Source organism: Schistocerca cancellata, chromosome 4, assembly GCF_023864275.1.
Source record: "Schistocerca cancellata isolate TAMUIC-IGC-003103 chromosome 4, iqSchCanc2.1, whole genome shotgun sequence".
Lineage (NCBI taxonomy): Eukaryota > Metazoa > Arthropoda > Insecta > Orthoptera > Acrididae > Schistocerca > Schistocerca cancellata.
Window position 1 is genome coordinate 615,092,037 of NC_064629.1, and position 72,089 is coordinate 615,164,125.

Consider the following 72,089-nt stretch of genomic DNA (forward strand, 5'->3'; position numbering starts at 1 on the left):
GTGTGGAGCTTCTGTCACTAGCTGCCAATATTTTACCAAAAACTGATTTAGAGTCGTAACTACTGGGTTTTCAATTTATGCCTCTTCTTATTTGGTTTGTTTATGTATACGTTGCCAACCTAACGAAGCATATGCTGAAAACTAAAGTCTGTTCATTCTGTTTTCATTATATCTGTTTGTGTGTGCGTGTAGTTAGGCTGAGCTGAAGAAATTGCATGTGAATGTAATATATGCCAGAGCGTAGTTTAAACTTTTTGTGTTCAGCTGATTAGAGCTGTCTGACAACTATATTCACTTTCAATTTTCTATAACTATCACTGGCTAGCCACACACGCATACAGATATAAGGAGAACAGAAATAAACAAACGTTGGTTTTCAGCATATAATCTTTAGGTTGGCAACCTGTACATAAACAAACCAAACAGGAAAGGACATGAGATGAATACACTGTAGTTACGACTTTAAATCAGAGTTTCGGGTAAAATGTCTACAGCTAGTGACAGAAGAAAAAAGAGTGAACATGAAAATGTGCATATGTTCCATAAGCCAGTCTTAGTTCAACCTCCAGCATGTAACCAGGTGAGGCGACACATAGATGTCCGCCAAAAACTCGATTAACTGTAAGTAATCAGTTATTCGCGTAAAAAAAGATGTGAATTGTTTTATAATCTTCAAGTATCACATATCAAAACAAAACTGAATCATTCTAGATTCCATCGAAGATGCCCTAAAGTAAAAGGCAAAACACGTCTTGAACAAACAAAGTACACTGGAGCCAGAAAAAAAAATTGTGACTTACCAAAGGAAATAATCAAGATACTTAGCAAATTGCATCTTATAACATACCAGCAAATTAGTTTCAGTTTAAATTCTGTAAGTATATATAGAATATTGTATATATTAACGTGCTCCATGTCACTGTCATTCTCATCCCACATGCTATTAAATAACGTTTAAAAAAAATTCATCGATTCATTCTGAAAAACTGTAGTTACTTTCATTTTCTCGGTAGATAAATCGATTTTGGATATTTATCATGCGACGGAAGACATGACTTTTACAAATTGTCATTTGCAAAAAAACACGTTTCGATTTCTTGAACCGTTTACGAAATTTGCGGTTGATACAACCACACGGTTTACGACGAGTGGGCGAAGTATCGGACGCATCGTGAGCGACCCGCACGCGGCCAATTCGCCGACGTACCGTCCAACATCTCGAGAACGGCGATAGCTATCGTTCTGCTCTCAACTTTAAAAAAATTTCGATATGTTGACTAAATTTCGTATGCAATAACGTATTACCTAAAATGAACTATACAGAAAGTCCACGCAATGCGTTTTTACCTGTGCATACTCAATAAAATTTCGGGTAGTAGTTCACATAAAAGCGATACAGCAGGTAAACGCTACGAATAATGAAAAGAAATTCAGTCCTTTATCGAGCGAAGGTTTCAGTCTGTAAGATAAAGAAGAATGAATTTTTTTTACCAAATAGTTTCCTTGGAATCGGATGATAAGTATTTAGTAGCTGCCGACGCGTCCACGCCAGCGCTTCGGTGAAAGTTCGTGTAGCCGGGGTTCTGGGTCTGACGTGACGCTCAGCGCGTTCTGTGATTGGCGACGAGGACCTGGAGCGCGGCACGCGGCAACGGCAGCGGTTCGACATCGGCAAACGGCGACGCAGAGGCCGTTATGCCTCTCCGCTGACAGCGTTTCTATGGTAACCACGCCGCTGCCGCGTGGTTTTGACGCGCGGCAGCCCTAGTGGGAACCGGCCTTAAGACCGCGCCAGCAGCCGTCAAAAGCATTGATACGACACAAAGCCATTAGCCAACAGACGTAATGCTACAGTGGATCGAGATGGATGGTTAATAGCAAAAGACAGATAAAAGGAGGAGCACTATTTAAACCCAAGTGGGAAATTAACTTCTTTTGTACTGCTGTCGAATACCATGCCAAATGTTTATTATGTCATCGGAGCCTCATGTATTTAAAAAAGTACTCTACTGAACGGCACTTAAATACCTGTCACAAAGATCATTTCGAACATTTGTCGCAAGAGGAAAGCCAGTCAAAGCTTGAAATGGTTCAAATGGCTCTGAGAACTATGGGACTTAACATCTGAGGTCATCAGTCCCCTAGAACTTAGAACTACTTAAACATAACTAACCTAAGGACATCACACACATCTATGCCCGAGGCAGGATTCGAACCTGCGACCGTAGCGGTCACACGTTCCAGACTGAGGCGCCTAGAAACGCTCGGCCACACCGGCCGGCGTCAAAGCTTGAAGAACTGAAAGAAAATTTCAAGCAGCGTTACAATGAAGTAAGTGTTTCCTATCGTATGACTCTATATTATAAATAAAGATGATAAATAAAACTATATTTTATAATCTGATATGTCACTTAGCAATGTGACAGTTATTGGATATCAGTCAGCAACAAGAAACATTTCTTTTCAGTTAATTTTTATATTTGGTTTGCATTAAATCGCGTTGCATAGACATAAGAAATGTTTCAGGTGCGTTATTTTTTGCCACTTTTTGCAATGCCGTCACAACGCTCTCTCGGACAGCAAAGTGTCGCTAAGACTCATTCTTTGTTTTTTGTATTTGTGTTTTGATGAATGGGAAAACATATGTTCTTCAGTCTGGAACCGCGCGACCGCTACTGTCGCAGGTTCGAATTCTGCCCCGGGCATGGATGTGTGTGGTGTCCTTAGGTTAGTTAGGTTTAAGTAGTTCTAAGTTCTAGGGGACTGATGACCTCAGATGTTTAGTCGCATAGTGCTCACAACCATTTGAACCCTTTTTAAAACATATGTTGTAGTTTGATCTATGTTTTCAATTAATTAAAACGCAAATATTACAACAGGTAAAAATTTATTTTGCAACCACATTTCGCTGTTCTTACTAGCGTCTAAGACCGCTTCTCAGAAGAACTGGGGAAAACCAGTCTGTTTCAGTTATACTTTTATTTGGGTTTCAATGAATGGAAAACTTAATTGTGAAATTGATAAAAGTGTTTTAAAAACAGGATTGTTCAAAATTAATTATAAGATCTTTTTTTTTTTTTTTTTTTTTGCCGTGGTAGGAGCAGGAAACCGGTGGGCAAAGTTTGTGCGCAAGTTACAAATGCTCGCTGAGGATTGCGAAAGCAGGGAAACCCTTTGCGGCTGAGAACCTCATCAAGGATTGACTGGTCGACTTGGCAGCTTATATTGGTCCACCAGACCTCACGGAAAAATTTTAAAAAACATCTCTTTCGGCTCAAATTGTTGCTCGCCGAGTCGAAGATATGGCCTCAGATATGGAGCAGCAATTAATGGAGAGAGCGGCAAACTTCGTTTCATTTACTATCGCTCTTGACGAGTCCACTGACGTAGCGGACACTTCTCAGCTCTTCATGTTTACTGAGGTGTTCTCGACAATCTGCGAGTCACCGAAGAATTTCTCGCCCTTACATCATTAAAAGACGCAACCACGGGTTTGGATGTTCTTCTTGCCGTGGAAAACGTGTTGGAGTCAATGGGTTTAAAATGGGAACGCCTGACCAGTGTAACAACGGATGGAGCCCCTGCGCTACGAGGGATACGCACTGGATTCCTGCTTTACGTCAGGTCAAAACTGGCTGAAGTCGGCTGCCGCTTATTAGCGGCAGTCCAATATCTGATACCACAGGAGGCACGTTATTCGAAGATTGTCCGGACCATTAATTACCTTCGCTAGCATGAACTTGCACATCGCCCATTTAAAGAATTTTTCGCTGATATCGAAGCTGACCCGGACAACTCTTACCACGCCGAAGTAAGATGGCTAAGCAGAGGGAAGATGCTCTTTCTTGGTTTTTTCTCCTTGAGGAACATAGTCTATATCTTTTTGGAAATGAAAGGACGTCCAGAAGAATTACTTCGTGACCCTACGTGGGTGCCGAATTTGGCTTTTTTGAGTGATCTAATTGGTCATTTAAATACTTTGAACGTTTCCCTCCAAGACGAAAATCACTCTGTTGTTGATTTAGTGCAGACGATTCAAGCATTTCAAACAAAACTTATTTTGTGGAAAAAACATTTGCGCGAGGAGAACTGTGGACACTTCCCTGCATTAGACAGTGTTAAAGAAGATGTGGATTTTTCAGATTACGTTCAAATAATTTGCCAATTACGGAAAGAGTATGACAACAGATTTTTGGAGATAAGTGAGCTTCCACCGGAATTAGATATCTTTCTTCGCTCGTTTTCCCTTTGTGCAGAGAACATCTCACAAGTTTTTCAACTAGAGCTGATTGACCCACAGTGCGATATCCGCCTGAAGGACAGCTTTCCTATTTGTAAAACTTTGGATGACTTTTACAGCTGTTTTTTGCAAGAGAAGTACCCTCTTTTGTATAAACACACACCCAAAGCTCTCTCAGTGTTTCGTTTTTTCTGTTCCTTTTAAAGGGTGCTAAAACTAAGAACCGTTCACTACTTAGTAATAAAAATTTGACTAATTCTTTGAGGTCAACAGTCTCCCAGAATGTCGTACCAAACCTAGACAAAATCATTTCCACTAAAAAGAAAAACGTGTAAAATGTTAATTGTCTTCTTTAGCAGTGTTGACTTTAAGGATTAAAGGTCTTTATAACCTTAATTATATTTTTGTTAATAAGTTTTCAAACTTGGTCAATTTAAATTACTGCGTACAAAACAGCAAACTAAATATCCGATGTCTAAACTCTGAAAAGAGATACAAAAAGCTGTAGCACGAAGTACAACAAAAATATTTACTTGTAACTATTAACAGTAAGAATGAGACTCTATATCCCTTATGTAGAATTATTTCGAAAATAGAATCTTTATGACACTGGTTCATTTAAGATACTGATATATCTTTCAGAAGACGCGTACTGTACATATGACGAGTGTGCATGTGCAGTACTAACAGAATGAAACTATGGGTCAGAAAACGACTTCGATTCTTGTTTAGGATATATTTTTCTAAAGCTTTGTGTAGTAATTCTGCGACACGAACACTAATTGTTACCTGAACAGTAAAGGGTTTGCTTGTTTCACCGCTCATCGATCACTTTTACAGAGGTGCGCTTCCTGTGTTATTTTGTTTGCGTTGGATCTGACCGCGGGACAGTCCAGTGCAGAGCAGTGGTGTGCGGCCGCACTCGCTCCGCAGCTATCTCTCTCGCTCCTACGCCGACACTAGCGACACACGGTCGCGTACGGGGCGCGCTGAACTACATTGCCTTGCGCCCGCGGAGCGCGGCAGCGCCCGCCGGGCGAAATTCTTGGATGAGGCTGTAGTCAAGTTATAACAAGTTTCAAGACTCTGGTGTAAACAGCAATCAATACTAGGTCTCATAAAGATGTAGTTCAGAGGTCAAGTTCTACTGTCTGCTCCGTTCTAAAAATTCTGGATGGCAAAGTGTACATGCTGTCGAGCTAAGTCTTTTTCTGTGATTATAAACAAACTTAATTCCATTCATACGAAAATTGTGAAGATTCTAATTTAATATACGACAGTGTTATAAAATGATATGTGTCCGAGAAAGCGGCCATTTAGATACTGCTACTTGAGTACTGAGTGGATGACGGCAGGTGTTTCCGTCGGACTTCCGCTGCACCCGTATATAAATACGTCCGGAGAGGCAGTGACTTCAAAACTGGTTGAAATGGCTCTGAGCACTATGGGACTTAACATCTGAGGTCACCAGTCAAATTAAAACGTCATGCACGATGTGGCACTTTTTCACGCATCTCAATATTCGACTTCATATCTCCTGAACTATGTGTAGTACAATTTTTGTCCGTACATTCAGCGGCCTATGTAGATACTGTCTACGAAAAATGTCGTGAATAGAATTATAAGCAACGAAGTAATAAACTTAAACGTTTTTCATGCGTTATTGTTTCACGCTTTCTGTGTTTATGACGTCGAGTCTTCTGAACTAAGTGTCAAAAAAATGGTTCAAATGGCTCTGAGCACTGTGGGGCTTAACTTCTAAGGTCATCAGTCCCCTAGAACTTAGAACCACTTAAACCTAACTAACCTAAGGACATCACACACGCCGGCCGGAGTGGCCGAGCGCTTCTAGGCGCTACAGTCTGGAAGCGCGCGACCGCTACGGTCGCAGGTTCGAATCCTGCCTCAGGCATGGATGTGTGTGATGTCCTTAGGTTAGTTAGGTTTAAGTAGTTCTGAGTTCTAGAGGACTGATGAGCTCAGAAGTTAAGTCCCATAGTGCTCAGAGCCATTTGAACCATTTTTTTGAACATCACACACATCCATGCCCGAGGAAGGATTCGAACCTGCAACCGTAGCAGTCGCGCCGTTCCAGACTGAAGCGCCTAGAACTGCTCGGCCATAGTGGCCGGCTGCAGTGACTTCATTTCACTTCGCACCCAAGTACCATACGGTCTGCGTCAGTCAAATGGAGAACGCGCTATCTAGGATGACATCACAGCCAGAATGAAACTAAACCCTTGTTTTCGGTACAAATAGGAAGTGAACTCGGGAGGACTGTACACCGTCCTGGATCTTTGCGGAAGTTACTGTTTGTGTACCACCCGTAATGATAACAAAACCGCGTGGCAAGTGGTGACTATGTTTTCCACTTTCGTGACGAGCAATTAACTTAGATTATTAGAAGTCAGGGCGAAAGCCCATTTAATGGGAACTTACCATATAGGTCACCACTGAACTGCTCATAGTGCTGTTTATGATAGAGACATTATTATTAATGTTAACGTCAAGAATACTAGTATGTTTTGCGTGTGAAAGTTGATCAAATACATCTATTAATTAGGACTCAGAATATTCATTTATAATCATAGTTCCTGACCCCACTGAGTAAACAGAGAATAGAAATATTTCTTTCTGTGGGCTGGACAAGAATGTGAAGTTGCAGACTGGAAACTTTGGTCAGTATGTTCTCCATCGCTTACTGGCTGGCCACAGAAATAGTTTTCAGGCTCTCGTAGAAAAAGACGGCGCCGCCGCTCCACACGTGGTGTACGCTCTCTTCGATCAGTCATTGCGTTCTATACTCGTCGAAGAATGATACAAAATTCCCCTTCAGTTGTAATATTGTACAACGTGAAAGGGCGTACCGAGGAGGCCATTTCATATGCACTGATGGGAAAAAGAGCAACGCTAACAAGTAGTTGTGCGACATAAGCGAAAGCTGGTAGGCGTGTTTCATCATCTGAAAGGTAATGTCTATTAATATTTTAAGCCAGTCCAGTCGCACAGAAGTGGCGCTAGTGGTGCCACTATGAGGAAGAAAATCACATTTGCTTTAAATACACGCAGTAACGGTCGTGAAGGTTAGCTACCTTTGAGACTGGACTTGGTGAGTTGATGTTAGTCAAGAACGCCTTTAAGTCAACAAAGACGCCATTATCAACATCACCTCACTGAGTTTGAACCAGGTCACATATAGTCCCCGCAGTCTCCTTCGCTCGTTTTCCCACACTTCCAAATGACCTGGTTCCCAGGAGAATGATACACGCATCAGGTGGTGCTGAAGAAGAAGAAGAAGAAGAAAATTGTCCTGAATTGTTTGTATCGTTTTCTCCACTGAGTACATTTGTTCAAAAATGGTTCAAATGGCCCTGAGCACTATGGGACTCAACTGCTGTGGCCATAAGTCCCATCACACACATCCAGGCCCGAGGCAGGATTCGAACCTGCGACCGTATCGGTCGTGCGGTTCCAGACCGTAGCGCATTTAACCGCTCGGCCACTCCGGCCGGCCAGTACATTTGTTGCAATGCTTGTAAGACACAAGGAGATGGGAGCTGATGAGAATCTTTTCTCTCTGTAGACCTCTCATTTGCTCCAGTGCCTTAAAGGATCGCGTGGAACTCCATGGTATGGATATAATTTAAAAATCCATTTTCTGTAAGTGATTAAGGGAAGGCAAGTTACAGATAGCCGGATGGGGACTTGCACTGTAGTCTTCACATACCAATCCACTGTCGTTCAACTGCACCACTTTGCTTAGTCAAGTAGCTTTTATTTAGTAAGCTGAAATAATAATAATCACAGCTAACCCCAATCACGAAATCGGTGGTGAAGAAGATAGATCATTTGTTCAATAATGGGAAGTGCATTGCACTGAACCAGACCTATTATTACAGCTCTTTTTATCCAAAGTTATTTCAAGTCTATCAGTCTTAAGTACATATATGAAATGTCAAGTTAGGCTGCGGCTCGGATGCCAGATTAAATTATTAGTACCTGTTACAGCTGACTTGGAGAGCTACCAGAGAAGCTAAACAGGACAAAATATCTTCGCTAGGTATTTGTGAATGATAGTTTTAATACCACAGAGATTTACTGGGCATGGTCCTATTGAAGGTCGTATTACTTTATCTTTTAGGAACAACGGAGCAACACTGTACTGAGGGAGGATTTTTAGCACAGTGAGGAACGCACGAGCAATGTAAATTTTTGAAGTAGACTAAAACTGACGATCCAACCCCCCTCCTCCACACACACACACACACACACACACACACACACACAAAATAAAAGTTTCAATGGTAACACCACCCACCTCGAAAATTCATTCAGCAGGTATCTACCAAATCCACATTTGCCGATCCAACTGATACTTTCTTTAATTTCATATTGATGAACTAAGATCAGCTTACAAATCGTCTTCTTCCTTTGTTGTATTATGTTTTCTCTAGTACTCCTATATATTCTACCCATGTTGTCTTTTACTTTCCCTGCTTCGTTCAAGCGTTCCTATTTTTTGTGGCTTTAAAGTCTTCTAAATTTAGTATTTTATTCTTAAAAATGTTTGTTTCTGTTGTCTCCAATTTTTGTTGTTGTTTCTTTCAAGTTCTTTTTCTTATTTCTGTAATCCATACTTTAGCATCCCTCAGTGGGATACCAGCATTGGAAGATAGGCGGCCAGGAATAGTTGAGCAGCGAACTGTCGCCGGCAGAGATCTACGCAAAGGCAAATGATTAATCCATGCCAATAATCGGTAAATTTATTTTTACTTAACTTCAGTCAGTCCTGTTGTACAATCCAAAATCAGAGTCCAAAGACCACAGCACAATGCATCAACACGAAACGGAGAGTCCGCAAGGATAGGCTATATATAGTCACATTTTCTACCCATGATCAACTAAACTTCACGTACTTGGTTGCCGAGGGGCTGTACTACACTAAAAAAAAAATTAAAAAAATAAAAATAAATAAATCGTAAAACCAAGAAGGAATTGAGCGACATAAACAAAAGTTGGTAGAAGTGTCTACATCTGAAGCATGATGTTTACTCAAGTTTCACGCCAGTCGCATAACAATTGTGCTAATAGCGCCATTATAAGGATGCAAATCGGGTTTGCTTTAAATACGCACTGTAAAGGTCCTGAGCAATAGTTACCCTAGTGAGGTGATGTTATTCAAGAACGTCTTTAAGGTGAAAGAGACGCCGTTATCCACACGTCACAGAGTTTTTACGAGCTCGTGTAATAGGACTACGAGAAGCTTGCGCTTCCTTCTGAGCTACTGAAGAAAGACTTGGCAGGAATTTAGTCACTGTACGTAACTACTGGCTACGGTGGTCACAAGAATGTACAGTCACAAGAAGACTGGACTCCGGACGGCCACGTGACATTACCGATAAGGAAGACCATCGTGCTTGGCGTATGACTCTGTAATAACGTACTGCATCTGCAGAAGCAATTTGAGCAGCAGTGGGCACCACAATGACACAACGAACTGTTACAAATTGGTTACTTCAAGAACAGCTCTGAGCTTCCAGCCAGTCGCCCTGTAGCGTGCGTTCCACTCATCCCAAACCACTGCCATTTGTGATTTGTGTGGTGTCAAGCGAGAGCTCATCGGAGGGCAGGGTGAGGTCTGTTGTGTTCTCGGATGAAAACTGGTTCTGCCTCGATGCCAGTGATGGCCGTGTGTAGATTAGAATGAGACCTGTTGAGGGCCTGGTAACGACCTGCCTGCATGCTAGGCACAATGGACCTACACCTGGAGTTACGGTCTGGGCTGCACTCTCATGGTTATCCCAAGCATCCTGACTGCAAATCTGAACTCAGTTTGGTGATTCGGCCTGTTGTGCTGTCATTCATGAACAACATTCTCCAAGCATTTTCCAACAGGTTAACGCTCGCCCACATACCGCTGTTGTACCCCAACGTGCCCTACAGAGTGTTGACTTGTTGCCTTGGCCTGCACGACCACCATTTCCGTCACCAAAGAAGCACGTATGGCACATCATCGGACGACAACTCCAGTGACATCCACAACCAGCATTAACCCTCCCTGTGTTGACCGACCAAGTGGAACAAGCATGGAACTCCATCTCACAAACTGACATCCGGCTCTTGTACAACACAATTCACGCACGTTTGCATGCTTGTACTCAACATGGTGACGGTTACGCCGGTTACTAATGCACCAGCATTTCATATTTGCAATAGCATATCTCGCGCATACGTTAACTTGTGATCTTGCAATTTCAGTCACTTAACTACGTTGCCCAGACAAATGCATTCCCAAATATTCACTACCCTAAGTCAATTATTTATTGGGGTTGCGATTTTTTTCCCATCACTGTACATCCAGTCCGCAGAAGGCCCTCTTGTCGGCAGTCGGTGGACGTCGCATCCCGCGTGCGTGGATCATTGGCGGCGGCGTTGTCTTTCGCGATAGCTTCCTGCGTTCACCGAAATCGTTCGATGTGTTGCCAACTATCACAGGGTGCCACGTCGTGTGGTATCAACTGCTACGATGCCAAACATACTACTGTAGATTTGTTTTTTCCAGAAATACAGGAATATTTATTGCGTTAGCCATTCGTTAACCATTCGATAGAGGTATGCTGATATTTTTGCTATATTTTCGTAGATCTCGTCATCACTCTCATTTTCCAACCATCTGTAGTTTTTATTGCACCTATTATTTTTTTAATAACCCATCTTTCAAGGACTTCTATTCCGTCCAGCTTTTGGTTCATCGTTAGGCATTTATGTGGATATAAACATTATGGTTTTATCATTGTGGCATAGTGTTAAGTTTTATGTAGATGCACATTTAATACTGTAGATATTTTTTGTCAGATCATATGTTCCATTTTATTAACACTTACACCAATTGCAAATTTTTCTGATCCATTCTACTGCATGATTTCTCCGAGGTACTTAAACTTATTAACTCGCTCTTTTTTACCTGTTCGTATTTCTATGTAATTTAGTGCATTTTTTATGTTTTTCATGAATTATGTATTTTTCAGTTGAAGTTTGAGACCAGATCTATTCGCAATAATTCACAGAAAATTCATTTAAGTACCTTATCCTGTCGGATTTTCTGAAACTATTACAAAATCGCCTGCGAAAGTCAGGCACTTTATTTTACTTTCATGTGATTGTTTTTCCAGATTTATTTCTTCAATTATGTCTTAGCTCCAAACGCTAGAGCCTTACAATTTATTCTAAAACGCAATTATACAGTGAAAATGATAAGCTGTCCCCTGGTTTAACACCAAATTTTCATGTTGGCTAATTTTGCTTTTATACCAAATGTTCTTTTGATTTTATCTATTATTTCTCTGTCTTCGTAATGAAATGCTTTCTTGAAAACAATAAGTAATACTCTTATGTGTTCGCTGGTTAACATTCTGTGGTGAATGGTTCACTTTAAGTTAAAAATCTGTTGTGCTCCCTTTTGAAAACCACCTTGACATTTTCCCAATTTTGATCTGCCAGAAGTTTCAAATAGCCCACACCCTACTGTAGACTGAATATGCATTTTGGAAACAATTCCCAAGTTGTGGCTAAGCCATGTCTCCGCAATATCCCTTCTTCCATGATTGATAGTTCCTCAAGATATTCAGGAAAACTTCTATGATGTTATGAAACGAGGAACGAGCTGTGACATTGGGTCGTGAGCTGTAGTTGGTTAGCTCAGTTGGTAGAGCACTTGAGTGTGAAAGGGAAAGGTTCCAGGTTCGATTCAAGGTCTGGTATACTGTTTTGAGCTTACTGGAAGTTTTTTCCGTTCAGTTAATGATTAATTATACTAATGTTTCTTCAACTATGTTCAGGACAACTTTTGATAATATTTTGTATGCCAGTGGCAGAAGTAAAACTTCTGTGATTCTCGCACAGGGAGGTACATTGTTAATATCCTCATTTTGGTGTCTTGACAAGTAATACAGCTCAGCAATGTTTGTATTTTACAGTTTCTGTGTACTACTATGCAATGCATGTTCAGGAGCCTGTCGAAAAATTTTTAGAGTATTTCATAATTTTCCTTATTACTACCGTATTTTTGCATTTTCATCTTTGAAAGAAGTACTTGGTGCCTGATAATCCTTAACCAAGTGTTTAAAAGTTTCTGGCACTATTTCTGGTGAAATTTTTATGTGTTTCTACAAGACGAGATTTCTCAAAGGTTCCTCTGAATTTCCGGGTTACTTTTGATGTTTCTTTTTTGTCTTTGATCGCTTCGTTCTATTACTTCCTCGCATTCCTCATTTCACCAATGCCTTCATTTTATTGTCTGCCAGTTCTAATTTTTCTCTGCCACTTTAGTAATTTATACCTGGATCTCATGCAAAATCATCTGTTTTAGCTCTCTATTTCTTATCAGTATTTTTCTGTATAGTCTTTTGTAATATTACCTCTACTGAAGTTGCACCTGATTACTTTCTGGATTTTCTTCTTTGTTTTATGTAGAAGAAATCGTATTTTAAGCAGAGAGACATAATGATCTGAATGTAATTCTGATCACTTTGATATTTGCAGATTATTTGATATTCATTTTGGATATGATAATGTGATTCAGTTGAAATTCTCCTAAATTTGGACTTGGAGGTGCCGAAGTTTTGGTTTTTCTGTTTGTTCCTAAGTGTGCTGGATTCTCTAATAACATTCTTACAGATGTAAGCAGTCTAAGTGCTACGTTGTATTTTGTGTTCTTCACGCAACAAAATCTTCTTTCCCTACTCTACAAATCCATGACGGCAGTGTTTATAGCACCAATGCATTCGTATTTCTGATTACTGACTGCCAGCAAGCAAAATTATGATAGAAATCTAATCATATTATCTCTCGACAAATGGTTCAGTAGCCGTGTGAGAATGCTCCATCATAGATTTAATCAAAGCCAATGTCTTTTTCACAAAGAAAAGGTGAACGAAATCAAAATGGATGTCACGAGGGTAATGAGAGAAGCGTTCTATCGTTTCGAAAGTAATTTTTAGTCTAAGAAGTTCTGTTCGTAGGTGAAGTCTGCAAATGCATCAAACTCATCTGTTTAGCCGTTCAAAAATCACACTGGTATCGAAAACAGTGGATGCAAAAACATTAAATTCAGTCATCTGTATTTATTTCACTATGACTGATTGCAATACGATTCCTCATTGCAGCTATCGTACGAAATGGCGGATAGTCAGAAATGTAACAGCGCAATATAAAACGAACTAAAACCACTAAAAATACCAGAGGCAGCTGGACTTGATGAGACCTGTGTGATTCTCTGTAGATTATGCGAATGATCTTGCTCCCCTTCTAGCAGAAACTTATTGCGTGTTACATTTCCACGGGGTGCTTCAAGTGGTTTCAGAGCGACGTGGCCCACTCCCGTTCTCAACTACGATTGTTGGACATACGAACATAGCCATAAGTCTTTATTACCGACGTATATCTGTTGCAGAATTATGAAACACGTTTTATGCCCTACCTGGAGAACGAAAATATATTTCGGGGGGGGGGGGGGGCCTCAATATGGATTCAGCCAACAGCAATCTTTTGAAATCCGTCTAGCTCTCTTTCGCCATGACAGCGAGGTTAACGGCGTCCAGGATGATGCTCTATCTCTTAGTATCCGGAAGATATTCTATACCATTTCACACTATCGGATAACGAATTACGTAGGTGCATTCAGAATGATAGACTGTCTTTGTGATTGGTATCAGGAATTCCAATCAGATTGAACTCAGCACATCGTTCTCAAGAGACGATATCGTCAGATCTGAAAATAACTTTGGAGGTGCCCCAGTGTAGTTATGTAGAGTCGTTACCGTTAATGGTATGCACACATTATGTGATGATGTAGTAGGAAGCTTCTTGAAGCTATTCGCGGATTAAGCTGTCGTATAAAGGAAAATCAGCGGCGAAATGCAGTAAGATTTGCAGAGGATCAACGTCTGGTGCAGGGACTGGCAATTGTCCCCGATACAAATAAATTGAAATAATATCGCAAAACCTTAGGGAGAATTTTTTATTCAATAAAACGATTTGCGATCAATCAATGAAGACAATCACAAACATAAAACATCGAACAGTGTGCATCCGAAACAAGGTACAATGGAATTCTCAGATAAGACCAATTGTAAGGAAAGCTGGTGAAAGCCACAGATCCATTGTAAAATCCTAAGAAAAAAATGTAATTCACCTACGAAGGAGATAAGGCGCGAAAATTTCGTTCGATCTATTCTAGAATACTGCACGTGACGTTGCGACCTTTGATTGTAGGATTAATAGAGGAGAGCAGAGGGAGATAGATAAATAGATAGATAGATAGAGAGAGAGAGAGAGAGAGAGAGAGAGAGACAAAGACTGACGAAAGGAGAGTGAGGACGAGATGAATTAGAGGGAGGTGGAGAAGATGGACAGAAGAGGAAGTAGTAGGTGGACAGACGGGGCAAGTACGACTAGGATACGCGCTCTGATGGTCCCGTACGAACTTAATTGTGTAGTACCCGGCAGTACCAGCTGAGTACGCGGCATTATGCCCGCCCGGTTAGCTGCGTGGTCTACCGCGCTGCTTCCTGACACGAATCCGCTCGGCGGGTTAGTGTCGAGGTCCGGTGTGCCAGCCAGCCTGTGGATGGTTTTTAAGGTGGTTTTCCATCTGCCTCTGCAAATGAGGGCTGGTTCCGCTTATTCCGCCTCAGCTGCAATAGTCGGCGATTGCTGCGTGAAGACTGTCTTTATGTACGAGAACACCATCATTACTATACCACGCAAACATTTGGGACTACACTCGTCTGGTATGAGATGTACGCGGGGGGATCCACTGAGGGCCAAGCCGCACAATAACCCTGGGTTCGGTGTGGGGCGGAGGTGAGGTGAGTGGACTGCTGTAGCCTGTTGTAGGGCTGTGAACCACTGAGGGCTATGGCGGGGACGAAGCCTCTCCATCGTTTCTAGGTCCCCGGTTCAACACACACACAAATACACACACCTGGAATTATCCAGGTGCATATTTATTCCAATCTTCTATTAGTCCATCTCCTCCATCTGTCTCTCTCTCTCCATCTCCAGCCCTCCTCTCTCTGTCCAACTCTTCCACACCGCATGCTCTGCCTACCTTTTCCTGTCCCTCTTTCTGTCCATCTTCTCCTCCCCCTCCCCTACTCACTGCCCCCACTTTTCATTTAATCCTTCCCATTCTGTCCATCTCCTTCTCCTCCCTCTAATTCCATATCATCCTCCCTCTCCCTTTCCTAGTCTCTTCCTACTCCCCCTCTGTCCATCTCCTCCTACCCCTCTCCCTGTTCATATGCTCCTGCTTCCCTTCCGTGTCCATCTCCTTCTCTCCCATCTGTCTGTCCATCTCCTCCTCTTCCCCTTATCTATTCCTTTCCTCCACCCCTATGTCTGTTCATGTCCTACTCCCCTATCTCTCTGCCTGTCTTCCTCCTCGTGTCTCTGTACATCTCCTCCTCTTTCCTATTTCTGTCCATCTCCTCCTCTCACGTGTCTCTGTATATTTCCCCATCTACTACCTCTGTCCGTCTCCTCCTCCACCTATCTGTGGCTATCACACCTTCTCCCTCACTGTCTGTCCATCTCCCCATCCTCACGCTCACCCCAATAGGAGGCTGGTGGTTGTTACTCCTACGGTAGTTTTTTCCAGAATCTAACTAATCTGTGTATCAAGTTCGATTGAATTCGTTGTAGGGGTTTAGAATGAGCTTTTTATCCGTGGCTTTGATCGCATACGCACATGTCAAAAATATTTTGCACACGTTTAACATATTTTATTCGTATTTGTACTCATATTTGACCTGTACGTCTAGTGAATTTCGTCCTCCAGTTACATTTTCAAGCAGCTAACTGTTTATGTCGTCGTATCTACTGAACTACATGCTTTACAATGATATAGTTTTGCAGGTACATCCTATGACATACGTGCCTACTGTCTGTGAAATGTATTGTGAAAGGAATTAGTAGTACAGAAATAATAAATTAGAACGTCATGCAGGATGCAGCAGTTTCTCAGGCCCATCAATGTTTATGACGTTGTATCTCCTGAACTATGAGTTACACAATGATATACTTTTCTAGGTATATCCAGGGACATATATGGATACCGTCTACGAAATATGTTGCGAATAGATGTAGTATCAAAGAAGTAATAAATTGAAACGTCATGCACGATGTGGCACTTTTTCACGCATCTCAATATTCGACTTCATATCTCCTGAACTATGTGTCGTACAATTTTTGTCCGTACATTCAGCGGCGTATGTGGATACTGTCTACGAAAAGTGTCGTGAATAGAATTACAAGCAACGAATTAATAAACTTAAACGTTTTTCATGCGTTATTTTTTGACGCTTTCTGTGTTTAAGACGTCGAGTCTTCTGAACTAAGTGTCGCACAATGATGTAATTTTTCTGGTACATTCAGTGAATATTGTCTCCAATATATGTCACGAATATATCTAGTAGTAAATAAGTAACAAATTAAAAAGACATGCTTCAGTGGCATTTTTACTGCATGGCCAGCTAAAATGTAGTACGCAACAAACTTTATTCCTTTCATCATTTCGTAGGGATCGTCATCGAGAAAAAGTTTCGTAAAGGTTCAAAATTATGTGTAAAGTTTGTTGCAAGTCTCTAAGCGCTCTCGTTCTCAAATACCAGATGATTAAAGTATGGGTATTCTCACGTCGTGGCTGCACTGCTTTTTCACAGACGGTTGAGAAATGGCAAAATACTTTTTCGTGTGATATAATTATAAATGAACTATTTATCGGAATTTTTTGCTCCACTTTTAGTGTGAAACCGTGCTTCTTGCCAAATCTGACGATTTTAAGTTAACGGGAAGTACCCTATAGGTTTAGATGAATAAGTTTGTGAGTAACAAAGTATGTGGCATAGATGACCGTATGTTTTGTCTGCACTGACTCATCGAACTCATGTGCTAATACTACATGACAGGCGGGCAACATTCGGAGAAGAGTTAGACAACGTATCAGTTGATCCGAAATGTATTTTGCGAACTGACTTCGATGGGAAAACCACAGAAATTAGAGCTCATGTGGTGGTTTAGCGGCAACTGATCTCTGCTTGAATTATTAATGGAAGTTGCAGAAAATTGGGGAAACGATACTTCAGCACACAACGTAAAGTGGGATGCGGGGATACAGCCGTAGACAATGAATAGTTCTGTCAGTGATCTCAATAATGGAGCAGCTATGATAGTGCTCTGCCATAGCTTACAAGGAGGTAACGTGCACATATTGTGCAATATGCCAATATGCTTTAGAGTTAGGTGGGCACCATAGAACTAACTTCTTACCCCTGTAACAGCGATGGCTGCACTACCTTCTTCTCTGACCTAACACAGCTGACAGTAGACCTGTGAAATCTCCCTGGTAGAATGCTCTACAATCATGTCCCGTCCCAAGACATTCAATTCGTGTCGTTTACTCACTCTCACAGAAAATATATCTCCAGTACTGATTTTCCTTGCATTTAAATGTCCTCAAACATACAAACTGGTCTCAATAATTACTTTTTATTAATAATTCCAACCATTTGGTGACACAATTAGTATTTGAAGCGTCTCTCTGCTTTATTCTAATGCTTTTTGTATCTGTTATTACGAACGTTGTATGTCCTGTTAATACGTGACTTTCGTATTCAATGTCTGATCCCAACGATGAAATGAAGTTTCTCAGAGCCATCGACTGTGTAGCTAGTATATGAGACCTCCAGTTGATACTGAATCGCAGCCACAAATTTTGTTGAACTTAAGGTGCCTTTGACTATCTTTTGGGAGCCAGCAGTTGAAGCATTAAGTAGTTATCTTTTACTATTAAATCGAAACTGCACACAAGTTCTGCAGTCCTTAGTTTCCGGTATGTCATTAAAAACTATATCACATATTTCTAACATGTGGTTACTTTTTTACCCTATGCCTTTTATTTCATTCGCGAAATATGGTTTATACAATACTGTGTCAGAGAGTGGAAACAATATATGCCTGCTGCACTGCCTGTTTGTCCGCCCTCATCTGCCCCCCCCCCCCTCTCCCCCCACCACCCTGATTTCGCTCTCCATATGTGAGGGATTTGTTAGGAAACACTTAAATAACACGCTAATATTGATTTGTTTCCAAAGATTTTAGTAGAAAGAGAAGTTAAGCTCTTATTACTCGAAACTGTACTCAGTATTACAAAATATTTTGAAAGCCCTTAGATACGTGTGAGAGTTAAGTTATCACATGTGAGTGTGATGGAGAAAGTCTTCCGAAGTAAGAGTAATTTCACGTGTGCCGCAGGGGAGTGTCGTAGGACCGTTTCTAGTCACAATATACATAAATGACTTTGTGGATAACATCGGAAGTTCACTGAGGCTTTTTTGCGGATGATGCGGTGGTATATCGAGAGGTTGTAACAATGGAAAATTGTACTGAAATGGAGGAGGATCTGCAACGAACTGACGCATGGTGCAGGGAATGGCAACTGAATCTCAATGTAGACAAGTGTAATGTGCTGCGAATATATAGAAAGAAAGATCCTTTATCATTTAGCTAGAATATACCAGGTCAGCAACTGGAAGCGGTTAATTCCATAAATTATCTGGGAGTAGGCATTAGGAGTGATTTAAAATGGAATGATCATATAAAGTTGATCGTCGGTAAAGCAGATGCCAGACTGAGATTCATTGGAAGAATCCTAAGAAAATGCAATCCGAAAACAAAGGAAGTACGTTACAATGCACTTGTTCGCCCACTGCTTGAATATTGCTCACCAGTGTGGGATCCGTACCAGATGGGGTTGACAGAAGAGAGAGAGAAGATCCAACGGACAGCAGCGCGCTTCCTTACAGGATCATTTAGTAATCGCGAAAGCGTTACGGAGATGATAGATAAACTCTAGTGGATGACTGCAGGAGAGACGCTCAGTAGCTCGGTGAAGTTTCGTGAACATACCTTCATCGAGGAGTAAAGCAGTATATTGCTCCCTCCTAAGTATATCTCGCGAAGAGACCATGAGGATAAAATGAGAGAGATTAGAGCCCACACAGAGGCATACCGACAATCTTTCTTTCCACGAACAATACGAGACTGGAATAGAAGGGAGAACCGATAGAGGTACTAAAAGTATCCTCCGCCACACACCGTCAGGTGGCTTCCGGAGTATGGATGTAGATGTAGATCACATGTGAACTTTACGGTGATGAACTAAAAGAAACCAAAGTATGCAGTGGGACAGTATTTTTCAAGTTAAAGGAGAACCGGTAATAGTAGAGTGAAAGAACAAAGCAAAGAGTGGAAAACGCTGTAACGAAGAATGTAACGGCAAAAGGAGAGGAGGCAGCGGAACGAGAACACAAGTGCCGGTTAACGAGAATAACGGTCTTTGTGTTCTCCAGAAATAACATCCGTGGGATGCTCCAGTATGCAGAATATAAAACGAACGCTTTGGCAAACACAGGAGCCTAGTAGAAAGGTAAACAGTCTCTAAGTAAACGAGAGCATAACTTCTGAGGTAAACCTGTTATTCATGTTAAAGCAGATTCCTTTCAGATTCGTCTGTCGTCTTCAACAGTAGCTGTACTAAATGCTATCCTTCTGCACCCAACGCACTTCGGTGCTGATCAGTTGTCATAAGTGACGAATTATAGTACCTACAGTGAATCATTTAGGTCTGATTTCTCTGTGTCATACAATAAAGGCAAGTAGAGATATGAACAAAGAATATAAAGAACAATTAAATTCGAAACCTTACAAAATTTATAATTAACCAGTTTATTAAACGTTTTTATTTGATGTCAGATTCTGTTGATGTAAGTCGCATTTAGTGCGATATTTTAGTTGGTATTTTCACTTGTTTGCACAATAATAACTGTGGAGTATAATGGCGCTATACAATTTAGTCTATATAAAATTATGTTTGTTCATAAAAACATGATCTGATGTTACCAGCTGATCAATCATGTTATGAAATTAAAGTTTACAAATTTCCTTGAGACTAAACAGGAAAAAATCACCATCTACTGGAACTTACGTGAGTGAACACAACTAATGCACATTTTTATTGATGAAACAACACACAAAGTGGCACTACATGTAAATACTACTTGCACACTGCACGAGCAGACGACGTACTGTTGACCAAAACATTTACATAACCGAAAACATTAGCACCTGAAGATGGGTTTGGTAACCCGAAACCGATAATGCCACTGAAATGAAACATTTTAAAAATGATAACTTTACCATGGTTCGGGGTCACAGTCAAGTAAAACTTTTTAAATGAATGTTCCGCCATTTGTGTGTATAAATCGTTTATTCTATTGTGAAATAATTATTTCGACCTTTGACCGTTTTCAGTTACCACAGTGAATATACACTGAAGCGCCAAAGAAACTAATAGAGGCATGCGTATTCAAATACAGAGATATGTAAACAGGCAGAATACCGCGCTGCGGTCGGCAACGCCTATATACAACAAGCGTCTAGCGCAGTTTTAGATCGGTTACTGCTGCTACAGTGGCAGGTTATCTTGATTTAAGTGAGGTTGAACGTGGTTTTATAGTCGGCGCACGAGCTAAGAGACACAGGATTTCCTAGGTAGCGATGAAGTGCGGATTTTCCAGTCTACCAATTCACGAGTGTACCGTGAATATCAGGAATCCGGTAATACATCTAATCTCCGACATCGCTGCGGCTGGAAAAAGATCCTGCAAGACCAGGACCGACGACAATTGAAGAGAATCGTTCAAAGTGACAGAAGTGCATCCCTTACGCAAATTGCTGCAGATATCAACTCTGGGCCATCAGAAAGTGTCAGCGTGCGAACCATTCAACGAATCATCGTCGATATGAGCTTTCGGAGCCGAAGGCCCACTCGTATGCCCTTGATGACTGCACGACACAAAGCTTCACGCCTCGCCTGGACCCGTCAACACCGACGTTGGACTGTTGATGACTGGAAAAATGTTGTCTGGTCGGACGGATCTCGTTTGAAATTGTATCGAGCGGATGAACTTGTACGGGTATGGAGACAGGGGACTATTCAAGCTGGTGGAGGCTCTGTAATAGTGTGGGACGTGTGCAGTTGGAGTGATATGGGTCCCTTGATAAGTTTAGATACGATTCTGCAGGTGACACTTACGTAAGCATCCTGTCTGATCACCTGCATCCATTTATGTCCATTGTGCATTCCGATGGACGTGGGAAATTTCTGCAGGACACTGCGACACCCCACGCGTCCAAAATTGCTACACAGTGGCTCCAGGAACACACTTCTGAGTTTAAACACCTCCGCTGGCCAACAGACTCCCCAAACATGAACATTATTGACCATACCTGTGATGCCTTACAATGTACTGTTCAGAAGAGATCTCAACCCCCTCGTACTCTTACGGATTTATGGACAACCCTCTAGGATTCATGGTGTCAATTCTCAGATCTACTGCAGACATTAGGCGAGTCCATGCCAGGTCGTGGTTCGTCACTTCTACGTGCTTGCAGGACCCCTACACGCTATTAGGAAGGTGTACCTGTTTCTTTGATTCTTCAGTGTACTTGCACCACAGATATTGGGGAAATTTCCGGTTTTCACAGAATGGATTGGTAATCAGCAGCTCGTATTGGCAGCCAATAAATTGACTGTAATTGTGCAAATATACACTTTCTTAAATGGACAGCCAATAAATTGACTGTAATTGTGCAAATATACACTTTCTTAAATGGAACAATGCCTATATCATTCACAAGCTAAAAGTAGGGTATATGAGAATGTCTGTGGCGTTTCTAGCAAAGGTCTAGAGTGAGTCTTTTACGAGATATCGTATTTTTAAAAGTTCACACACCGACACTTGTTTGTGCCATTCAACCAGCGTAGTTGCTAGGTAAGATGCTGTTATGTTTGCTTATAATGTGCTTGTTGTTTCCTTGAGTGCATTGTGACTTGCTATACAGTTAATGTGTCACGGTCCAACCATCAAGTGTTTCGTGGACCATGCGATTTACCAATACAAAAAACGGCGAACTGCTCATTGTGTATAGAGAATGCAGGAGGAATGCAGTTCGCTCTTGTACGGTTTATGCGTCAAGATATCCCAATAGACGTCAACGACCTCCGCAGTTATTTATGAACTTCTTCAACCAGTTACGTAAAAGGCAACGTAACAGAAGGAAACAAGTGACGGCAGAGAGGGAGATTAATGTTGTTGCTGCTTTTGCAGTTGGTCCGGAAGTTAGCTCTTGCGCAATCACGCTAGGAATTGGGATGAATCAGGCAAGTGCCCTACGTATTCTCCGTCGACATAGGTTCCACCCCTGTCACTTTTCTCTCCATCAATCGTTGTACGGAAACGAGTATGAGAATCGTGTTAACTTCTGCACGTGGGCATTAAGGCAAGAAACTCCAAATGTATCACGTATCTTATTTGGTGTTGAAGCCACATTTACCAGTCATGGCAAGGTAAAAAATGAAATGATCGTATGGCATTGCTGGCTGGGAGGCCCCAAACGGTAAAGTTCGGCCGCCGATTGCGAGTCTTATTGCAGTCGACGCCACATTGGGCGACTCGCGTGCTGGTGATGAGGATGAAATGATGATGAGGACAACACAACACCCAGTCCACGAGTGGAGAGAATCTCTAACCCAGCCGGGAATCGAACCCGGGCCCACTGCATGGGAGGCAAGCACGTTACTATCCAGCTAAGCAAACGGATGGTGGCCAGGTAAACTGTTTGTCTGTTGACAATCCCCGTTGGCTTCAACGGGTGGAATGTCAGCGTCCATGGAGTGTAAATATTTGGTGTGAGATAGTGAACCGTCAGCTCCATCTTCCATGGATGCTAAAAGACGTTCCTCTGCAGGCTAGGAGGAACTTGCGATACCAACATGATAGCTGTCCAGCCCATAGTACACGAAGTACTGCCGCATGTCTTTGAGCCGTGGCTGGCTCGAATCATGATTGTCTTGGGTTAAACCTTGGTTGAAGTCCTTTGGTTTTATTCCTCCGGCGGTTATCGTAATAATGTTGTGTTGATACTAGTACTGCTGTACTATCTATGGCATGGCGGATGTAGTTTCCAGCTGGGCAGTGTGTGGGCAGTCGTTCGGTTGGCGTGGAGCGGCAAGGAAGTCTCTGTCGTGCGTGCTTTGGCCGGGGCTGCTGGCGGTGTGCACGTGTGGTTGGAGTGTGAGGTGCTGCTTGCGAGTGCTACGAAGTTCGTCGCCCACCGATCTTGGACATGAAAGTTGAGTCCTCACTTAACTTACTATCGAGCCTCAATTGTTTACATTTCTTCGTTTGATCCTGGTTGTCGATTTTGGGACATTCCCACGAGCAACAACATGTGTGTATTCAAGTCGGCCACGATTCCTGTGGAGTTTATCTTAATTTATTGCCACGCGGGATTAGCCGAGCGGTCTGAAGGCGCTGCAGTCACGGACTGAGCGGCTGGTCCCAACGGAGGTTCGAGTCCTCCCTCGGGCATTGGTGTGTGTGTGTTTGTCCTTAGGATAATCTAGGTTAAGTAGTGTGTAAGCGTAGGGACTGATGACCTTAGCAGTTAAGTCCAATAAGATTTCACACACATTTGAATATTTTTTTTCTTAATTTATTCCCGGTTATAGAAGTTGACCAGCGGTATTTTCTACCTTGTGGCCGTTGACGTCCCGGTTACCTGCTCTGGTCGTTGACGTAATTTTGGCAATGTATTTCTCTCCTCGTGTTGTTGCTGTCCAGCGCGGCGTGTAGTTCGACAGCTGAGGTGTTGCTGGTCGTTGTGGGCGCCTATATTTTCTGTGTGTCGTTGTATTGAAATCTTGTGGTCATTTTGCTGATTGCGTGGAGCGGAACTGATCTTGTTGATTGGTTGGTCGGCTGTCTGTCGTTGCGTTGCCTTCAGGTTAAGAAGCCGTTGGACAGGCTGCCTGTCTCACCTAAACGGGCGTTAATGTTACAATCCCAGGCTGACCCTTGGAAACTTCTGAACGCCGTTCCTTGTGTGTTACATAGTAATTTACCTGTTTGGGTTTTGGTTATTTTGTTGGTGTGTGGCCTTCAGCCGAGTATCAATAGCTCTTAAATTAATGTTCTTGTCTTGTCCTTAAGACATGAGATTTTTATTCTTTTATATGGGGCCTTCAGCCGAATTTTACATGAGATGTTTTAAGATAAGGCATTCTGCCTTTATACTGAAACTCTTCTTATTGCTTAATATGCGGCCTCCATCCGAATTTCATTAAAATTAAGTTCCTGAGGCCTTCAGCCTGTTTAGATCGAGGATTTAGAAAATATTTTTGGGTGAAACCTTCAGAAGAACCTTCCATTTCAATTTCTTGCTCAGGCCTTGCGTCTTGGACTTAGAGTGTGGCCTTCAGCCGATCTAAAGTTAATCAAAGGAGGTCGGTTAAAGTTTTGAGTGTTTTGTATCCTTGTTGTAATATTGTGTGTTGATAAGTAATGTTTGTATATTGAGTGCAACTGACAGCAACTTATTTTGGCCCCTTTCCACAACCTAATCCGCTCTGGTCTGCTAGACCAGGCATTTCAGTCTTCATGAACTGTTTCCAAATCGTTGGATTGGATGAAGAGCCCTGTACCGTGGCCGGCCCATTCCCGGATTTGACGCTTGTCGAGTTCTTTCTGTGGGGAAACTGTCCGAAGGGACATACCAAGTACACTCAATGATATGCAACCACGTATTACTGCAGCCTGTTCGGACGTCTCCGCTGAAATGCTAGCACTTATGTTGCAGTCGTTCCATACTAGACTGGGAGAGTGTATTGCCGCTGCCAAAGGCCGTTTTGAACACAACCTGTGATAGTCAGTTGTCTCGATACTGGTCAGAATACACGTAACTAGTGTATGCACTTGTGTTGTTCTTTAGTGTGTGTTATCACAGCTGTTGTACAAATGTTGGTGCGGGAACTTTTCAAAGTGACTTCCGCCAGTTGCGTAAGAGTTGCTCCAGTAACGCCACTATGACGATGAAAATCAGGTTTGCTTTAAATACTTGCTGTAATATATGTGAGCGTTAGTTACCTTTGAAACTAGAAGTGGTGAGTTGATGTTAGTCAAGAATGCCTTTAAGGAAAAAAAAGACACCATTATCAACACCTCACTGAACTTGAACGAGGTCGTGTAATAGCACTGCGAGAAGCTGGATGTTCGTTCTGCGATACTGAACAAAGCCTTGGCAGGAATTTAGCCACTGTACATGATTGCTGGTAGCGGTGGTCACGAGAATATGCGGTCGCAAGAAGACTGGACTCCGGACGGCCGCGTAGCACTACCGATATGGAAGGCCATCGTGGTCGGCGTATAGCTTTGGTGCAACGTACTGCATCTCCAGCAACAATTTGAGCAGAAGTTGGCACCACAGTGACACAGCGAACTGTTCCAAATCAAGTTACTTCAAGGACAGCTCCGAGCCAGACGCGCTGTATCGTGCATTCCACTGATCCCAAACCACCGCCATTTGCGACTTCAGTAGTGTCAAGCGTGAGCTCATTGGGGGGGGGGGGGGGGGGCAGAGTGGAGGTCTATTATGTTTTCTGATGAAAGCTGGTTCTGCCTCGGTGCCAGTGATGACTGGCTTCTGACATTGGCAACATAAATTACATCAAAAATGGTACGCTCCTTAGCAAGTAGAATTTAAATGTGTTTACTCCTATTATAGAACTGTTTTCCGATAACATTATGCTAGTTAATATCTGTGATCAAGGGGACTGTCAGGAGTAGTTAAAGAAGAGACAATCTGTAATGTTAAAGAAGGAGATGTGTGGCTCATTTAACTACAATCTACGTAGTAAATTCTCCAAGTGCGTCACTGCAAGAGATGGTGTCAAGGCGAAGTTACCATTTCTCCTACATGGAAGCGACAGAGTGACAGCAAGAAGAATATTAGAATATTGGATAAAATAGGCAAGGAAGCACTGGAAACAATTTCGAAGAAATATAAAACTCCTGTAGCTATACCATATAAAGTGGATTTAGCCGACGTTAAATTGGACGTTCTGATGGAAGAGTTGCCTGGAATATTGCGTCAGATACTTGTAGACGATTATTACCTTTCGGATTTAGACACGAGGCAAGACTTCGATGGAATTTTTAATAAAATGGATATGCGCGGCTACCGAATATCAACCCACGCCTTCTGCTTGGAAAAAGACCGCCAGGGAAGCAGCAATGTGATTGTGGAGAACGATAAGACAGCTGGAATAGACTGCTTAAAGTGGATGAGCCCCAGTTTTAGAGTAAATGTATATAACGAATGTATTGTCAAATCACAAGTCCAGTTATCGGTAACCATCTTACAGATTTAATAAAGCATCCAGAAACGCGTCTATGGGAAGCTTTTACGTATTTTTTGGCGAAGCGCCATAGCATTACCAGGCTGGATGATACAATATACAGCTACAGAATGGATCTTGTGTTCGACCTAGCGCACCATAAGTCTTGAGAAAAAGATCCAAAGTATCAAACAGACTTAAATCATTCCCCATTAAAGAAATTATTCCTTTAAGTGCAATTAATGTATTAAGTGTACGGAAAAGAAAAGTGGAAAGAGAGGACCTGGAAATGAAGAAAACTGGAGCATATTGAGAAGACAACTGCCATAAAGGAGGAATATAAGCTGCAATTGGAAAAGGAAGAAGATATTGCGTATGTGCAGTCTATTTTACATATGGATTTAAACACACTGTATGGGAAAATCTGGCTACGAAGGGGGAATACAAAATATTGGCGTTTACAGTAAACAGCAATGGAAACTGGTCACGTGTTGGAGTACTGGCCGAAATCAGTGGAATCGACAACGTTCACCTTATTAAGGAATACATGAAAATGTGTTTCATAGCTCTGTTCCCGTTTGGATCGGCTTAAAAAGGATTGTTATATTCTATCTAAGTGTGGCGATCTGGATGTTGTCCACCCAGCAACAGGATAGCCATTTGCCGAGTTTAAAACTGTTGGATAAGTATATATAATGGACACTCGTTTGCAAATGTTGTAAACTTAAGTTCTATACAGAAATCCTGCAAGGATGTGTAACAGAAGAGCTGCCGACATACACACAGGATGATGCGGATCGTTTTAACAACAACGTCATGGAGGAGATTGCAGGAAAAATTAAAATCCCTAAATGCTCTCGCCTAGAAGATCTGCAGGACGGAATTGAGGTAATAGTGAAAGCCGTAAAACAAATATTTTACAGGAAGAAAATTAGATATGTACCGGTATTAGAATTCGAGAATGTACCTTTTCTGTATTTGTCAAATTACTGGTTGGAGAAAGAGACAGAAGATTCAGATGTGGATTTAAGCTATAAGTTAAACGTTAAATTGGACATTACTATAACTACACCTAACAAAAATACGGAAAGCGTTGTTTTCTGTGTGTAAATGTATATGCAAAAGTTAATAAAAATTTTGTACGAGAACACTTACCTGTCTTATTCGATAACCTACCAAAAATCCTAGGACGTTTCCTACTTACTGCGATCTATGTACATGTATTTCGGATGTGGGAAGTGGGAGGTGGGATAACCTTGGAAAGTAGTTGAAACTATGTAGTCGAAAGCGTGCTTACCACCTTTTCTTACCTACATGAAGCGATCAGAAGTTAAAGAAGAGTATCCCTGTCCTACAAAATGCAAATTATGTTCTTCTTAGAGCATAATTCAGAGGTTTCCAGTCCTCTAAGTTTTTTTTTGTTTCTACCACCTATATCCGTTTATAAACAATTTCCGTAAACAAATTTCGTTAATATTATGTCTTCTGAATTGATAATTGAATTTTACAGCGAAAATTCGAAATCACTGCCGAAATTCGAAATTCCCACCAAAATTCGAAATTTCTGCCAATAGGGTAGGTGGAGGGGGGGAGGAAGGGGAGGTGGGGAGTACGGGAGGGTGCGGAGACCCACTTGCAGGCTGAGAAAAATACATGATGTCATCCAGAGATGGGGTGGGCGTTGTTGGGTGGGCGGGCGTAATTAATTTATCACTTTGATTAATTTGCACATAAATTTGATATAAACATAGCGGCAACACCGCCATCTCCATAGTACTGGACATTTGAGGCCCAGCAACCAACCTGTCTGTGCACTAAATTCACTGAAGCTACAGTTATGGTCTGGGGTGTTATCCCACGCTCCCCGACTGCAAATTTCTATGCGAGTCTGGTAATTCGACCCTTTGTGCTGCCACGGTGTGTCTTCCAACTGGTTAATGCTCGCCCAGATACAGCTTTTGTAACCAAACATGCTCTGCTGAGTGTCGACATGATGCTTTGGCCTGCACGATCACAAGATTTGTCGCCAACTAAGCACATGGATCATCACTGGACGACAACTCCTGCGTGATCAACAAATAGCATTATTAATTTACCAGCATTTCACATTTGCAGTGCTTTATCTCGCACTTACATTAACCTGTGAATGCAATGATAATCGCTTAAATAAACCTAGACAAAAGTATTCCCGAAATTTCGTTATTCTACACTAATTACTTTTTGGTGCTGCAAATTCTTTTCTATCAGAAATACAATACAGTGAACCAGTAAATTTGTAAAATTACATCAATACGAAGGAGGCTGCAAAAAGTTTACCTTTCTCTTAAATTAAAAAATATAAAAAGCTCTTGATGTTGTACTACTTGAGCATGCGCAGACTTCTATAAATGGAGAAATCGTCAAGATATATTAAACTTGATAATATGTAATGCAGGTGTCACAGTATAAAAATGAAAACATATTCTCAAAGTTTCTGGCAGACCTAAGACAGACATGCCTTATGCATCATAACTATACCATAAAATTAACACCAAAAACGGTTGTTACACGTGCAGGCACCATTATATCGTGTCACACTGTCGAATTTAGTAATGTGATGGAAACCAAAGATGAACATCGTAGGCTGTCAGTCTATATGGAGTACTGTATAGCTGATTGCAGGGAAGTGACGAATGCACTGAACCAGAGTTTCACAAATGGAGTAAGGTTCATATATCTTTTTATGGTCGTTGTAAGCTGTAAGGTCATAATGTAAACAAATGCACTTCTACCAAATATTTAACAATGGTAAGAAGCGAGGAATTATACCTTGTACTTTATGGAATTTGAGAAACTATCATGCCCTAGTACATCATAGGTCAGTTACGAGTACAGCCCAACATTACATAACCATTTGTCGAACCGTGTATGACATTACGGTCTCCTTTCCAAAGTCCAAACTTACGCACTTCCGCTTTATTGTATCCGCCATTGCCCTCTTCTTGATCTACTTTACACTGCCGATATACCAGTCCAGTTGTTTCAGTGTGCTGGTGATACTGCATTCCGCGCTCTGTGTACTACACTCTAGAAATCCCAACGATCCCTCGAAATTCACCTCAAATAATTTACCTCCTGGTGTGACAAATGGCTCCTCAATATCGTCCGTTAGACAACCGGGGCAATAATTATAGGACGCACCACCCGTACCTTCTGTCTCAATGAACTCTGCCTTACCGTTTACGATCCTATGCAGCTATCTAATACACTAAAATATACTGGACTAACTATCGACCAGCAACTAATGTTAAAACTGCGGGTACTAACCATCCAACACAAAGCCCACAATAAAGAAAAACTACTAATACTACTAACTGGCCGAACTTGGTGTTTGCGCCACTCCACTGTGCTCTACACCTACAAAACCTTGTTCTGACCAGTCCTTTGCTATGCGGACGATGTACTGATATTCACTGCATATACATTCTGTATGGGCCCCCGTGAACTTGCTTAAATCATCTGTCTACCTTCCTCGACAAGGTAGCATTAAGAACTCATGAATTTCCCACCGCATCTCACTCATATTCAACACCTCCAAACAGCCTACATACTCCATAATCTTGACACCAACAATTCTATAGTTTTCTCTCTGCTTTCTGATACCCATATGATGCCATGCTTCTACCACCACATCCTACCAATCCTACTCTTCCACAGTATGGGGGCGAGGGGGGATGAAATAAAGGGAGGGGCTATCTGTCGATGTGTATTGTGAAGCAGACCTATGAATCATATACACTCCCCCAAAGAAATTTCAACCATCACCCCCTCCCAGATCATTAACTCCATCCCGAAATTTACCTGTCATACCAGCTTTAGCCCCACACCACCCACTTTCTCCTCACCAGGGCTCGCTGTCCCTCTTCTTCTTGTATTTCCCCGCCCCTTTCCCCCTTCCCCTCACATTATTCAGCCATCTTTTCCTCTTCAGATTTTCACCTCATTGATACTCTCACGTAGATCCCCTCCTTTCTCGTTTCCCTACAGCCACTCCTATCCGATCGATACCATGCCCCAGTCCTCAGTCCTTATACTACTACCCTCCTACCCTCCTCGTCGCCAAATCTTATCCCTTTCAACGTAGGCTTACAGTCCCAGGGCAGGTCCTCTTATTTTTAGTGGCAGTGAATACTCTTTCATTATTCCTTTAAGTATTTTGAAAGTTTGAAATGTACCCTTTTGTTTGAAGTTTAACCATTTATTATTAATGTTTTTAAATTTAAACAGGAAAACGCCTTCTTTCGTATGCATATAAATATTTCCATTACTTTTTCACCATTCCAAATGTTTTAAACCCACGTAAATACCTCACATTTGTGTTGGAGTTTTTTCATCTAATTTAGTTTTACGTTTCCAGCTGGCTGAAGAGTGGGATGACTGTATTGCTGACAGCCTTCATCGCCACATCTATGGGGGCGAGGGGGGATGAAATAAAGGGAGGGGCCATCTGTCGATGTGTATTGTGAAGCAGACCTATGGATCATATACACTCATTCTACGAAAGAGCTATGAATGATTACCACATAAACATTATAAATTATAGTGAAAAAATACGTTGCTAAGCTTTTGTGTATATACTTGTACTATAAAAAATGTCAGATGTGGAATTAAAAAATATTGGGGTGGGTGGCGGGAGGTGGAAGACCAAATGGTAGGAAGATATTGGGGTTAGGAGAGGATTGCAGTACAGGATTAGATGGAGGAAAATTGGGTAGTAAAAAATGGCTCTGAGCACTATGGGACTCAACATCGTAGGTCATAAGTCCCCTAGAACTTAGAATTACTTAAACCTAACTAACCTAAGGACATCACACACACCCATGCCCGAGGCAGGATTCGAACCTGCGACCGTAGCAGTCCCGCGGTTCCGGACTGCAGCGCCAGAACCGCTAGACCACTGCGGCCGGCAATTGGGTAGTAAGATGTAGATGCAAATATAAGGGTGTGGATGGGGGCCAGAGAGGAGATGTAGCAGAATAAAAAATATTAATGAATAGGCACTCAACATGTTGGGTTTGGGTATTAGGGATGAAGGTGTAAGGAGGGGAAACTTCTTTATGAATTTATATAATTGTATGACATCTGTAATACACTACTATTTACACAAGCATTTTAAATAGAATTAAAGTGGCTAAAAGTATAATGAATAGAGAGAATCATATGAGCGATGATATTTGAGGAATTTGGATTAAAATTCCTCATCAGAAGTAGGCGTTAATTTACTGTTGTTTGGTTTAAGAGACCATTACTTTCTTTCAGTCATCTGGTGTTCCAAGGTATATTAATTATTCAGTTATTTTAGATTGACACTCTAATGTTATATGTTTTACCTAACTCCTTAAATTATCTTCGATAGTGAAATTTATTGAAGTTCTTTCGATAACAACTGGTATAAATCTGTGATTTGCTCCACTAATTTCTGAGCATTCACCAGAGAATAGTCCAGGTCGATTTATTGTGAACGTTCCTTGATTTAATCGGCTAGGTGTGGAGTCAATTTTAACTCCTAGAGAAGGAACTTTTCTTATCTGCCCCCCCCCCCCTCCCGGCCCGTCTAAATCTCCCCTCTTTACATCTTAGGTACATTTTTATATCCCCACTTAATTTTCTTATATGGCCCGTTATTCTTCCGCTCCTTCTTCCCTGCCTTTTGTCTCCTACCTTGTAATCTTCTCCATTACAACCTGTCCCCTTCCTTATCCTCATATCTGTATATTGATTTAAATTAGTCTGTTCTGCTACATTTCCCCACTACTTTCCCCTCTGTTTTCCCCCTTTCCCCTGCTTGTCTCCTTCATCCATAACACCTAGCCCCACCCTATTATATGCATATTTGTCTATACTTTTTATTATACTACATCTCCTTTATACCCCATACCCCACCCACTGTATTTGCACCTATATCTTGTTCCCTTATTTTCACCGCCTACTCCATACCACCCTCCCTCCTTCCTTAGTTTCCTTCCATCACCACGTCTCCCTCCCTCTTTTGTGCTTCCACATCTAACATTTTCTCTCCATGTCCACAGAAGCTTTGCTGTATATTGTTACATTATTGTATGGAACGTAAAATTTGGAAATTTAGGTAAGATCCTATGGGATGAAACTGCTGAGTTCATCGGTCCCTAAGCTTACACACCACTTAATTTAATTTAAACTAACTTACGCTAAGGACAACACACTCACCCATGCCCGAGGGAGGACTCTAACCTCTTAGCGTGTGAACCGTGACAAGCCGCTCCTGACCGTGTGGCTACCCCGCGCGGCAGTATGGAATGTGTATGTAATATACATTCATAAGCTCTTGCATAGAATAACTGTATGTAACCAATAGGTCTGCTTCATAATACACTTCAACAGAGGGTTATGTAATGTTGTAACTATGATGTACTAGGGCACGATTTTATTTCATAGTCCATAAGGTATAACATGTATAACAGTCTCCTCTTGCCATTGTTAAATTTCCTGGCTGAATTGGATTTGCATACATGACGACTTTACAACTTAGAATGGAAATACAAATATATACGAACATTATTCACTTAATGTAACTCTGGTTGAGTGCATTTGTCACTTCTCTGTAGTCAACCATAGACTACGCGACATAGGCTCACAGTGTGCAAAGTTCATCTTTGGCTTCCATCGCATTAGTAAATTGATAGTGTGGCTTGAGATAATGGTGCCTGGAAATGTAATGCCTGTTTTTGATACAGTTATGCAGTGTACATATTCACATTCATACAATAGTCAGTGTCTACAATCAGGATGTAGAGAGGCCGAGATCCGTGCAGCATTCACATAGCAAAGGATAGGTCGGATGAAAGTTTTGCAGGTGTGAAATACAGTGGATGACTACAAATTCGAAGTTGGGCCAGTTAGTAGTTTTAGTAGTTAGTGTTTATTATGAGCTTTCTGTCTGATGGATAGTACCTGCAGTTCCCACGTTAGTTGCTGGTCGATGGTTAGTCCAATTCATTTTAGTGTATTCGTTAGTTGTGTAGAGCGGTCGTAAAAGGTAAAGTAGAATTCATTCAGACAGAAGGTGCGGGTGGTGCGTTCTATAGTTATTGCGCAGCTTGTCTAACGGATGATCTTGAGGAGCCATTTGTTACACCAGGAGGTAAATTATTTGATGTGAATCTCGAGGGATCGTTGGAATTTCTAGAGTGTAGGATACAGAGCGAGGAAGGCAATGTTATCTGCATACTGAAAGAGGTGGACTGGTAGCAGTGGTTTGGGCATGTCTCCAGTATACAATAGATAAAGAAGAGGGGAGGGGATGGAGGTTTGGGGCATGCCTGCAGTCGGAAGGAAGGTGCGGGCATTGCAGTTGTTAATCTTGACAAAGAATAGGGGATTACAGAAAAGGATGCTATTTGGTGCACGTAATTAAGTGGATGTGCCTAAGTCTGGAGTTTGAAAACAAGACCAGAAGGTCGTACGCGGTTCGACAGATGGTTACGCTGTGTTGCTTTATAATTTGTAACGGCTCCATGTGAGCCGCTACATGGCTTGACACAATAGTTTTATACTCAAAACACAGCTGGGTGCCCTTCCGACACTTATTATAGTCTGCAAGTGTGAATGCGGGCCGTTTGCTGACATATGCATGGACTGTCTGCAATGGATTCTGTGGCTGTGGGGATGCAGTTTAGCCAATCATTGTATCAAGAACAGTGCGACTGCACTGGACCAGAGAGACATAAGTTCCCCGCGCGTTAGCAGGCCCCATTAGGTTGGCAAATAGCCGCTGTGCAGACTCTCTGAGACCTTACGGCCACCGTGTGTGGACCTCGGACGGGGGGAGATGGTTAAGCATTCCCTGGTGAGACTCTGGTGAGTATAGACGCTCTGCGTGATGGCTCGGTTGCATAAAATCGCTTTTTTGTTTTGGTATCACTGATGAAGGGCCAGCATTCCATATAACTGTACTGTTAAGTAAAGTGAGTGATCAAGGAGTTATATTCATGATTTCATTAAATAAAATGTTGTTGTTACATAAAATTCTTAACTTGGTCTCACAGCAACGTCTTATTTCCGTTACCATTCCAGTTAAGTTATTTTAACTTTCAACTGAAAGTTAACTATTAATCAGAAATTTTGTAGTGATATTTGCTCATGCAAACAGTCGTAGGCATCTTTCACAAATGATACAGGGGCTATTTTCAGGTTGAGGATGCCTGCCAAGGCTTTGCGGAAAGTAAATATCATGCATAATGGCGATCCTTTAGCCTAGGATCTCGTTCAAATTAGGAACCCTTTTGTGATGCTGTGAGATTGCTAGAATGTACTAATAAATGATTAAATTTCCACAGGTGTCAAAATTCCAAATTTTGAATAATCAGCATTGCAATTACTGCATTGCATATACCGCGTTGCTTTGTGATTTTATTTGTGTGATTTTGGAGGAAATTTTCTGTGTGTGCTATATTAATGTATTTTGGGGAATTTTAAATTACATTGCGTGTGACAATAAATGTGTTAGGCTGCGTATGACGACTGCGCTAGTTTACTTGTAATTATAGCTTGCGCTAGGCTACGAAAAATAATTCGTCGTGATTCACGTAGTCAAGGCAGGGAATTTGTTTTTCAGTGGGCGAATATGTATTAACTACGTACTTCGTGCGAAAGTATAATTCCAGTATCCAAAATGGAAACACGTGGTCGCTCGAGGAGCGGTGCGAGGATAAATAGGTTAGGCGCAGAGGAAGTTACCACAAATCAGGTAGCCGCGGAGAGAAAGGGAGAGGCGTGAGTGAGACAAGCAACGGGACTATCCCCGATTTCAGTTGCTCTGCGGCAATGCTGAACGTAGAAAATGTGCAGACTATGTCCCCGATCGGTAGCGTGTCTTCGGGCCCAAGCGTGAGCGCAGACGAAACCGAGACAATAGCGAGTAGACAAAGTACGTAGGCTAACACAAACCTGAATAACATGTGGATGCCTAAATTGGTCAGGACGATGAAAGAAAGTATGGCGAAACAGGAAGAAAGTATGGGGAAACAGAAAGAAAATTATACGAAATTAAACTCAAACTCGAGGACTTTATGCGTGATGTAGATACGGAATTAAAATCAAAACTCGATGGCATCATGACCGGAGTAAATGCGAGATTTGAAGAAAATAAAGCGCTACTTGAAGAGATTCGAAAGGACGTTGTAAACGAGGTCAACGAAAAATTTGAAGTAGTAGGTAGTATATTAAGCGCTGTCGAAAAAGAACAGAAAAGAGTTCAGATCGAAATGAGAAAACGTGGAGCAAAATTAGAAAAGTGACTCCAAACATTAACAGAAAGATGTAATAGCGGAAAGAAAAAGTTGATAAAACGGATAAAGGCCGTCGAAGCAACTCAAGGAAAGGTATATGCAAACACTAGGGCAATCGCGGAACTTGAGGGTGAAGTAGAAGCGGTAAAAGTGCAAACTAGGGAGGAAATAACGAAGGCGAAAGAAGAGTTAGAAAAACTCGCGGAAAATGTTGCAGATACTACAATATCGGAGAGAAGCGAGAACGCTTCGTTGCTGAATGCAATAGATAATGAAGAAATCAAATTATTAAGGAGATTTCAGGAAGGCGAATGCGAGGTCAACAGGCGACAAACAAGGTATGCGTACGCGTGGCTCACGTGGAGAATCTTCTCGCGTGCGGAACCGAAAAGGGAAACCACGTGCACAAAGGCGCACAAGACAGTAGTGAAGGATGTGACTCCGGACATGAGGAGGACTACGAAGAAACTAGCGAGCGTAGGGATATAGGTAAATGTCGGGAAGGCCACAGAAATCCATGCGTAGGTTCGTACAGAAGGGAAGCGGATGGGTTTGACTACAAACACTTTCTCCTTGTGCGAAAATTCGAAGTCTTCGCAACTCGCTGAACGGGATACACCCACGTGCTTGGCTTGAACAATACCAGTTATGTCTAGCACCCAATTGGCCGGATGAATATAAACTAGAATTTATGTGTGGGCATCTCTAAGCCGAACCCGCTGTGCGAGTGAGAGCTGCAGCGTGCACGTGCACACGCTAAGCGAGTTTCAGCGCGAGTTTCTCTCGACCTATTGGTCTGAGGCTGCGCAAGACCGGGTAAAGCATAAGATAATGATGTTACCAAATCTAAACCAATCTGATTTTGCGAGTCCTGCGCGACTGTTCGAACACATGCTGCACAACAACAAGTTTCTGTATGACACTTACAGTCCGGGCGAACTGATAAGGCTGTGTATAGTGAAACTTCAAACTCAGCTGCGCCACATCGTACTAGCCGGGCGCTGTAAGGACAATATAGTAGAATCGTTTAAACTACTCTTACACGTGTTAGAGTACGACATCGGCGAGTGGGAACAGGAAAATGCACAGTTCACAGAAGGAGACGATGTAGGACAAAACCGGAAAACGAGTCGCGGCGTTGCGTAGGCGTACGGGCTCACGGGTAGGCAAGTACTCAGACCTAATTACCAACCGTGTTAAAGTAATTGGGGGAACGGAAACAAGTATGGTAAATGCACAAACGAATGGCGTAATGACAATCACGACGTGCGCGATAACCGCTGCAAAGGGAAATACGAGCACGGTAACCGGCCGAGCTCACCACGAAATAGCGGTGAAAAATACGGACAGACCCCGGCGAATAAGAAAAGGGAAACTATTCCCGGTGATGTAGAAGACCAGCTGATCCACGAAAAAATCCACCGGAAATGGAGGGAAGACAATAGTTGTGACCAATGCAGATCGAGGGAGACGGTATTAGTCCACACCCGATGACGGAATGCTGCAAAGTACGTTACATAGATCAGGAAGGTATCAGGGTAACATAACTTCAGGAACAAACGGCTGACAGGATTTCAGCAGTTAGTCCGGTGATTGACATCTCAGTGAAAGAGGTATCACTGGACTGCGTAATCGATACGGGGAGTCCGATCTCGATTGTTAGTGAGGCTGCATTCCGAAAATGTGGGGAGGCGGAAGCTTGGCCGACATTACCGTTGTGAGGGACGAAGGTGAAAGGGGCAATATACGGTAAGAGAGTAGAAGTCAAGTGGCAGACTAGGATCATTTTCAAATGCCAGGTCGAGGAGTTTGAGGAAAACTCTTCATTGTGCCCTTAATGAACACTGAAGTAATTTTAGGCGTAGACTTCATGAACGCTCACCAGGCAATTGCAGACTTGGGTGAAAGTATTATGTCTCTAAACAGAGATGGGAACCCAGTTGGATTGAAGTTCGACAGTTGGGTCATAAGGGGCGAGTCTGAAGCTAGCTGCCTACAAATTCTCACTTTCTCGGGAGTGCAGCAGGAACCGGAGATCCTCGCAAACTGTATTAGCTGAGTGAGCTTATCGCTATCCGAGCACGGAAGGGATGGGGTTACAGAAAAATAATCGAAGAAGGCATACACAGCGTAGGAGACGTGCCAGAGGACGCCCGATTAAGATTACTAGAGGTTTGAAGAAATCACAAGAGAATACTTTCGGGAGCACAAGGTGCAAAAAAAGGCTTTGAATACAAGTTCCAAGTACGGGAACACAAAAAGCTTTTCGTGAGGCCGTACCCCACTCCGTTAGCACATAAAGAAAAAGTGAAGACAGAGGTCGCGAAGATGCTCAAACAGGACGTAGTCGAACACGCCGTGAGTTCGTACAACTCACCGCTTTTAGTGATACCGAAAAAGAATGAATCGGTGAATTGGTGCTGGATTCTCGGCAAATCAACACGATTATTAAAGCAGAAACAGACAGACCGGAGAGCATGGAAGAATTATTGCAACGTTTCCATGGAGTGAAGGTATTAACCTCCATTGATATGAGAGCCAGTTACTGACAAATCGTGTTGCATCCAGAGTGTAGACACTATACCGCATTTCTGTGTTACGGGAACTGCTACCAATTTAAACGGCTTGCGTTGTGACTGAATGTTTCGGCGGCAGCGTTCATACGAGGCCTGAACAGCATCCTTCCTGAGAACCAACGTGAGAGAATTACATTATACACTGACGTCGTGCTAATAGCAGAAAAATCCTGGGAAGAACACAATGAGGTGTTGAACCGTTTATTATACGCTTTTGAACGTGCCGGTATAAAAGTGAACCTAGAGAAATCGCAGTTTGGGCGTAAGAGAAGAAAGTTTCTAGAACACATAGTATCGGTAGACGGGATACAACCCGATCCCGAGAGAATTAAAGCGATTGCTGCGAGAAATTGCTGCGGTGGACTTGTTCGGGTCAATAACTCGGATGAAGTCTGGCTACGCGTACGTTCTCGTAGCTGTGGAACTAACATCAAATTTGTCTGCTTTACTCTGCTGAGGAAAGCAACAGGCAAAACAGTGGCGACGGCATTTGTAAACGATTTCATGCGAGAGATCAGGCCGGTCAAACTGGTAATCTCGGACAACGGGCCGCAATTCCGGTCTCAACATTGGCTGCAGATGTTAAAGCGGAGAAAAATGAAGGCGAACTTTATCTCGTTGTTCCACCCATCGTCTAACCATGAAGAACGCGTCATGAAAGAGTTAGGGCGGCTTACACAGCCGCCCTAACTCTTTCATGACGCGTTCTGCGTGGTTACTACCGCAAGCACAATAGGTGGGACGTGCATATAAAGGCATTCCAAGAATTTCTGAACGAGTTGCAGAATGCGTCAACGATGGTTCCAACGGTATTAGTACTGAAAAATAAGGAGCCTCCGAACCGAATCAAAGAAGTTGTATCATGGCCAAAGGAAAGACAACTCCGACACAAGGAGATCATAGACATAACTTTGAAGAACATCAAGCGCGCTGCCTAAATAAGGCAGAAGACATACCAAAATAAAGTACGAAAAATTGACTTCTATATTGGACAAAAGATGTGGGTTCGGTCACATAAGGTATCAAACAAGGGTGAAAGGATCTACAAAAGATTCATTAGCCTTTACAGTGGACCTTACCGAGTGTGCCCTATCCCTCATCCCAACGTTATCGAAGTCCAGACGCTACGGACAAAGAAATCGAGAGGGCTGCATCACGTATCCAACGTGAAGCTCCTCATAGAATGACAGACAGTGTATCAATGTACAATTTATGTAATATAGGTCAATAGTTTTATGTTGTATATTAAATATCACTCATAGATTTTGTGTCCCTGGAATTATATTGTATAATGTCAACAAGGCAGTGTAAGTCGTCTATGTAGAGTCAAAAGGGTAAGAACAAGATTTACTAAGAAACTTAAATTGTAGAAGAAAACATAATACATTTTGTGCGGAGAATTTATGTTGCAGCAAATAAATCTTCAACAGCGCGAAGAGGAATGAAGCAAGATGCTACATGAAGCGTGCCAGCGGCACGGAAAGGAAAAACAAAATTAAGGAAGTGAGAGGAGTAAATTACCGTATAAATTAAGGTTGTAGGTTGCATGGTGGACACTGAAAACGATACTTTGGGGTAATGGTAGTTCTGTGTTTGTATTTGTTAATGTGGGATTGACATAGTCTGTAATCATTTAATATGCATGGTATAAATACTGTATGTTCTTTGTATTACGTGTGAAAGTAGCTTGAAATGAATAGCTATGCATGCCGAAAATGTGACGTCACCGGGAATGCTTTCTGAGTAGTTAGTGCTGTGAGTGTTGCGATATGTGTAAAAGAATGTGAAATTTGAGGCGTGAATGACACGAGAGTGTAAAGAAATGGGTGGGTTCTTCTTATACTCGATATTCTAGCTTTCTAAGCAGTGTTGATAGGATATACAAAGTATCGATAAACGATTCATGGAATTAAAGTTCAATTTATTTCTTATTTACCATTAAATAAAAACACTTCAAGTGTTGTAAAAAAAATCCCTGTTGTATAGCTATTGAGGGAATGATTAAGAAAAGAGACTATTGTAAATTAGTGATAGAGTTTTTGTTTACGTAATAGCCGGCTGAATCACAAGCCATGGTAAATATAATTTGAAAGTTAACGCCCGTAAGGCATAATATGAAGAATCATTGAGAAGAGATAAATGTTATAAAATTATTACGAAGGGCGTATTGAGAAGAGTGTTCCCCTGAGCACAGATTCCCGTCAAGAAGCAGCTTGCAGCTGGGAAAAGTGGACGCCGCAGGCGAATGCGGTTAGCGGTTGACGATGGGGCGAGCGGGACGCGTCTGGAACTCCCCGATTGACGGAAGCTGCCCGCGGCCGCCGGAGGTGACAACGTGGGCCCTCCCCACCATCCGGCGGAAGCGGCGGCCACTCCAGGCGGTCGAGCGTCAGCACGAGCAGCACAGGGACGTGGCGAGAGGTAGTGACACACACCTGCCGAGCGCCCACACTGACAGGCGACACGCCCCCCAACACTGAGGGAGTCGTGCAGAAACGTCAAATGGTCACGGGCAGTCCGTACAGACGACCCGGAAGGCGACGCGCTGCCAGCTTGGCAGGCGTTGCCAAATACAAAATTGAAGACAGCAGCGACCGCAAGATGCGAGCTTGGCTACCCTAAGTCAGGCGTTGCGATGTGGCAGGATGGATGAGAGAAAAGGGACGGGTGCACGCTAGGGGCGTGGCACCAGTGGTGACGCGTCAGCAACACCACCACACCCACAACGTTTGCAGTACCGAATCAAGAGACATGTCGGACTCAATTCTTAACTTGGTCTCACAGCAACATCTTATTTCCGTTACCATTCCAGTTAAGTTATTCAAACTTTCTACTTAAAGTTAACCAATGATAAGAAATTTTGTAGTGATATTTGGTCATGCAAACAGTCAGAGGCGTCTTTCACTAAAGATACAGGTGCCATTTCTTAGTTGAGAATGCCTGCCAAGGCTTTGCGGAAATCAAATTTCGTGCAATATGTATCAGTCACTTCTTACCAGTGTTAAATTTTTGGCAGAAATACATTTGCTTACATTATTTTCTTATAACTTAGAACAACATCCAAAGATATATCAATGTTCAGTTCTGGATCAGTGCATTCGTCACTTCTTTGGAATCAACCACTGGGTGGGCCTACGATGTTCATCTTTGGCTTCCATCACGTTAGTAAACTCGACAGTGCGGCTTGAGATAATGGTGCCTGCACATGTAACGACCGTTTTTGGGGAACATTTTATTGCACAGTTATTTAATCCACGTATTAGCGTTCATATTACTGCCAGCCTCTACATCTAAAGATAATGGTGCCTGCACATGTAACGACCGTTTTTGGGGAACATTTTATTGCAAAGTTATTTAATCCATGTATTAGCGTTCATATTACTGTCAGCCTCTACATCTAAAACAATTTTGTAAATAGTAGGACTCCAACGAAGCGCACGATGCACGAGGCGGCGAGGCATCTCGGCGACTGAGTAACAGTGCAAGAGCGGTTACTTAGATAGCAAAGTCTGAACTTAATGATGCAATCAAGGGCGCTACAGGGGCTGAGTCCATACTTCTTCTGCGCTGCGGCAAAGGAAATGTAGCGGCGTAGCGAGGCTCCGATTTTAGCGGCCAAGTTCTGCAGACCGCAACAGCGCTTTGCAATGGATTACGTAATCACTGAGTTCACAGAGATTTCCAAAGGATGGGATACTAAGGTGAGGGTCCAGGGTGGCTGGAAAAGAAAAGAAGAAATAACTTCTCGACTTCTGAAAAAGATCTAAGTGTAGTTTATTTAACCATTTGTTACATCTCTAACGTCTACAAGTTCCCGATGTAGCCTTGTCCGGTTTTCGCCTGACGCTACAGATTTTAAATACTGCTATACACAGTCGTATCACCAACTATCTTAAACATCATGCACATTCCAGTACCTCAATAAAAACAGATACAGAGTCATCTTTAAATAATTTACACGTACGACCACTTCGCACACTAGGTTTCTCAATAAAGAAATTTCCCGGAATATCTGCCTTTGTAGAAACTTCAGCTTGAGTTAGCCCCGTTGTCCCATACAACATTTGTCCCACAAATTTTTAGCTGCTATCATACTTTTGGAGTTATTCCAGGCGGCAATAGTTAGTGACTTACACCGTATGTTTCACTTAGCACAAAAACGATATTTTGAAAAATCTCATACACCGCCACTGAAAAGATGTTACGACTTATTGTGTAACATTTGCACCAAAAATTGTCTCCCATATCGATATCGTTCCACTGGTACATCTCTTTCACAATTTACGGGGCGTCTCATTGTTTACACTTGCCTGTTGAGGCACTGAACTTTAACTGTTTACGAGTTTTCAGCCTACAAATGGTCTTCTGAGATTTAGAGACTTTATTCTAGTGAGAACCTTAACTCTCCTACCATATCTTTCACTGGGCTATATGGTTAACCCAAGTAGCTGCCGTTTGACGCCTCGCGGAGTGGTCGCCTCAAGTCATGGATTGCGCGGCCCCTCCCGCCGGAGCTTCGATCCTCCCTCGGACATGGGTGTATGTGTTGTTTTTAGTATAAGTTAGTTTGAGTAGTGTGTAAGTCTAGGGACCGATGACCTTAGCAGTTTGGTCCCTTAGGAATTCACACACATTTTTGCTGTCGTTCGACTCTGACTAATAAAAGCATCTGTGGAGTCTGTAAGCTGAGAAGGGAAGTAGTGGCAGCCTAAAGAGTTTAGTCGACCTTAATGACATATTTCGAGATACTAGTTGGAAGAACACTGCTTAAGAACGAATGATATCTGGGTTTTAGTTTCTATCTGCAACACGATTTCACCGCTTTTGAACGTTTATTTCTCATTTTTCCCCTTTGTTAATTGGCTATATATTAATCGTATAATGACCAGTGAAAAAAACTGCTCCTTCTGGATCACAAAAAATGGGAATATGTTCCCGTTTATTTAAAAGACTCTGACAGAAAAGTGGGGTCCCAGCTGTCTCATTCTACCTTCCTCAGCACCTTTAAAAATGTTACCAAAAATTTTAGCATGCAGACATGTTCGTGCTTTTTTTATGTTGAGGGAGAAGGAGACAGAGGTAGTGGCAAAGACACGGAAAGGTAATAAATACGGGGAGATAATAGACAATGGTTGTGCTGTAGAAAGAGAGAAGGAAGAAGGAAAGAAAATGCTAGGAAAAGAGTGACGGTGAATGTGCCGGGGGGGGGGGGGGGAGGATGAAATAGAAAGTGAATGTGGGTGAGAGCCAGTGATAGTGAGAGACAATATGTAAGACAACGACAACGAGGAAGATAGAGGTAGTGAAAGTGAGTAGAGACAGCAGCAATAGGAAGGAAGGAATGAGACATAAGCAGTGAGAGAGAGAGCAAGAGGGGGATAGTGACTGTGAGAGGAGACTGTAGAAATAGGATAGAGCAAAGACAGAGAAACACACAGAGATAATGACAATGAGTTGGGCTGAATGAGTGAGTGAGAAAGAGTAACTGGGTGTGGATTGCTATGAGCGACTTAGAGCAATAGACTAATAGGTGTGAGTAAGTGAGGGTAGCTTGTGGGAGTTTGAGGTGAACTGCATGTTAAAAAAGAGCTTATATGTTACCACGCCAAAATTTTTGGGAAAATTTGTAAGGGTCCTGAGAAAGGAAGAATGAGGCAGCTGGTGGCCCATGTCTGAAATAGTATCTTTTAAATAAACAGAACCATGTACGCAATTTTTATTTGCCCTCCGATAGAAGAAATTTTCCCTTTTTTTCGCTTCTGCAGCAGAGGATGTGTCTCATAACAAAAGAAACGTGTTGGTCAGTGAAATTTAGAAACGATATTGCAGTGTCTATGTTAGTCTGAATTACGAGGTAAAGTTCCTTCGGACAGTACGTCCAAATATGTCACTAAGGTCGACTAAACTCTTCAAGTGGCTTATACTTCTATCCTGTGCTTACGAACTGCACAGCCGCTATTGTTGGTCAATGTCGACCGACAGCTCCTAGCGGCACGGATGTCCGAAGGAACAAGCACTGCGTCGACTACAGCCGCTATGAAATACATGAAATGTATTCACAGTTGCGAATATGGACCATCCTACATTTCATGTATTTCATAACAGCTGTAGTCGACGCAGTGCCTGTTCCTTCGGACATGCGTGCATGTCCGTAGGAACTCTACATCGTAATTCGGAATAACACAGGGACTGCAATATCGCATTTATCCTCCGACACCGGGCAAGCGACTTTCAAGTAAAATGTCTCCTCTGTACGGGAATATAGACAATGGATGTACGAGTACAGGTTGTAGACACATAACTGATGACATATGGAAGTTAGGGTCTAGCCGTGAGTCGTGCTCGGATAGCCAAAGCGTAAAGCGACCGCTCGCGATATGCGAGACATCCGGGTTCAAGTCTCGATCCGGCACAAAAATTCACTGTCGTCATTCCATTACACAGCTGATGGTGTTATATAATCGCAACTACGAATATATTTCATGTAAAATTTAGATAGTTTACTTATGTAAAATTGAAATAACGCAAAATTAATTTTACACCTCGGACCAGATTTTACATACTAGAAAAAATTTCATGTGCTTCAGTATTACAACATAAAATTCCCAGATGCGAACGGTGATACTTTACAGCATATTTCTCCTTGCTAAGTCATTTTATAAACTTAGTTTTCTCCACACACCAGATTTAACATGGTTATTTTACGTGCACAAATATGGTAACTTTGAACCTCTTTATTCCGGAAACGGATAAAGATACGAAAAAAAATTTTAAGGCTGTTTGAGATTTGGATATTAAGAATACATGGTAAAAATTACACCATTTGCTGTGAATGGTCGTCCCGGAAACCGCGGCTGGCTTTTGGTATCCAAAAAACAAGTTTTTGAGGTGTTTCTCGAAAACGGATAAAGATTTCTAAAAACGAGGAGATGGCTCTTCTACATAAATGTAATAACTGGTTCAAATTTTGAATAATTTACTGCGAGTATTTCTAATACAGATTTCGCCCCATACCAGATTTTTCGTGTAAGAGTAGAATAAGTTTGAACCTTCGTATCTTGGAAACGGATAAAGATATCAAAAAAATTTTCAAGGTTTTTCGAGATCGAGGTCTTAGAAATGTATCGAAAAATTTCAACCATTAGTTGAGTATAGCCGTCTTGGAACCCTCAGATGGGTTTTGGTTCGCTGATGACGGAAAAATGTAGAAAAAAATTACCTTTTTGTGCAGTTTTCCGAGGAACCTCCAACGAATTAATTGTGCCTCCATAAGTGACATCAAGCCCACCGTAGACTACGTCGAACGCAAAAAGAGCCAACCGATTTTCTCCATTTGCCTAAGCAGCAGGAAGTGTCTAAATTCTTACTTTGTCCTTGTACTGTACGAAAGTGACACTAAGACGTTCCTTCTCTTGGGTATACGGATGGTCCCTAGCCCAAGGGCTATCCAAAACATATGACCCTACGTTTTTATCGCCATGAGAACCGATGTATGGGCAATGGAAAGTCCCGTTTTTAATCTTGGCGTTTTGGAGCGTATTCGGTATGCATATTTTCGCATGCATAACGATAGTCAACATTCTAGGCCAACATACACATTTACTGAAAAAAATGTAATGCCTACCATTTCAACAATGTAATTTATGTAGCAGACGGTATAACGAGTCAGATATGCGAGCTACGTGCATCAAAATTTACTTCAGTTGAATTCTCCTACAAGAAAACTCAAGTATCCAGGCCTTCAGAATTTGCATCCTCACGCGTTGTATAAGCGCCCTCGTGACGCCGTTACTTGGGTACGTAAACGGAAACCACCGCTGCTATGTCTCGGAATACAGTATCTCTCGATGGAAACACGAGCTTGCCAGAGCGTAAATGGGGAAACCGGAGGTGCTGCAGTAGCGTTTCATTATCTACCAGCGAGCTAACTAATGGTCTGTTTATTAATTTCGTCAGTGTTACATTCAGTGCCATGCGACGAACAGACGCTGAAGATCGCCAGTGCCGCCCGACATTCAGAAACACCTCGTCTTGAATTACGACAGTTTGTTGCTGTCACACAATTCATCCCAGCATGTGAGCAAAACATTTCATAATGAATTGCTGCGTACGCTAACTTTCCAGTCATCTGTGTAGGAACGAGTTAAGTATTTTTCCCTCGATAATACCTACGTCAGCAGTCTGGAAAATGAGAGTCAATTTCCAGGCAGGAAATTTAAATTTAGATGTTTTATGGTTTTCGTAAATATGTTTTAGCTAACTCTTCAGGCTTTCCCGGCGATCTAATGACATCTTGGGTTGTCGGGTGTTCTGCCGGATATCAGCGTCGTACTTGCACGATATTTCGGTCACGTAGCTCGAGACCTTCATCAGGTGCGACCTGAGACTGCTCCTCAAGTGGACCTGGTCCAGTATTTATGCCTATGGCCTTCCCCCTCCACCAACGGCTGCAGCCGTTGGTGGAGGGGGAAGGCCATAGGCATAAATACTGGACCAGGTCCACTCGAGGAGCAGTCTCAGGTCGCACCTGATGAAGGTCTCGAGCTACGTGACCGAAATATCGTGCAAGTACGACGCTGATATCCGGCAGAACACCCGACAACCCAAGATGTCATGTTTTAGCTAAATTCCCGGATTATTTCTTTAAATAGGCTTCGGCTGATTTCCTTTCCCATTCGTGTCCAATACTCACTGTGCACCACTTCCAATGGCTTCGACGTCTATGCGACACCCAGTTGTACCATTTCGTTGCCATCGAACCCTTCTCCTAACCTTATAGTACCGAAATATAAAGAAAAAACACAAAGTACACTAATTTTAAAATTTTATTTACGATCGGATGCTTTGCTACATAGTCAGGAAGCAGTTCTGGGGTTTGGTCCAGGTACACTTTCCGCCGTAAAACCAATGATGACGAAATGTCTGCAACTCTGTTCCTCTTCGTGGGGAGAGCCATGCATTTGAGCTTTTTTGTATAGATTCACTGTTTACTAACTTTATCAATGACGTCGTTCTTGGATTTAGAGAGAATAAGGTGGGCAGGTGGTTGAAAAAAATGGTTCAAATGGCTCTGAGCACTATGGGACTTAACATCTGTGGTCATCAGTCCCCTAGAACTTAGAACTACTTACACCTAACTAAGGACATTACACACATCCATGGCCGAGGCAGGATTCGAACCTGCGACCGTAGCAGTCGCGCGGTTGGGCAGGTATGTTAGGTGGGTGGGATGGACGAGAAAGAAACGAGTGGCGCAAAGATTAAGGAATTGAGCTCATTTACGGAAGGAGCGGGCTTTCAAATCCGCGTCCGGTTAGCGATATTTTTGTTTCTTTTTGAGTTCCCCAAATCGAGTAAGACAGATTCTTGTTTGGTTCCTTTGTGGAGGAAACCGCAAGTTATCTTCCCCCATTCTTTTCGTATTCGAGCTTAGGCTGAGTATGTAATGACTTCGGCGACGGAACGTTAAACCTTCATCTTCCTTTCACGCCTCCTTCACGCTTCTTGGAGAGATAAAAATATAGCCGCAATTGAAACGTGGAGCTGTCATTGATTTGCAAGTCACTGTATGTAATATGGACGTGTATATACTGGGTAGAATGGCTGTTGTTGTTGTTGTGGTCTTCAGTCCGGAGACTGGTTTGATGCAGCTCTCCATGCTACTCTATCCTGTGCAAGCTTCTTCATCTCCCAGTATCTACTGCAACCTACATCCTTCTGAATCTGCTTAGTGTATTCATCTCTTGGTCTCCCTCTACGATTTTTACCCTCCACACTGCCCTCCAATGCTAAATTTGTGATCCCTTGATGCCTCAAAACATGTCCTACCAACCGATCCTTTCTTCTAGTCAAGTTGTGCCACAAACTTCTCTTCTCCCCAATCCTATTCAATACCTCCTCATTAGTTACGTGATCTACCCACCTTATCTTCAGCATTCTTCTGTAGCACCACATTTCAAAAGCTTCTATTCTCTTCTTGTCCAAACTAGTTATCGTCCATGTTTCACTTCCATACATGGCTACACTCCATACAAATACTTTCAGAAACGACTTCCTGACACTTAAATCTATACTCGATGTTAACAAATTCCTCTTCTTGAGAAACGCTTTCCTTGCCATTGCCAGTCTACATTTTATATCCTCTCTACTTCGACCATCATCGGTTATTTTACTCCCTAAATAGCAAAACTCCTTTACTACTTTAAGTGTCTCATTTCCTAATCTAATTCCCTCAGCATCACCCGACTTAATTTGACTACATTCCATTATCCTCGTTTTGCTTTTGTTGATGTTCATCTTATATCCTCCTTTCAAGACACTGTCCATTCCGTTCAACTGCTCTTCCAAGTCCTTTGCTGTCTCTGACAGAATTACAATGTCATCGGCGAACCTCAAAGTTTTTACTTCTTCTCCATGAATTTTAATACCTACTCCGAATTTTTCTTTTGTTTCCTTTACTGCTTGCTCAATATACAGATTGAATAACATCGGGGAGAGGCTACAACCCTGTCTTACTCCTTTCCCAACCACTGCTTCCCTTTCATGCCCCTCGACTCTTATAACTGCCATCTGGTTTCTGTACAAACTGTAAATAGCCTTTCGCTCCCTGTATTTTACCCCTGCCACCTTCAGAATTTGAAAGAGAGTATTCCAGTTAACATTGTCAAAAGCTTTCTCTAAGTCTACAAATGCTAGAAACGTAGGTTTGCCTTTTCTTAATCTTTCTTCTAAGATAAGCCGTAAAGTCAGTATTGCCTCACGTGTTCCAACATTTCTACGGAATCCAAACTGATCTTCCCCGAGGTCGGCTTCTACCAGTTTTTCCATTCGTCTGTAAAGAATTCGCGTTAGTATTTTGCAGCTGTGGCTTATTAAACTGATAGTTCGGTAATTTTCACATCTGTCAACACCTGCTTTCTTTGGGATTGGAATTATTATATTCTTCTTGAAGTCTGAGGGTATTTCGCCTGTCTCATACATCGTGCTCACCAGATGGTAGAGTTTTGTCATGACTGGCTCTCCCGAGGCCATCAGTAGTTCAAATGGAATGTTGTCTACTCCCGGGGCCTTGTTTCGACTCAGGTCTTTCAGTGCTCTGTCAAACTCTTCACGCAGTATCTTATCTCCCATTTCGTCTTCATCTACATCCTCTTCCATTTCCATAATATTGTCCTCAAGTACATCGCCCTTGTACAAACCCTCTATATACTCCTTCCACCTTTCTGCCTTCCCTTCTTTGCTTAGAACTGGGTTGCCATCTGAGCTCTTGATATTCATACAAGTGGTTCTCTTCTCTCCAAAGGTCTCTTTAATTTTCCTGTAGGCAGTATCTATCTTACCCCTAGTGAGACAAGCCTCTACATCCTTACATTTGTCCTCTAGCCATCCCTGCTTAGCCATTTTGCACTTCCTGTCGATATCATTTTTGAGACGTTTGTATTCCTTTTTGCCTGATTCATTTACTGCATTTTTATATTTTCTCCTTTCATCAATTAAATTCAATATTTCTTCTGTTACCCAAGGATTTCTATTAGCCCTCGTCTTTTTACCTACTTGATCCTCTGCTGCCTTCACTACTTCATCACTCAGAGCTACCCATTCTTCTTCTACTGTATTTCTTTCCCCCATTCCTGTCAATTGTTCCCTTATGCTCTCCTTGAAACTCTGTACAACCTCTGGTTCTTTCAGTTCATCCAGGTCCCATCTCCTTAAATTCCCACCTTTTTGCAGTTTCTTCAGTTTCAATCTGCAATTCATAACCAATAGATTGTGGTCAGAATCCACATCTGCCCCAGGAAATGTCTTACAGTTTAAAACCTGGTTCCTAAATCTCTGTCTTACCATTATACAATCTATCTGATACCTTTTAGTATCTCCAGGATTCTTCCAGCTATACAGCCTTCTTTTATGATTCTTGAAACAAGTGTTGGCTATGATTAAGTTACGCTCTGTGCAAAATTCTACAAGGCGGCTTCCTCTTTCATTCCTTCCCCCCAATCCATATTCACCTACTATGTTTCCTTCTCTCCCTTTTCCTACTGACGAATTCCAGTCACCCATGACTATTAAATTTTCGTCTCCCTTCACTACCTGAATAATTTCTTTTATCTCGTCATACATTTCATCTATTTCTTCATCATCTGCAGAGGTAGTTGGCATATAAACTTGTACTACTGTAGTAGGCATGGGCTTTGTGTCTATCTTGCCACAATAATGCGTTCACTATGCTGTTTGTAGTAGCTAACCCGCACTCCTATTTTTTTATTCATTATTAAACCTACTCCTGCATTACCCCTATTTGATTTTGTATTTATAACCCTGTAATCACCTGACCAAAAGTCTTGTTCCTCCTGCCACCGAACTTCACTAATTCCCACTATATCTAACTTTAACCTATCCATTTCCCTTTTTAAATTTTCTAACCTACCTGCCCGATTAAGGGATCTGACATTCCACGCTCCGATCCGTAGAACGCCAGTTTTGGTAGAATGGCTAACGAACGGTATTAGGAAGAGCATATTGTAGCGACATTTAAATTTGATTCAGGCATGATGATTTAGACCCTTTTCTCCTTGGCTAGCTGATTTGAAAACGGGCCACAAATGTGCGTTAAAACAGCATTTGAATGATTTCTAGACGTGTAAAGTGTTAGGAAGCAGACATTTTCTGTTTCAGCAAGTTAATGGTCCTGGACACAACGCTCACATTATTACGTCGGGAGCCCACCACACTTTGAACAACAGAGATCGTTAAAAGGAAGATTTAATTGCCGTCGATTTGGAGGTCATTACAAACGGACAATATCTCAGAATGGATGGAAACAAATCTCACTTCTGTGTATCAGAACGGAACGAAATGCCTTCACAATTTAATAGCGAAAGGAGAACCTGCATTCTCTGTTTTTTTTTTTTTTTTAAGTCCTGAGACGGAACGGGAACTGGTGTTCGGAGGACATTTTCGTCCCACAGAATAAACCAGTGTAGCTCATGCAACTCGTCTTTGGAGCTTTTTACTTTCTTCTGAGATTGCAAATAAATAGCAAAGAAGGAAGGAAGGATGACTCGGGTTTAACGTCCCTTATACATAGAAATCATTAGGGACGGAGCACAAGCTCCGATTGGTTCAACAATGGGAAAGGAAATTGGCCGTGCCCTTTCGAAGGAACCATCCCGGCATCTGCCTGGAGTGATTGAGGGAATCTGGCTGGCCGGACACGGATTTGAGCCACAGTCTTGCCAAATAGTTATGGAAGTGCAGAAGGAAGAGTACGGTTTAACGTTCCGTGGACAAAGACGTCTTTAAAGACGCAGTAAAAGCTCGGATTGGAAGGAAGATTCGGGTTTGCCTCATCGAGAACGAGTTTATTACAGACGAACCACAAGCTCGGAGTGGACAACGGTGAGGAAGGAATTCTACTGTGGCCTTTGTAAAGCAATCAATCTAGCGATTGCCTTCAGCAATATTTACATTTCATGTTTGTGTTAACCACCACGCTGAGGGATTTGAACAAAGTGTGAATTATAGACGACAGTGTACCAAATACAACACTGAATAATGAAGTGTGTTACAGCACATTTAAAGAAGAAATCTGTGTGGAAAACGTGCAATAAACGTTCGAGACTAACAAAAAGAAGTTCGAAAATCGTACATTCTACCCTGTGATGACACACAGCTCAAATGAAAGTAAAGAGGCTGAACAAGTGTGTAATCCACAAACTGACAAACTGCACTACCTCCTAGCCAGTGGTCAATAATTCCTATTAACGGTTCAGTTGAAGATGGATTACAAAGTTTCAAATATCTAACACTAAACGACAAAAATAGCTAATGAAATAAATGACTTACAGGAATACAGCTACGTTAAGATGAATGCTTGTACAAATGCCTAAACAAAATCATAACCGACATATCGGACCTTGTACATATAATCCATTCGCCTGTCGTTAAGAGCTGAAAATTTGTAAATTACGCATTCATTGAAGTCTACAATGCTGCGTAAAAACTCTTCCTCACTGAGGAACGCTCTTATGCTATCGGCCGCCCTTCACTTTGCGGGAGAGAGAAACATTGCTCCATCTCACACGGTATCATCTGCATAGTAACAGTCAGTGTCGGAAGTTTGTTTCTCAGGATGGCTCCCGCAAATTGTTTCCGAGTAGCAATTGCACAAGTAGAACAGCACACGCAAAAGTTCTAAACTCGTTTCTCGTGTGGAGGGTATGAACCTGCGTTCTCAGCTTATTGCATTCAAAACCCTGCAGCAAAAAGTGCAGGAGTTGTATATGTAACGAACTTCTTAGAGTTAAATAAATTCGAAGTGGCGAAATCCCCCGTAAAGTCAACTTGAACCATATTTGTGTCGTGCACTTTTTTTCGCTGTAACTGTTATTTGAATTTCATTTCCCCGTCTTTATCCGTTCGCAGAATGCAGCAATTCCCTGCACATGTAAGTTGCTTCTGTATTGCTACCTCGGAAATCCTTTTCTCAACTTTTGAAATGTTTTACTTCGTCTTGTACAATCGGAGGTAAATCATTCGCTTTTGTATTCGGTGCTATACGATATGCCAATGACTGGAATCATGTGATGAAACACAGAGTCAAAATTGAAATGATAGGTGCTCTGATTTGAGACACAGTTTTTTTCAAACCCAGAACGTCCTCTTGTACGGAAAACAGCACAATATGTTTTTGATATCACAATATATCCAGTCTATGTTTCTAACAACATCTGGTTTGAAAGCTCATAAAATTTCTTTACAACTATTTTTAATTTTACTGAGTAAATTGAATTTTGGCGTGGTTTCCAAAGATCCTTGATATAAAGCTCATCTTCAACCGACAGGGAAGAAAACTAGTTTCACAAAGCATTGGCCCTGAATTTTCACGCCCTTGTTTCCACATCTGAGAATTCACATCTCAAAAAATTTAAACCGCACACCTAATGATTCTGCGCAACGCACAGTAAAAGCTGAGGTTCGTATTGATAGCTTAACTGCAAAACCAAAAGATAATTTTTCCTTGTCGTCGCTAAAAGGACTCTTGTTATTATTACAGCTTCAGAAATATAACTTCCAGGAAAAATTGACTTTACAGATATCATAAATCAGAGAATAGTGTAGATAGAATTAGTTCATAAATCTGCTGTTTATGCGTAGTGATAGCGGAGAAACTGGGAAGAAAAAGCAACAACTCGCTGCTGAGGTTCGGCTACAGGCAGGGAAGCATAAACGCCGGTAGATACACGACGGAACTTTGTTCCATTGCTCAGAATAGAAGACAACTTTTGCCCCAGTTACCGTCTCCACACCTTGCCGCTAAACTCAGCGTTTGCAATACGGGCCTAGGGGGTTCTCAGTCGGAGTTTGCGTACTGTTGGAGCCGAGTAGTTGTGAGCTAAGCGTTAGTTTCAAACACGATTACGGACATCGGGGGAGCAGTTCAAATACTCTACTAAATAACTCTCTCTCATAGAGTCAGGCGAATGAGTGAGCTTAAATTTAATACGCAGAAGTTCTATAATATTCTCTCAGACGTGAATATATCGGTCGTGGTTCATTGCTCATTAACGACACTCACGGGATGAAACCCCACTGAGGTTAATGTTGTCCTAGTAACTTTTAAAGAATTGCGTTGATGTTCTAGATTAACAGCTAGATGTTAATCCTTAGGAGTGATAGCCACAAAGATTTTGATTATAGCCCGGAAAAAATAGTTGCATAGTTAGTTTCGGTTATTCGCAGGTACTTACATGCAGTCCCGGTACACATATAAATTCCCGCTTCGTAGTACCGTAGCTTCGCAAAAGCCAAAACAAAGAGCGGCTGCCCGTTGATAAAGTGGAACATAGTGTGGTAACTCTTTTTCTGCATGCGAAGAGGAAGAACCGATGCTGAGTTGGTGGACGTGTACGGCAACAGTGCACCATCATACGGACTGAGTACAGTGTGGTTAAATACGTCTGAACTACCAAGACCGAAGAGGCAGACCATTACTCAGTAAAGAACCGGGAACCGGTAAAGAATCTGAAGACTCCCCTCCCGTTGCTCGAAGCCCAAAGCATAGGAATCGAGGCGATATTGGAAAAAAGTGAAAATATATCACGGGCCAGTTTTGAATATCTTCCTTTATAAAAGTCTCGCAGCCCGCTGGGTTTTACGATTGCGCACACCTGGTCGAACCGAGAGATCAGCAGAAATGTTGCAGCTGTGTCAGGCAAATCCAGATGACTGCTTTAGTAGCCTAACTACCAACGACGAGTGCTGGGTGTTTCTCTATCATGCCGAGAAAAAGAAGCAAAGCATGCAGTAAAAATATGTGGAAGCAGAGGAAGAATGTCGCTTTAGCATCGCCGAAAAAGACGAAGACGTAGCCATCATCGGAGAAGGTGATGAGAATTTTTTTTTTTGGGGGGGGGGAGGGCTGGGGGAGAGGGAGGAGGGCTTCGATTATGTAATTCTCACAGATTCTCCTCGAAAGTGTCAAGCCATCAAAGGGGCGTGCTAATGAAATCTGTTGATAGGGAAGCTATAAAGACGAAGCATCGCGGGAAGCTATCCAAGATGGTGCTCTTGTTACAAGATAACGCACCAGTCGTTGTGCATATGGCACAGCCGCACATGCTGCTTCTTTGGAATGTCAAATTTTGCCTCGACCACGTATTCTTCTCAGATGTAACTTAGACGAAGAAACCATTGCAGGGCTGACATTTCCAGAACGACAAACAGATTATTTCTGAAGATGAACGTTTCTTGAACAGCCAAAATACTGACTTCTGCAACCAACGTCTCCGTTAAGTCATTCATCTTTGAGAAAAATGTATCGTACTGAAGGATGAATATGTAAAGAAGAATTAATACCACCGCAAGGTTTTATGTTTGCAGCTCGATTTTTTGGCGTTGATAATTAAACCTCGCATGAAATTTTCGTTTATTTCGCACACCAGTACAATTTCCGACCATGATACACGAATATGCGTTTCGCGTCGCGCTCTTATTGCAGCGGCATAGCGGCATCGGTGCTGTATGTATTTGTTCTATATATATATATATATATATATATATATATATATATATATATATATATGCGAAACGCATATTCGTGTATCATGGTCGCCAGATGGGGATGAAGAGAACACAACACCCAGTCCCTGAGCGGGGAAAATCTCCGACCCAACCGTGAATCGAACCCGGGTACGTAGGACGGCAACCCATCACGCTGACCACTGAGATATCGGGGGCGGACACGGAGGGAACCATGTATCACTACAGGTCACTTCACTTCCCGTTCCGCTCAAGAATAGAGGGCAATATGACTCTCAGTATGCCTAGGTACGAGCCCAAATTTCTTTTATCTTGTCGTCGTGTTCTGTACGCGAAATGTACGTTGACGACAGTAGAATCGTTCTGCAGTCAGTTGAAAATGCCGGTCCACTAAATTCAATAGTATTTCGCGAAAAGAACGTTATCGCCTCTCGAGGGATTACCTGTTGAACGAACCTATCGGTAGCAAATCTAGCATCACGCATCTGAATTGTTTCGATGTCTTCATTTACTCCGACCTGGTGGATATCCCAAACACTCAAGCAGTACTCAAGAATGTGTCGCAATAGTGTCCTATTCGCAGTCTCCTTTATAGAAGTTTTCTCAATAAGCCGAAGTTGACTATTCACCGTCCCTACTATTTTTCTTACGTGCGCGTTCCATCTCATATCACTTTACAGCGCTACGCCACATATTTAATCGATGTGATTGCGTAGAGCTGCCCATCACTAATACTGTAGTCGATTGTTATAAGCTCGTGTTTCATACTCTTCCTCATTAACTTACATTTCTCTGCATTTAGAGTAAGTTGTCATTCATCACACCAAATTGAAATTCCGTTTAAGTCATTCTGTATCCTTTTACAGTCACTCAACGACGATACTTTCCCGAATACTAAAGCGTCATCAGCAAACAGTCGCAGTATGCTGCTCACTCTAACCGTCACATCATTGACGTACATGGAGAACAAGAATGGCCATGTTACACTTCCTTAGCACACCCTTGACGATACAATTGTCTCTGATGATCATTCACTATCTTGGACAACGTACTGAGTTCTGTTACTTAAGAAGTCTTAATTTCCACTCGCATACTTAGGAACCTAGTCCATATGTTCGGACCTTCGTTAACAGTCTACAGTGGGGCACCGTGTCGAACGCTTTCCGGAAATCTCGGAATATGGAAACTTCCTGTTGCCCTCCATCTATGGTTCGCAGGATAACGTGTGAGAAAAGAGCAAGCTGAGTTTCACACGAGCGATGCTTTCTAAATCCGTGCTGAACTCTGGACGAAAGCTTTTCTATCTCAAGAAGTATATTAGATTCGAACTTTCAATGTGTTCAAGAATTCTGCAGCAAACCGATGTTGTAATTCTGATGAATGGCATAAATGATTGAAGTTGGAACAAGTTAGACTGTAGCCAGCTCGGTGTTTGATTCTTCTTTTTTTTCAGTACTCTTAACCAGCCGGTAAGATAAGTGCTATTAACCAGTAAATTCCAATGTATGAGGGTTGGAACTTAAATAGTGGCAACTACTTATTCACAACCGATTCAAAAGAGTTACATGTTTGCACCTGTTACTGTCCTTCAAAGTAATCGCCAGCGCTGTGTAGAGCCTGTAGCCAGCGATGTCGGAGGCGTAGCATACCGTTAACAGAGCCTGTTCTGTTGATGGTGCGAATGGAGCGGTCTACTGCCTGTCGAATCTCTGGAACAGTTCTGAAGCGAATGCCACGAAGTGGTTCCTTCATCTTCGGAATCAAATCAAAGTCTCTAGGACTTAAGTACGGGGAGTATAGTGGATGTTAGAGTAATTCCTAGTCCCATCGACCAAACAAGCAGCCACAGCTTGCTCTGTATGCGCCTGAGCGTTATCGTGCAAAATGATGGGTGGGTTGCGCAGAAAGTGTCACCGCTTCTTTAGCAAAGCTGGTCGCAGGTGATGCTCCAAAAACGAACAGTAATACTGTGGATTGACGGTCTGCCGTGGAGGAACGTAATACCTTAGGATAACACCATTACAATCGTACACGAAAATCACCATAACTTTAGACCACTCCACATCGCTGGCAACGGGTTCTACACAACGCTGGTGACTATCTTGAAGGACACTAACAGATGCAGACATGTAACTCTTTTGTATCGTCTGTAAATAAATAGTTTCCAAGTTCCAACCCTCGTATATGCAAAAGAGAGGTATTATCCGTGACAGTGAGCCCAAACACTGTGAAGACTAAGTAACGGAAAGTTTTTGGTGGGACGTCGTTTGATACGCCGGAACTGGGGATCTTTGGGAACGGCGATGTGCCATAGGGCGGCACTGGCAAATTGCTGGAAAGAGGAATTCTGCCAGTACCTCGTCTCCTACCTTCAAAACTTCTCAGAAGCTCTCTTGTGAGTCGTACTTGGGTAGCTCAGATGGTGGAGCATTAGCCCGCGAAAGGCAAAGGTCCAGAGTTCGAGACTCTGTCCGGCATATAGTTTTAATCTGCCAGGAAGTTTTATATCAGCGCACACTTCACTGCAGAGTGAAAATCTCATTCTGGAAACATCCCGAAGGCTGTGGCTAAGCCATGTCTCGGCAATATCCTTTCTTCCAGGAGCGCTATTTCTGAAAGTTTCGCAGAAGAGCTTCTGTGAAGTTTGGAATGCAGGAGACGAGGTACTGTCAGAATTGAAGCTGTGAGTACGGGTCGTGAGTCGTGCTTGGGTAGCTCATTTGGCTGCCGGCAAGGTAGCTCAGTGTGTTCGGTCAGAAGGCGAACAGCTCTCTGTAATTAAAAAAAAAACTGAATAAGGGAATCGACGATCAACTTGAACGAATTTCTTGTGACGTCCGCCCAAACCAAACGCAACGAACAATACCGAACAAAAAAAGTTGGTAGAGCACTTGACCGCGAAAGGCGAAGGCCTCGAGTTAGAGTTTCGGTCCGGCACACAGTTTGAATCTGCTAGGAAGTTTCATTTTTGGTGGTTATTATGCAGACTGGATACGTAAGTGTGTACATTTTTGGTTATTTTACATTAAAAACAGTATTTTTGTTTATAGAGTTGGTGATCACTTTACTGGCGGTGTTTCTATCTCTTGTTCACATAGTCTCCAAATCATTGCTTCTTCCTTCTTTCTTAGCAGAGGCTGATGACGAAAGATTTCGGAAAGAAGCAGTGGTCAAAAAAAAGAAAAAAGCGGAAACACCGTAAGTAAAGTGCGCACCAACTTTATACACAAAACTGCTGTTTTTATTCTAACGCAACCAACAGTTTACAAGCATATGTATCCAATTTGCAAAATAAAGCAGAGGATGCTTTATAAGTAAAAACGAAACGCGTCTGCTGTGACACTCTCTTTAATTAAATTGCAGTAGGCTTAAGACGGAGAAACCGTTTATAACTGATTACAATAGCTGCTGTGGGAGATGGTCATGCAAACATGCAATTAATAAACATTACGACTATAAAGGAAATGAATCACAGTGATCTCGTAGTGGACTTTCGATTGAAATCTTCATGAAGTTATTTCTTTCGCAGAAGAAAGATGACTTAACTGTGGGACAGGTTCACACGCTAGTGAATCTGGAAAATGATTGCTCCGTATTACTAGTACGATGGCCGGCCGTAGTGGCCGTGCGGTTCTAGGCGCTACAGTCTGGAACCGAGCGACCGCTACGGTCGCAGGTTCGAATCCTGCCTCGGGCATGGATGTGTGTGATGTCCTTAGGTTAGTTAGGTTTAATTAGTTCTAAGTTCTAGGCGACTGATGACCTCAGAAGTTAAGTCGCATAGTGCTCAGAGCCATTTCAACCATTTGAACTAGTACGATGATCGGTTGCCGTAAACCAACTACAATCTCCAGTAATTGGTGAGATGCAAAACTATTTTGTCAGATCGGGCGACAAAAGCGAAACGCAATGCCTGTCTGACGTTGTAAGAGGAAGAAACAGAAATTTAAGAACGCGAACTTGTGCTGTGAGGTTATTATTTGTCTACTTTTTAAGATAATTTTTGCCTGTTTGTTGCACAATTGCACTTAGTCATCAATCAGATCAGTCTACGTAATAAGAAGAATTAAGATCGTTATTTATTAGTGGGTCTTTATAGTGTCCGTTACTTAATAAATTCTGCTAATGTGGTTGATGAGCCATGCCCAGTCTGTAAATCAAATATGCCGTCTTCCACAGATGCTCCTGAACTTTTACGATCCATGGCAGCTAACAAGCTGCTGCCACTAGGGAATGATAAGAGTATTGATATGAAATTCTATCGTTATGAAAGGAACCGACTTTAAAAATGTAAGCAAACTCCCAACCAAGCATCCGCTTGCGATTACAGCAACCGTGAGGTAGTGGGGTGCTTTGCTAATGGACCGCACTGAAACCAGAGAGCTTATGCGTCGTACCTGTATTCCGAGAACCCATCAACCACCCACTGAGCGTCCGTTACGATAACTAGCTGTCCAGCATACACCGCACAGGAACACAGTATGTCTGCCCCCAAACCTTGGCAAATCACCCTGAGATCATGACTACTTGTAGCTGCTGATGAGGTCTCCAGTCCTAAGACTGATCTGATGTTGCTCTCCACGCTTGTCCATACTATGCAACTCTGTTCATTTGATGATAGGAACTGCAACGTACGTCTAATTGAATGTGTTTAATTTAGTCTGTCCTTGGTATCTCTCTTCTTTACAGACGTGTTAGTATCCAAACGTCCCATTTCTTAGTAATTCTCTTCAAATAACGAGCATTTTGTTAGCTACTGAAACGCAATACGCTTTTTACATTCTGCTCGATGACGTATCCCAAATTCGTTTCGTTTAATTTCATGGTGATAAAATTTGGTTGGTTCCTGAGTTGCAACACTTACACTTCACATCAAAATCAGATTGGTGCCCAGCAAATGTAAAAAACGTCATTTACTGAGTAATCTTATTAAATGAATTCCCCGTCTAGGAAAAGTTAATACGTAATACTCCGCATACCACGTAAGCCTTTTCAAACATATGTTCGAAGAAGTAACTTTTGCTGATAGACTACGATGATAAAGGACAAAATAAAACCATTCTGAAAAAAAATTGTACGCTACAACTTGAGAGTGTTATAGTTCTGGTGACATAATCGTTTCTTCTTGAACAGTTTCAAACTAAAGTTTCTGAATACTGAAACGTGTGAAATGGGAGTTACGTACTCGTAAAATATCCCAGCTCCAGCCCTGATTGTGTACAACCTTCTCAGGTACTTCACAAGTATATATTATATTACATTTCAACTTTAGCCACCACTGCCTAATAAATTTAAAATAAACGTCATGTGTATATCTGACGTCAATTCTAACTGTGTATTATATTCCCCTGTGGTACAATTAACTTCTTTCTGCAGGCGGTTTAAAAGTGAACTGCAGTGACACTCCCTTATATGTATTTCTAAAACTACCTGAAAGCACTCCCATGTTGTCTACACCTTTGCTTGAGGATCCGACGATGGGCTGAAAATAGAACTCTTCTCTGTTCCTGCATACATAGCGAACACCTTAATTAATATATTCTACAGGTATGGCAAGTGTAGTCGAAATCCATGGCTAGCAGATACTCTCGGGAATTAACTATTATTTCCTAATTTCCTAATCACTAACTAACCAATTCTTCACGCCACAACCAGGTACCATAAATGTTTATTTTGATTAAAAACTCGCAAGGCCAAGTGGAGTAACCTGGTAGAGAACCTCGACATGAAGCTGAACAGTAGACGAGCCTGGAAACTGCTTAAAAACCTGAGTGGCGACCCTGTAAAATCACAAGACAATTTTACGAGTGTGGCTCCTGATAAAGTGGCAACCCAGCTCCTTCAGAACGGAAAATTAAAGGAAGGACGCCCAAAGAAGTTATTCAGCGCGACCCAGAAACAGGGCATTGTTTTCTTAGTGATCCCTTCTCAATGGCTGAACTTGAAGCTGCCATCTTTAGTTTGAAGATGCATTAGGCTGCAGGTGTCGATGACCTTAGAGTTGAACAAATAAAGAACTTCGGCTGTAAAACGATGGAGTGGCTACTAAGCCTAATGAACACATGTGTCGCCAAATTATACATCCACAAAATGTGGCGGAAGTCTCGAGTCACTGCAATACTTAAGCATGGGAAGGAACCAAACTATCCAAAAATTTTTCGACCTATCTCCCTTTCATGCCACACCTTCAACATATTAGAACGGCTGGTCCTTAACCGAATCACTGCCACCCTCGAAGTCAAGTTTATCCCACAACAAGCAGGCTTTCGTGCTGGAAAATCATGCTGTAGTCAGATCTTGAATCTAAACATCTAACCCAGCACATCGATGACGGTTTTGAGCGTGGTGAGATTACTGGAGTCGCTTTTGTTGATCTGACAGCTGCATATGACACTGTGAATCATAAGAAACTGTTAAAGAAAGTGAATGATCTTACTAAGGACTACCAACTAACATCTCTTATTAGCACCTTCCTTCAGAACAGAAGATTCCAAGTTTCATTAAAGGGTAAGAGGAACAGATGGCGAACGGAGAAGAACGGTCTCCCCAAAGGCAGTGTGCTTGCTCCAGCAATGTACAATATCTACACAAATGATCAGCCAATACCAGCAAGTAGAAGGCTCTTCATCTATGCCAATGACACAGCAGTAGCTGTTCAGGGGACAACCATTAAGGAAGTAGAGGGAAAACGGTCTCTAGCAATGGATGAACTCTCCAAGTACTATGATGCCAACCACCTGAAGCTCAATCCCAGTAAAACTCAAGTGAGCACTTTCCACTTACGAAACAGGGAGGCGCAGAAAAAGCTGGACATCACGTGGCGGGGAGAGCAACTGAAACATTGCCCGACACCAGTCTACCTAGGTGTCACACTGGACAGGGCTCTAACGTACAGGCAGCAATGTCTAAACGTGAAACAGAAAGTCATTGCTCGCAATGGGATACTTAAGAAGCTGACTGGCAGTGGCTGGGGAGCCAACCCGTACCTCCTAAGGACTTCCGCACTTGCGCTTTGTGTATCAGCTGCTGAGTATGCTGCCCCTGCGCGGAACGCTTCAGCTCATGCTAAGCAAGTCGATTTGCGGTCAACGATACTGCAAGGATCATCTCAGGATGCTTGATGCCAAAACCAGTGCAGAAATTGAATCCGATTGTTGGAATATCCCCACGCAGCATCCTGAGGGTCATTTATACAGACAATGAGAGAACAACGCAGGAGAATGACCTCCGAAATCCTCTGTATGGTCAAGACCCCGCCTTAAATCCCGCAGGAGTTTCCTTGCAAGGACTGCGCCACTGGAGTGAGCACCAGATGCAGTTCGTCTTGCAACATGGAAGACCTCACTGCCCGTAGAGGTATCTCCAAACGAGCAACTAGCTCCTGGCGCAAACCTACAATGCCCTGTATGGAGGTCCCTCAACCGCCTGAGAGTGGGCGTCCCCCGATGCAAGACCATTCTGAAGAAATTGGGAATCCTTCCAGCGAGAGCAGACACCCCTTGCAACTGCGGGCCGAAGAAGATCCAAGCCACCTACTTTTATGCCCCCTCCTGGACAACCCGTACACAGTACAAGATGTTTATGAAGGAAATAACAAAGTTATCGCAGCTACTATTTTTTGGAAATGCTGACGGGACAAGGAAATAAAAATTAAAAACCTTTTATGCTCAAATGCGTATTACTTAGTCTTTCAACAAGCTGTATATTTTTGAAAGAACGGTAAACAACGGTACCATTTTCACAGCAAAGAACTCAAACAACGAACCATTTGCATTTGTCATCGCATGAAGGACCGGAAGTCATCATATAGTAATGAGAGAGGTTGTCAAGTATTAGCATTTTTTACTGCTCATTTTACCTTCACTTTGGCGGAATAGACATCGAACAACTTTCTGTGCGTTAAATTTTATCATGGTGGCCTCTTCACGATATGAGTTGTATGTTCGAAAATTATTCTGCAGAGTAACCTTTTACGTACTTCAAATGGTTCGAACGTCTCTGAGCACTATGGAACTTAACATATGAGGTCATCAGTCCCCGAGAACTTAGAACTGCTTAAACCTAACTAACCTAAGGAAATCACACACATCCATGCCCGAGGCAGGATTCGAACCTGCGACCGTAGCGGTCGCGTGGTTCCAGACTGAAGCGCCTAGAACCGCTTGGCCACACCGACCGGCTTTTACGTAGTCCACGATTCGTTACATGCCAGATGTTCCACTTGGATGTGTCGAATATTTGAGTAACAATTCTTTTTATATTCATACAAAATCAGTGAGCCGTTCAACGTTTTCATTTGTTGAGTCATTTAACAATTGGAGAATCATAGCTGTACGCCTAATGTGTAAGAACGATTCACATGGTAAATAAACCGCATTTTATCAGATTCTTTACAAAAAGAGCAAACTTTGTATTTTACTATAAACCGTGAGATTCAGATAGAATTCGTACTATAAAATGCGTAAAATGACCACTATTAGACATTTACGGGATATGAAAGGCTCTAGCGAATCTGACTGCATCGATGTAGATTCGAAATACGACAGGAGAAAATAATATCCGAGATTGTAGAGATCGTTTTCTCACGAAATAAATACATCATTTCTTTCAAATTCAGCCATCTGAATGTCTAAGGTGTTACCGTTGACTTCGTGCAGCTCTACGATGAATCCCTATCACGCTGTCTCTCAGAGGAAACAACACACCTGCAACACAAGAGACGGTTGATTCTTGTAGATAACGTGATGAAATCCCTACTCTGCTAGCTAGTTTAAATTTCTGTTGCCCTGCAAAAATGATGCAGAGTGGGTTTTACACTTTTGCAGTTTTAACGAACGATCTAGACTTATCCTGTAGCTTATTATCATAATAGTCGTCAACTCAGACTTAAGAAAAAAGACCGACTAATTTTCGAGAAAATCACCTAAAAATCAGATAGAATTGTTTAAAACCTATCTACTACAGTATTAGACTGAAACTGAAGTATCAAATTAATGTAAGTAAACATCTGAATACGATGAGACTTCGTAACTGCTCTGCTGATGATTCTCTGCTAGGTACCGATAAACGACGTTCCTGCACAGTTTTTAGAGCGGGACAGCCGCCCACAATGGTCAATTGGCTGTCCAATCAGCACTAAACAAACACAACGCCGTTGCGCGCCAGTAGCATTTATTCCTGTAACTGACTTTCATAGTCATCAACCACGAACACAGCGGAATGGAGCTATGTGGCACAAGAGGACAATGCGCATATGGATGATCGCATATTGTCTGCTTTTGGTAAACTAAACAGTGCGCTTCGTTCCTGTCGACGGAAGCTATTAATTGGCAATACGTTTAAAAAGCAAACAAAAACCAGAGAGGTGCAATAGATGTCCGGATAATGTACAAGCAAGTATGCTTTGTCACCTAATAATTGTGGAATTTCATTGGAATGAACATTATGTGTTTTAAGCAGCAACTTAGTATTCAAGGAAAGAGAAAATATGTTTGAGCGTGCACTAGAAAACTGATGTGGATTGAATTGACAGACTCCAGAAACAGAGGAAAGTGGTTAACTCTGAAGGATTAATGCTAATATCGCCATCAAGTTATTCCGTAGTGTAAAATTAAACTTCGAGAACCACTAGTGGAGTAGTGGTGCGGGGCTTAAATCACTTTGTGCATACAATCCGTTTATAATACTTTATACTTTGGTACCGTTATTATTACATTTCAGTCACATTAACTTTTGTCTTTAGCTTCTTGCATTCTTTATTTACAAGCGTTATAACTCTCTGTGAAAAAAGTGCCTTTGTAAGGAGTATCTCGTTTACTTAAAACAAATAATATTTCGTTTCATGACTATGTCTACAAGTTTCACAGCTGTTTCTTTTCACGCCATCTGACTTTGTGGTGCCGTACATTATTCTTGCAGCATTACTGTATATTTCCAACCATAATCACACACCACTCTGTCGCTATTTTTATCTGTTTCACTGTCGTCAGTCTCATTGTGTGTACTTATATTAAAATTCTTCCTTGAGCAAATACATATGTTAATTTTGTCGTATTCGACTTTTGTCTGATAGTCTTTAAAGTTGACTTCCATTTCTTAACACATGAGTTTGTCGCCAACCTTAGAAAAGTTAATTACAAAAGAGGAAGTAACAATCAGAAAATCCCCTGAGGTTTGGGACGGGGAGGGGAGGGGGGGGGGGGTGAGTGGATGGAATAAGCAAACTGACATAACATGCATGTAGTCGCTTTCTACAATTTTTTGACACATATTGCAATTTCATAACGACAGGAGATGATATTATTTGCCTGTATTTGTAATTATTGAATATTAACTGAACGTACTAGTAGTATTTAGCATTATATATTTTTATTGACATAGTTTGCAGCATGGAATGGGCACAGCGTAAAGTTTAGTTGCGGCTTAGTACCCTTCCGAAGACCATCAACTTGGATGAACGAGAAACATGAAGTGGGAAATAAAGCTCTCATTTGCTGCTCCTCCTCCTAGGCAGGTAGACTGACGTTTCAAACGTTTTCTTCTTTTTACCACGGTCTTGAGGTAGCTTTTTCGCTTCGACTGTTTCATCTCCTCCTATTTATTTTGTTGAGAGTAATGTCTTGTACAGGAGATCAACGAAGAGGGCCAGTCTTTTTCTACTCTGTCAACCATCCCTGCACCACTTCAGATATATCTATTGGAGGCTGGCTCTATAGTAGACACATTACAACTCCAGAGCGTACGTGTCGTACTGATAGGACTGTAACATCACCCGTGGTTATACTGGACAAAATGAAGAATACCAGATATGTTATCGTGGACTGCAAGTCAACGGAAACCGATCTAATCAGATACTGTGACAGACACATGTTCACTATGAGATGACTCACAGATATCTGTGGATTCGAACTTCACACACTACGGATTGTATGCTCTACTCAGGGTATTGCTCAGTTAGGAAAACTGCGATACATAGGAAAATAAGTACTTTTTTCCAATTGCTATGTGCACGCCCTTCTGAAATGGTAGAATATCGAATCGATGAACAACATTGAACTCCCCCTTGATGAATATGCGCTTTGGTTTCTAACAGGGCCCCCAGAAGTCGATGCAGAACTATATCTGCTATGTCGGGGCACATAGCCTTTCAGCATGACAGTATTGCGTCACAGGCTGCATATCGCCGAGAGCGCAGGGGACACGAAAACGCTAACGAAACAGAGTCTATCAGTATGGCAATGACAGTAACATGCCATGTTACGGAGAACAACTCCGGACGTCACGATCACGTCTCCAGGCGCCCATCTCGTCGACAGAAGGCAGCAGCACCGTCCATAGAAGGTGAAGCCAGCGCGGACCTATTTGCTTCCACCACGTCATGTGACCGCAAATAGTTCGCAAGCAAATTATCCGCTCTCCGGTAACTGAGGCATCGTACCCGCTGGAACCGTCGGTTGCAGCCAACCAGCCAACATGGGATCGTCACCATCCGGAACTACGTGGAGTAGCCAACAAGTCCTCCTCCTGCTAACGTACAGACTAAGCCACTCGACCCTCGCAGCCTCCCTGACTTTGATATCTCAGCTCGTATTGTGACTGTGTTAGAGACAGTCATCTCATTGTGTGGTCCTTAACACTTTGACTCCATCATGTCGTTAGGGACTTAGCCATTCTCGGCGAAGAGTTTCACTTTCACTTGAATTGTCAGTAGTATTTAATAAGACGGACGCTTTGAGTGATTAACTATCCTTTGAGTTCTTGCGGATTTGTGCTCCACGGCGGAGAAGAATGAATTTTTGTTCATTTTTTCACATGGAAAATACACTTATAAGCCAGAACATTATGGAAACTGACGTACTATCGATAGAAACCCGTCCAGGGAATAGCAGCATCACCTGGCGAGGAATGACTGCTAGTCAGACACACGCACGATGTATGAAGTATCAGTGAACGTACTGTCCGTGTATAGGATAGAGAAGGCTCGCGATCTATCTGAGTTTGACCGAGGGCAGATTATGAGGCTCCGGAGGCTCGGCTCGAGCGTTTCGGAAACTATACGAATTGTCGGCTGTGCCAGGTTTGCTGTGGTGAGTGTCTTCAACACGTGGTGAAACCAAGGTGAAACCCCGTCCAGAGGCCGTGCGGCTGGGCGGCCACCACTCATTACAGATGTTGGAGCTCGTAGGGTGGACGTACTGGTAAAACACGACAGGTGGCGTACTGTGGCGGAAGTAACCTCAGACTTTACTGCTAGGCAGAATACAAATGCGTCTGAACACACAGTGCACCGAACACTCCTAGAGCGGACCCTCCTGCCGGAGGTTCGGGTCCTCCCTCGGGTATGGGTGTGTGTGTTGTTCTTAGCATAAGTTAGTTTAAGTAGTGTGTAAGTCTAGGGACCGGTGACCCAGCAGTTTGGTCCCATAGGAATTCTCACACAACTGAACATCTGAACACACCTAACTATGAGCCTACGCAGCAGTCGACCCGTCAATGTCCCTACGTTAACAACACGACATCGGCACCTACGACTGAAATATAGAGTCTGATGAATCCCGATACCTTGTTCATAATGTGGATGGAAGGGCGAAAATCCGTCACCTTTCAGGGGAACAGCTCCTTGATACGTGTACTGCTGGACAGGGACAAGCTGACGGTGGCTCCGTTATGCTGTGGGGGAACATCGACGTGGATATGCATGGATTCAGTGGCTCTCGTGGAAGGCACCATGACGGACAAGGGGTATCGTACACTGGTTGCAGACCACTTACATCCCTTGATGACGATCATGTTTTCGCACGGCTGTGGCATTTTTCAATGAGATAATGCGCCGTGTCACAAGACCAGGAGTGTGATGGAGTGTGCTGCGGGGCGGGGTCGGTCGTCTTCTTTCTCTCTTTCACCTATCGAAAGTCCACCTACCTCGATATGCTTCTTTCCGACGTCTCTTCTCTCTGTAGTAGCAGATACGTGCTAGACAGTGTAAAGCAGCATTGCTGAAATCACTATCTAATACCTACCACACAGAGGCAGCGTAACTCGAGTTGAAAGTCATTTCCTGAAAGTTCAAATTTTAAAAGTCGGGCTTTCGGAGGATGCAATCTACTTGCAGGAAGCTTTTAAAATTAGATTGAATCTACTTTTTACTCATATGGAAACACATGAAATGGCTATCAAGTCCGTATTTAATATGATAATGCTCTATCATTCAAAGTTCACTGTCTGTACAATATAGTTTCACTCGAAAAGCAGCCAGAAATTTTGCAGGTCCGACCCGACTAATTTTCACGTTCTAACAGTCATACACCCACAACTATTTGCGAGTTAAACAGTCGGTCGCTTCTGTGATCTTCTTAGAAAGAAGTGCTCGCCAAATTATTCCGTACGGAGCACGAAACATGCCACGCGGAATTGTTACTACGACCAGAAAGTCCACACGCTCATAAATATCCAACTACTTAATTTAGAAACACCAAACTTTCATTAAAATGTTCGTCACTCCAATCGATTCAGTCACGACACGTTCTAACCAAAATGAACTCACTAGTTCTTCATCTTACAGACTATTTTTACGGACCTATCTAACATGGTGTTATCTGTAGGCCGCTTAGCAAGCGACTCTCTCGAGCTCCTCTGTTCTCTGTCCACCTCACTATACTCGAGCGGGAACAGCTTGGCCGGCCTTTGTGGCCGAGCCGTTCTAGGCGCTGCTACAGTCTGGAGCCGCGCGACCGCTACGGTCACAGGTTCGAATCCTGCCTCGGGCATGGATGTGTGTGATGTCCTTATGTTAGTTAGGCTTAAGCAGTTCTAAGTTCTAGGGGACTGATGACCTCAGATGTTAAGTCCCATAGTGCTCAGAGCCATTTGAACCATTTGGGAACAGCTTAATTCTGATTGTCTGCTGATCTAAACGACCAATCAGAATGTTACTTCTAGACCATTCTCGCGGCAAAACTTGCCTTATCCAATCAATAATCTGATAGTAATTAACGTCATTAAAACTTCAATTTCTAGTATATTGTTTAATGAAAATAAGCAAAGTTCAAAATATTTTCCAAATTGCTAAATAATTTTATTCCGCCTCTAACTTTCATTCTGGCTGCTTTTAAACAAAAGCAAGCTCACACCGACATACGTCATCTGAATCAGGGTTGCATCATAACTTTCCCACGGTCTATTTGTACAAGGTTTTATGATAAATGACATATTCAGTTTTAATATATGTCCCACATACACTATCTCAACCACTCCACTCACTCACACAGCAACATTATAAGCAAATATTAATTTTGAGCGATTTTTGTAGTACGTAATATAAAGTACCTAAAGTTTTGAAAAGAAATTTCTGATTAATTGATTTTATGCACTGATAACTTTGTAATAGCTTCAAATGATAATGAGAGTCAATTTCTTATTGTTTCTGACTGGATTTTAAAACATAAGCGTAGGTTTCAGGACTTCTAGGTAATTTTAATTATCTCCGGAACTATAACAAATAAAAATCTGAAATTTTGACTGCATCATTCCATTAATAACATAAGGCTGTGTACCAAATTTGAACAAAATCGAATAATAACTAATATGGATTATTTAGATTCGTAGAGGATATGAATTTTCGTAACGACTGAATGCTACTCTATGCAGTTCTCACGGCAGGCGGCGTCAGCTGCACTGTGAGCAAAGCGAAAAGAACGTAGCCGTCCTGCAGCCTCCGTACCAAACGGATGCGTGCCTTACTGCAACGAATGTCATCTCGTAATAACTTGATACGTTACAAGTGGTTCGAAGTAGATAGTGGTGAGTTTCAATAGATATGCTGGCCCTCGACTCGGCAGATCTGAACCCGATCGAACACATCTGGGACGTGACTGAACGTGCCGTTAGAGCTCATCGACACCCTCATCGGAATTTACAGGAAATAGGTAATTTTTGTGTGCGGATGTGGTGCCATCTCCCTCCAGCGACCTATCAAGCCCTTATTGCTTCCATGCCACATTGTATCGCAGCTGTTCTCCGTGCCAAAGGTGGACATACTGGCTATTACGTAGGGGCTCATAATGTTCTGGCTCATCAGCATAAAGTTAATATTTGAACTTAATCATGTTTAGGAACGGATTTTATCACGATATTTTGTCTGTATAATTACTATGGACCAGTGTTGCAAGAAATGAAAGTCGTATTCACACAAAACTACTAGGTTTTACAATTTTCCAACACCTTTCTACATACCGTAAGGCAGTAAGATGATGCCTAAAGCAAGACAAAATCTATATTGGCAAGACAAATGACGTGGTCGCAGATAACCTGTTGGCGGTGAGCCGTGGTCATGAAGGAAGTGGTTTGGCTCCATGCAACGCGATCACTGGCTACCACCAAATTAATGACGCGATTACATAAATACGTAACTAAAGGCGTTAGACTCACGAAACACGATAACCATGTATGGAATAAATTCTAATATACCACGCAGTTCTACAGCAAAATAGTTCCAGAATAACATCAGTTCTGGTGAGGTGATCCTGAAAGGAAATTAACGACTTCAGTCTCTCGAGATTTGTCCATATACACTTCTTTGTAAGAATCAAAATCCTGACGAGTTGTTCATCTCTTCTCCTGCAACGAGGTAAGTGTAGAGAAAAGCGTATAGACCATTAAGTAACGTTAATAACGACGCTGAGCTATAAAGTTCGAGTCCCACCTAATAATTTGTATTCGTTTCGCATATTACTGTTATTATGAAGCTATAATTTTATGTTATATGAATAAATAATAATCTTGTATTGTTTGAGAACATTTGATTGACATCTAACTCTAAAACCGAACTAGTGAATAGGAGTTACATGCCGAAATTTTTAGATGTTTTACTTTCAAGAAAAAAATACATATAGATATGTCATCTGTCAGTTAAATGTCCAGTTTCTACCAATATTTATGTAGATTTACATTAGCAGCTGATGTCAGAGTGTTAATTTGTAGCCAAAGCAAATTACTCCTGTAGCAAATTGTAGCAAAGAAAGTCTTACAAATAATTTCATCACAGTTGTTGAATTCTTGTATTAGGTATAACTGATCCGGAAGGAACGTGTATTGTAGGGGTACGTTCTAATGTAAGATCAATCTGTAGGCTTGTTGAATGTCACGGATGTAGCACTGCACGATGATCGCCATCTGTATTGTGATTGCGAGGCTTTATACTAAGGTTCTTATTGCGGCAATAAGGGAAGCTGATTTCGAGTAGTAGTTCAACCTCTGCCCATTGTAAGAGATCAGCGACCGACAACATATCTGTCAGTTCCTTTTTTACTTTTTCAGCTCTGGAGGAGGTTTTATAATTTTGTACCAGTGTGAGAACTGTGTGAAGAATGGTCGATCTGCTATAAAACAGTATTTGGCTTTGTGTCCACTGGCTCTTCGAAAGTATACATACAAGGCGATTCCTTATTATATAGTAACCTGCAATGAGCAAATTACCATAGGCAAATAAATAGGGCAAAATACTAATAACGTACGATATTCGTATGACAAATACGTCCGTAAACTTTCTATGAAAGTAAAGAGATCTGCTGCACCATGGCTAACTTCAAAACTACACCAGGTAATGAATAAACATGGCGCTGTTCATCGAAGAC